Here is a 72,089-nt window from a genome sequence, read left to right as displayed (position 1 = left end):
TATATCCTCTGACCATATCAATTGGGAAATTACTTGTATTATTATAAATTTGAGTCAGTTCTATATGTATATTTTAGAAATGAGACCTTTATCAAAAACACTGGTTGTAAAAAAATGTTTCCCAGATTTCTGTATCCTTTCTTATACTGGCTTCGTTGGTTTTATTTATGTAAAACCTTTTTAATTTAATGTAATAGAAATTATCCGTCTTGCATTTCATAATGTTCTCTGTTTCCTGTTTGGTCATAAATTCCTCCCTTCTTCAAAGATTAGATAGGTAAACTATCCCTTGCTCTCCTAATTTAATTCTCTATTTAAAAAAAAATGTTATATTGTCCACAACTATTTCATTGTTCTCTCTAAATGTGAATTATTTGACTAACCTGAGTTAGAGCTGGCCCAGAATAGCTGACTTTCCATTAATAAGATTGCATTATATCAGTTACATGATATGTTATTATTTATGTTAAGATTGAGATTACTTAAATCTCTCTCTAAATAGTATTTATAATTAATCATTCCATTGAAAACATGAATGTTAAATAAATATTTCAGAGATAATTAGGTAAAGTCATATAACTGATATTTTGATTTTCAACTCTATTCTTCAAGGATATGGCTCAATCAGTAAATGTTGGTAGGCCTTAGGATTATGCTGTATCTATCTATACAGATTCTTAGAATGACAAATACCTTTGCATATAGAGAGTTAAATAGACAAATATATATATATATATATATATATTTAGCTTCCCTCTTTAAACTGCATGTAACAAAGAACTGGTCAATGAGGCCAGTCATTACGAGCATTCTCATATCTTTCTGAAATTAAACTCTTTTATATGGAAATTTCATCAGCCAAGCATACTATGAATACTTTTCAGTTCACAGTTAAACTTACAAAGGACACTACTAAGTGGCAAAGTCATTTTCTCTTTCCTGACTGGCTAGAAATAAGGACAATTGTAAATCTCCCTGGTAGGGAGAAACATCAATGGTATACTTTTCTCACTGAACATGAAGTCATGACCACATGAGTCTGCTTTTGCTTCTATCCCTAGTAGATCTAGTCTTTTGTGTCTTATGTGAAGTGATATTGGAGATGGAATAGACTAAGCTAAAACATTGAAGTTTCCAAAGGTATAGTGACCGAAGTCTATACTATAGTTAACTTAGGCTCAAAGGGTTATTTTTAGATTCAGTCTAGCAGTAAAGACAAGCATTATTCAGGGCATGATTTCTTCATCTTTCTTCATCTGTAGGTTATATCACATAGAAGTCAATTTAGTGGAATGATTGTCTTTGTGGGAATTGTGACATTTGAGTTCCCAGGATCTATTGAAGAATGTGCACTCAGACAATATGGCAAAAATGCTCTGTAACTTCAGTCTTACTATAGAATTGTAAATATCTATTTGTAAAAGTTACTTGATGTTAATTGGTTAAATGATACTTAGGAGGTAATCACATCAGGATGGATTAGTAATGTTAGGGAGATATTTACAATCACTAGTGGTTGGGAAGAGCACACTAGAATGGGAGCTCATGTCAACTGCTAGAGGAACTGAATTCATCTTTAAAAAGTGGGAGTGCCAGAGACTGGAAGGAATACATATATCTTAGTGTAAAGTAGAACAGATAGTAATTAAAAAGACTGGTTATCCTTCTTTCCTTGCTGTATTAAAAATCTGAACATAATTAATTGCCTAGAGAAACTTCCCATCAATAGTTTGGATTAATTTACCTTTCTTTCCAAACACACATCATGAGCTTTATTTACTAACTCATATTGTGGTATAAATTTTTATCTTCTGAAAAAGAATATCCATCACTTGGAAAAGTACGCCCATTTCATCAATTCTTTTAAAACAAATGACTGAGTAATGCTATTCAGTCAGTCAATACTGTTCACTGTTTGGTACCAGATACCATAACTACTAATATAACAGAGCAGAATACCTGCCAACCACGCAAAACTCTCTTGATCATTATGTACATTTCTCTTACATTCGTGTATTTTTTTCAAAGTACATGCCTACACATCATCTCACTTGGTTTAAAAAAATCCAGGAAATAGAAGCGTGCATAGATATTAGTTCTCATTTGACAGAAGAGGAAACTAATATGAAAAGCTTAAGTATCTTGCCTGAGGTCATATATCTAGTTAGTTACTAGATTTAGGTCTCTTAAAATGTTACAAGGAAAATTACATCTCATAATTTCTACTTCATTCTACTATGCAGAGGTTTAGTTACTTGGGTTAATCTAGGAGTTGATTAATATAGTTCAAAAGCAAAAGCCTATATATCTTTCTGTTGTGATTACATCCCTCTTTAAATATAACAATAACTATGAGCCATAGTCCTTAGGGCTAGTCCTTAAGAGTTCCAAAAGGGTTGAACTTAGACCATCTTATTAAAATAAATTCAACCTTTCAACTTGATTACTTTGAAAGAAATAACATTCATGTAGGTAAGTTCTGATACACAGAGAGATGAAAAACTCATAGTTAGAAATAAACACCTATATCTCTGCTTAAATAGATATTTCTGTGTATACCTATACATAGAGATATACACACACACATATCTGGTTTTTCATCAATGCAGGGAATTCTCTTAGGTGGAATCTCTCTAGAACAATGAACATCAGGAACTGGAACTCTTTTTTGAGATGCTAAGAGGTTAAGGGATTTTCCTACAGTTGCATTACCAATATATTTAAAGATAGACCCTGAACCTAAGTATTCCTGGCTAAAATTAGCATTCTGTCTATTTGGCCATTTTGGTTCCTCAAGATTCACTATGTTTGTAACAAGATTAGCTACATTATTTTGTAATTGTCCTTTCTACAAATATATCCACATTCATTTTCAAAATGATTCTATTAAAATTATAATTAGAGAGAAACATGGATTTTTTTCCCAGGCCAAAAGCAAGTGGCCAGATTCCTATATTATTTCCTGTCTTAGAAGCCATAGAAGCCAGCACCTACGCTCGCATCACTCTGAGTATTGGAAAATAGCTGCTAAAGCTCTTGTCCATTTCTATAATTCATAATATATGCCTTAGAACAGAACTAAACCCCTAAGAATAATTTGTGGTACAATGGAAATGGAAAGGGGAAAAGAGAACAAGCATTTTTTAAAAAATTATTATAGGTTTTTATTTACATGATACATTATGCATGGGTAATTTTTCAGCATTGACAACTGCAAAACTTTTTGTTCCAATTTTCCCCCTCCTTCACTCCCATCCTCTCCCCCAGATGGCAGATTGACCAACACATGTTAAATGTGTTAAAGTATAAGTTAAATACAATATATGTATACATATCCATACAGTTATTTTGCAGTACAAACAGAATTGGACTTTGAAATAGTATACTATTAACCTGTGAAGGAAATCAAAAATGCGGATGGACAAAAATAGAGGGATTGGGAATTCTATGTAGTGGTTCATAGTCATCTCCCAGAGTTCTTTTGCTAGGTGTAGCTGGTTTAATTCATTACTCCTTTATTGGAACTGATTTGGTTCATCTCATTGTTGAAGAGGGCCACATCCATCAGAATCGATCATCATATAGTATTGTTGTTGAAGTATGTAATGATCTTCTGGTCCTGCTCATTTCACTCAGCAGCAGTTCATGGAAGTCTCTCCAGGCCTTTCTGAAATCATCCTGCTTGTAATTTCTTACAGAACGATAATATTCCATAATATTCATATACCACAATTTATTCAGCCATTTTCCAACTGATGGGCATCCCCTCAGTTTCCAGTTTCTGGCCACTACAAAGAGGGCTGCCACAAACATTCTTGGACATACAAGTCTCTTTCCCTTCTTTAAGATCTCTTTGGGATATAAGACCAGTAGAAACACTGCTGGATCAAAAGGTATGCCCAGTTTGATAACTTTTTGAGCATAGTTCCAAATCGCTCTCCAGAATGGCTGGATGTATTCACAATTCCACCAACAATGTATCAGTGTCCCAGTTTTCCCACATCCCCTCCAACATTCAACATTATCTTTCCCTGTCATTGTAGCCAATCTGACAGGTGTGTAGTGGTATCTTAGAGTTGTCTTAATTTGCACATCTCTGATAAATGGCATCTTTTCTCATGGCAAAATAGTTTCAACTTCTTTGTCTGAAAATTGTTCATATCCTTTGACCATTTATCAATTGAAGAATGGCTTGATTTTTTGTAAATTAGAGTCAATTCTCTCTATATATTTTTAAAATGAGGCCTTTATCAGACTGTAAAATGTTTTTCTAGTTTATTGCTTCCCTTTTAATCTTGTCTGCATTAGTTTTGTTTATACAAAAACTTTTCAATTTGATAAAATCAAAAATTTTCTGTTTTGTGATTAATAATGATCTCTCATTCTTCTTTAGTCATAAATTCCTTCCTCTTCCACAGGTTATCCTATGGATAACAAGCATTTGTTAAACATCTACAAGCATTTGTACCAGGCAATGGACAAAGAATTTTAGTAATATTATTTTTTTTTGATCCTTACAATAAGCCTATGAAATAGAGCAGAGGAATTAAAATCAGAGAGCCATGATTCATGTCTGAGTTCTGGAACTTACTGAGTAACCATGTGCTACTTACTTAATGTATAAGCCTCAGCTTTCCCATCTGTAAAATGAGAAGCTGCAGAGGTAGACTGGCCAGGATGAAAGAGTTATCCTCACAGAAAGAAACCACTGAAAGAACTTACTTGTCTTTATCAAGTTGTGCTCAGGGGAGATGAAATAAAAATGATTAATGAGAAACCTTGCATATGTCCCAATCAGGCTTGAATACTAGCCTCTCAGCTGATTATATTATTCTTTAATTCCTTTTTCTTTGTTGCTTAGTATTTCCCCATTCTCTGTGAGAATAAAACAACTGTTTGCATACTTATTTCATGTTTATATTTTCAGTACCATTTTTACTTTCCCTTTCTTACAGAGACTTTCTAAGACAAGAGCCAAAAAATAGTCACTTCTCACAAATCTGAGGTGGTGGGTTAAATTGAAACCTTGCATTCCACTATTGAAAAGATAAAGTAATGAAATTAAGGCACACTGCAGGATCAGGCAAAGAACAGAAGTTGGTGAAGGTCTTTAGTCTCTATGACCTCAATGCATGGTCTCAGTAGCCATGGCAAAAGACAATAGAAGCTATCATCCTAGATGATCTAACACATAAGTAGAGCTGGTGATTTTGAAAGATGCTATCTCAAAATATCTTTTTACATTGTTTCTTCCTGAAGTTCTCATACAGCATGTATCAAAAATCTCAGTAGTTTTAAGTTTTAATAACTTCAGAAACAAATATTATGAACTTTTTTATTAAAAAAATTGAAAGTTTATATACATTTCTCTTTAACTTATTTAGTTTTGTGAATTTAGAACAATTAATGTTTCATTTTAATTTTAACAAGATGGGGGCACCCTGTCATTATGAAGCATATATACTACAGTATATGAACAGTATTGTCTCAAGCTGATGTCTCAGGAGCAAAAGGTTCTTTTCCTTTACCACCTCATTCACTCACTCTATTGCCATTTGACTTTTTCTTATGACATAACATCAAAACTGCATGTTATACATCTAGAATTCCTTTAGACAATTTAAAATCTAAGATTACAAATGCAATTCTTCAGTCATTGAGAAGCTGCTGGTAAAAGTTTCTATAAAGAATAAAAATGAACTAGAGTGATATTAAATTTTAAATAAGAAATTTTATTTAAAATTTTAATAAAATATATTAATTTTAAATATAAATAATTTGTCTGTCAAAATTTTTGTGAGGTTTTAGCATTAATAATCCTGAACTTGTTAACAGTTTAAAACTACACTAAAATTTGTGAGGCACCCTGTATTGCTTATTCAGGTTAAAACAACAAAGACAATTGAATTTTTATAATTGAATTTTATAATTTTTATAAATATTACTTGAGGAAGATTCTACATTAGACCACTATGCCTTAGCTTGCATGATTATTTTGTCAAATTAACTTTCTAGTATGGTCCTGATAGAGTAATGAGACAAAGGACTACTAAATTTGATATCAAAAGGCTATAATAAGGAAAATCTTTAATATTGGGATATTGCTCAGAGATTTGAAAGGCTATCTTTATGACCAGTACTGAACTAGCATAAGTATTGAACAACCAGAGATAAGAGACATGAAGAAGAAATGTAAAAAAAAAAACCATGGGGAAGGAGAGTCATTGGGAATTTTTAACAGAACAATTTTGCATTGTATTTGCTCTGGCTGTTGCCATCTTATATTCTCAAGGTATTGGCATTTTTACTGGTTTCTTTCATCTTCTTGTCGACATCTGTCCATGAAGAAAGTTTTAATGGTTGTATAAAGTAAATATGTCAAGGGTATCCAGATTAAAGAATATATAGTATTTTTTTGGTGGTGGTGGGGGAAGATAGCTGATGATTTTCTGTGGTTAATTAGGTCACTGAGTAGGATTATCCAAAGCGTCTATATAATTTTGGTTTTGACTGAGTAAAACTGTCAGAATTCAATCTAAATAAAAACTATTACAAATGTCATCACTTATGTAATCTTATGGAAGGAAATTGATGTGGTTGATGCTTTTGTAATTTGCATAGATTTTAAAGAATTAAAAAACTGGCCTTGTTGAAACCAAATTCTACTTTGTTTGGGATGGTTTTATAGAGTGATTAAATTATCAAGTCTGGAAGGGACTCGAGAAATCATCTAGTCTAGCCTTCTAAGTTTGCAAGTGAGGAAACTGAGGGTTGAGAAATAAAGAAACTGACCCATATTCAAACTGAAAACTAGCACATTAGAAAACCATTACAGGCAATTGATTTTAAATTTCCACATGATTTTACAGCTCTGTTTTTAAAATATTACATTTCTAAACTTAGGAGCTATTCAATAAAGATGGTCATTGCTAAAAGCTCCAGACTGGAGTAAAGGGGGACAAAATTATTGCAAAGGGTCTGGCTACCCAGTATATTACTACTTGGCCTAAAAATCAGTTAGTAGCCTGAATCTACATGCCTAAATCTTTACCTCAGTGATGTCTTACAGCTGTGGATTCTCCAGTTTAATTATATGTTTGCTAATGAGGTATTTCTTTTATCTGTATTACATTTTAGTTTTAAGTTTTATTAATGAGCCTTCTTTCTCCTCTTTGTGGGAAAGGGTAAGTAAAGAACTCTTAGATTTTTTTTTTTCCTGTCAGTTCTGATTTTATATACTTTAATACTTTCCTAAGTAAATGTTACAATGCATTTACTTTCTCCTCCACAGAATCCTCTTCATTTGTTTAACTTGGACCGCTAATATCCCCCCCCCCCCCCCCCCACCCTTTGTGGCTGTTTTGGAGCAAAAAAAAAAAAAAAAATCAAACCATTAGATCCAATTTATTGGGCTGTTGTCTTAATGCCCTATATAGGAGAGGATTGATGCTTTTCACTTACATGAATTGTGAATGAGCCAGTTCTCTGGCAATTTAATTTACTCATATCTATAAAACTCTGCCCATAACTTAATTGGAAATGAGATAGGAACATTCAGAACTGGGTATTTGGCGAGGGGGTTGTAGTGAAAGCATCTTAAAATCTCTGTTTCTACTAAATTCATGAGATTTTTAACACTGTTGCTTGAAGTTTAGTGAGGCCTTGGCCATATGAGCAAAGTAGCTTCAAGAAATTGTCAACTACCTCTGTCTTTGTTGTTGTTTTAAAACTATTTGTTTACTCTAAACTCTGCAGCAGGTTAGGACTATTATGTATCCAGTATCTTGATGACATTACATATCTGGTCTCTAATTCACAAGCTGCTGCTTTTGTAACATTGCCTTCCATTGTCTCACACTTGTTACAACTGGAAGATTCACTGTTTCAATCAGGATCCTTATAGTGGATTAGGAAGATACCTCAAACTTTATATTTTCTCTTGATGGTAGTTTAGGGCCATGGCTGAAGTTAATTGTTAGCCTACTTCCTAACCAAATCTCCAACTCAATTAGCACTTCTTTGACAGTCTAAATCTTTGGCTGGAAGCACCCTGCCAGTTTGGGTGGTAGCTTTTGGTATGAAAGACACCCTTTTACTGGGAACTCAGCCCAGAGAAACCAATTCATTTCACACTGTTCTTCAACTACCTCCAGATGGGAAGCAGTCTTGGTCCCAGCTTACTTACCTATTTGGATGGGAACCAACAAAAGGCAAAGGTCCTATCATCCCATCACTTAAGCAGCCCAGTCTTTTCACAAGTATAATGGATTCCTCTGTGAAGCTTTTGTTGTTTTTAACCAGTGCAGTAAGAGGTTTCCCCATGACTTGGTCAACTTCTTTTCCAGAGTTAACATTTTTTTCCAGCGAATTTGTGACCTTCTTAATGCTGTTTTATAACTTGAGTGTTAAAGGTTGTTGAACAAACAAGTACAGTCCTCAATACTGTGCTAATGTTTTATGACTGGTGAATTTAGTAACCTTCTAGTTATGCTTTGATCTTAATTATTTTAAATATCATAGGGTCTGATTCACAAGGCAGTAATGGCAGGTCATTATTCCTGGCACTATTAGTCTAAGTTAGAAATTAGCTTTTAGGCTCCCGGCACTATGTTCTAATACTTTCTGAAATGGAACACCTGTGTAAGGGTTGAACAAATCATTTGGTTAAATCGGTCCCTAATTTTGTGAGCTCTGACTTTACATTTTTGTTGTGACTTTTAAGAGGTTGTTCTTTATGCCTTTTAAATGAGTTTTACATCTCTCCATATGCTACAATTATATGCATGCTGAAATAATGCTAAGGACTTGTTTCTGCTAATTGTAGGAGTGCTTTACATAGATAAGGATCTGTAAATTGAGACCAACCTGTCTTTGCTTTAAAAACAACAAAAGCTCCTAGTAGATCCATCTACTTGTCAATCTACTTCCCAGAAAGTTTGGGAAACAAAAAGTACTTCTGTATCAGTGAAACTTTGAACAAAACTTGGCATTTAAAGTACTTCACAACCTGGCTGCCTTTCACCCTCTCTACCTTACAACTATATATACTATGTGGTATTACAAACTCATGATGCTGTCTCAGGCTCATCTTTTTCCATGCCTTTTCAATGTCTTTGTCCCATGGACTGAATGTTGTCCCTCACCTCTCTCTTAGAATTCCTTATTTCAGTTAAAACTCAGTTGAAGCATTACCTTCTACATGAAGCTTTTTCTGTTCTGAGCTGCTTCAGGACCCTCAGTTCCTTCCCCAAACTACATTGTATTTACTCTGAAAATGTACTTTCATGTTGTTTTCCCCATTAAAATGTAAGCTCTGAGGGCAAGGACTATTTCATTTCTGTCTTGATATCTACAGCATTTTCCACAGTGTTTAGAACAGAGTAGTTGGCAGTCTTTGTCAATGAAAAGTAATACATGGACATCTGAAGATGGTCTCTTAGATTCTGTAATGTAAAGATAAGACAAGTGAGAGAATCATAGAGGTAAGAATAACTGTTTTCTGGGTGGTGGTTGTTGCTTCAGTGTCCTAAGTAGACTGAAAGAGCTAAGGAACTTTCCAGACTTGAGTAATTTACTATGCAGGAGTGCTCTAATCATCTTTATATTTTGGTCCACAGAATAGCAAATGATCACAATAAGTGGTTAAAAGTCACTAGCAGTGTCTTTAATGATGTGCTTTTCAGTTTTTTAAATAATTCAAAACATTTGCATTCTATTTTTTACAAAGCAAAGAGTATTAGAAGTAAATTAAGTATAATATATCTCATTTAAGGTCTTATTTAACTATACAGGAATGACAGGCAATCAAAGGTACCTGCTATAAAATGTATTTTAATGGAATGATAAAGCAGAGGGATTTTTTTAAATTCAAGGACTACATCCTATGAATTGCAAAATTATTTTGAGAAAAGGTTAAGACACTGAGCAATATAGCACTATTACTCTTAGATGAAGTTTTTAATTTCCCCCAGTAGGATTACTATGGTATCTGATAAACAACAAAAAAAGAATAGGCTTTGATTTAAAGCAACATTTTTGTATTTTCTGAATGAAGGAGTAATCATTTCAAGATGAAACACTGGTGAAATGAATCAGTAGAGGATTAATAAATTAAATTTAAATTCAACAAAAATTGTCAAACATCTATCATCCTGTAAGAAAACATATTAAATACTAGGAATACAAGGATAGAAAAACAATAGAGTACCTGTTTTCCTCTAGTAGAGGAAGCTCTGACATTCATGAATCAGTATGATATAAGATAGACTGCAATAGAGGCAAAAGAGATTGAGATAATGTTCTTTAAAAAAATTTGAGAATGGAGAGACCACTTTCATTTGATGGGGGTTCAAAGAAGGATCACTTCCCTAGATTCCTTAAATCTGAACTAAAATCTTGACTTTTGTTGGATGCTTTTCACAAACCTTCTTAATACCAGTACTTTCCCTCTACAAATTATTTATTAATTTTCCTGTCTATAGGTTACATTGCATATATTTGCTTGTATGTTGTCTTTCCCACTGACATGCAAGCTCCTTGAAGATGGGGATTTTTTAAAACCTCTTTTTTTTCTACAGAATAGGCACTTAATTAATGTTTAGTTATTGACTGATCATCCAGGAAATGGTACCTGTGCTGGGGACTTTGGAGGAAGAGAATAATCTCTTTTTTTTTTTTAATCAAAGCTGTTTATTTTCAAAATATACACATGGATAATTTTTAACATTTATCCTTACAAACCCTTGTGTTCTAATTTTTTCCCTCCCTATTCCTGTCTTCCTCCCCTAGATGACAAGTGATTCAATATATATTAAGCATGTGCAATTCATTTACACATATTTCCACAAATATGTTCCATAATAAAAATCAGATCAAAAAGGGGAAAAAATGAAAAAGAAAACAAAATGCAAGCAAACAACAACAAAAAGTGAAAATACTATGTTGTAGTCCACATTCAGTTCCCACTGTCATTTCTCTAGGTGCAGATGGCTTTCTTCATCACAAGACCATTGGAACTGGCCTGAATCATCTCAATATTGATGAGAACCATATCTATCAGAATTCATCATCGTATAATCTTGCTATTGCCATGTATGATGAAATCCTGGTTCTGCTCATTCCACTTAGCATCAATTCATGTAAGTCTTTCCAAGCCTCTCTGAAATCATCCTACTGATCATTTTTTATAGAACAATAATATTCCATAACATTCATATACCATAAATTATTTAGCCATTCTCCAATTGATGGGCATCCACTCATCTAGAGTGGCATACCACGTCTAGTGGCAGTTTCTTGCCAATACAAAAAGGGCTGCCATGAACATTTTTGCACATGTGGGTCCCTTTCCCTCCTTTATGATCTCTTTGGGACACAAGTCCACTAAAAACACTGCGGATCAAAGGATATACACAGTTTGATAGCCCTGTGGGCAGAATTCTAAGTTCCTAAATTTAGATTTATTTAGAGTGGTTGAATCAGTTCACAACTCCATCAACAATGTATTAGTGTCCCAGTTTTCCCATATCCCCTACAATATTCATCATTATCTTTTCCTGTCATCTTAGTCAATCTGAGAGGTATGTAGTGGTACTTCAGAGTTGTTTTAATTTGCAATTCTTTTATCAATATCAATTTAGAGTATCTTTTCATATAACTAGAAATGACTTTAATTTTTTCATGTGAAAATTGCCTGTTTATTTCCTTTGACCATTTATCAATTGGAGAATGGCTTGAATTCTTATAAATTTGAATCAATTCTCTATATATTTTATAAATGAGGCTTTTAACAGAACCCTTGAATGTAAAATTTTCCCCCAGTTTTTAAGAATGATCTTAACAGGCAGAAATATGCAGGGAGTATGTTCAAATGGTGGGCTTAGAAATGGGAAGTTCAATTATTTTTTATTCAACAATATTGAATAAGCATTGACTACAGACAAGAATTTTTATGTTATGCTCTGCTAAAAGCAATGACAAAAACAAAACTGCCTCTACCTCACATTGTTTGGGAAACTATAGCATGTTCATATGTATGTTTACATAAATACAAAATAATTTCAAAAGGGAAAGAGATCTGAAATGGAAGAAAGAAGAAAGACATATGTAGGAGATAGCACTAAAGCACTTCTTTGATATGTTAGGGATTTTAAGAATCAGTGATGGACAAAAGGTTTTAACTGATTCTGTAACTGATAATAGATGAGAATGCAAAAAAGTAGACAGGATGACAAAAGACTGGTGAAGTAAAAATATATACATTTTTAAATTTTAGTTATTAAGTGCAAGGATTGAGCAACTGGCTTAAAGTTCTGTGACTATGTTTGATGACTGAAAAAAAAAAAGACCTAGGGAGATGTTCAAAGAAGAGTGAGGGTTAAGTTCAAAGAAATTGTGCTCATTTGATTTAACTTTGACAAAGAAAAGAGACTTCAAAGTAAGTAGTAAGTAACTTTAAGGCTTTATATATTTAACAACTCTAGGTTGGGAACTGGTCCATTGTACATGGTGTACACACCTACATTTAGGGGCATTCAAAATTAGAGAAGGCTTTACAATTGAAAAGAATCATAGATCCTTTTGTCTGAGATTACTGGTAGCTTTTCTTAGGAAGAGCAATATTTTTTTCTTTCCCTCCCCTCCAGTGGGAGATAAGGCTCAATGGAAAAAAGCATGAATTCCAATTCCATCTCTGAGGTTTAATATCTGCATGAACCTGGGCAAATCATTTAATCTTTTGGGCCTGCTTCTTCATCTAAAAAACCTCCTCTTGGATGAAATGGCTACTATAATCCCTCCAAAGTTTTAAATCAAGGACCTAGTGATCTAGTCTAACCTAATAACCCTTTAGGGTTAGAAAAGTTAAATAACTTGGAATCTTTGATATGAATGAATAAGTATGATATGAGAGACTACAATCTGGGAAAGATAATTTACTTTAAGAAGTTTGAGAATGAAGAGATCACTTGCAGTTGGTGAGCAAACAGAGAAGGATCACTTTCCTGAATTACTTTTAAGTCCCAACTAAAATTCTATATTTTACTGAAAGCTCTAACGAACTCTTCTCAATACCAGTGACTAAATTTGTTTGCATGTTGTCTGCCTCATTGGATTGTAAACTCAAGGGTTTGGAATTGTCTTTTGCCTCTTTTTGTATCACTTAGCACAGTATTTGGCAGGAGAAGGCATTGAATAAATAGTGATTGAGTGATTGATTAATAGAAAAAATAGCATTTATGGGAGAAGGGGCTTTGAAAGAAGAGAATTATGCATACTTACACAAAAGTATTTTATATATATATATATATATATATATATACATAGTTATACACACATACATATATACACAAAATATGATATACATATATATGTATGTATGTGTATGCACATATACATATAGGAGCGTACATATATTACATATATATAAAACAAATATTGTTGTTTGGTCTTCATTTTCAAAGAAAACCGATGATAATGAGATGTTGGCGTCAGGCTGCAGGATATTTGACTGTGACCAATCAGTCCCATATAGATTCAGAAGACTCTACCACGAGTTGGGTTATAAGAAGTCCTGGCAAACATTTGGGATGGAGGTGTCTCTGGATTTGTAAAGCTCATGGTTCCTTTGTGTTATTGCAATTTTGCTTTGCAGAATTATGGTCATTGATGCAGGCATGTCCTGCTGACTGGTCCTGGGCTAATATCTCCAACATCTCACAATTGATAATAAAATTCTTCAGAGATTCCTTGAGAATGTCTCTGTAGGGTTTCTTCTGACCCATATGTGAATAGCTGCCTTATACAAGTTCTCTGTAAAATAGTCTTTTAGGTAAGCATGTTTGGTATTCAGGCTATGTGGTCAGCCCACTAGAGCTGTACTCTCTGCAGTAGAGTTTGAATGCTTGGTAGTTCAGCTCCAGAGAGGACCTCAGTGTGCAATATCTTATCTTCTCAGGGGATCTTCATGATCTTCCTGAGATAATTCAAATGGAAGCATTTCAGTTTCCTGATAAAGTGCTAACATACTGTCCAGGTTTCACAGGCATACAATAATGAAGTCAAGACAATGGCTCTGTAGTTCTTCAGTTTAGTAGGCATCCTAATACCTGTATATAATATACTATACTGTACTATACTATACTATACTATAATATAATATGACATGACATGACATGATATGATATGATGTGATGTGATGTGATATAATATGATGTGATGTGATATGATATAATATGATATATATATATATATTTTTTAATTTAATAGCCTTTTATTTACAGGATATATACATGGGTAACTTTACAGCATTAACAATTGCCAAACCTCTTGTTCCAATTTTTCATCTCTTACCCCCCCACCCCCTCCCCTAGATGGTAGGATGACCAGTAGATGTATTAAAATATAAATTAGTTACACAATAAGTATACATGACCAAAACGTTATTTTGCTGTACAAAAAGAATCACTCTGAAATATTGTACAATTCGCTTGTGAAGGAAATCAAAAATGCAGGTGTGCATAAATATAGGGATTGGGAATTCAATGTAATGGTTTTAGTCATCTCCCAGAGTTCTTTTTCTGGGCATAGCTGGTTCAGTTCATTACTGCTCCATTGGAAATGATTTGGTTGATCTCGTTGCTGAGGATGGCCTGGTCCATCAGAACTGGTCAGATATGATATGATATATAATGTAATGCAATATAATACAATATAGCATAACATAACATAATATAATACTGTACTAAATTGGACTGTGCTGTGTTAACTATACCATACTATTTTATACTATACTATATAAGTAGCAAGAGGTAAACCCGGGATTAGAAGTGAAATTTGTTAAGAGTCAAATAGTCATTCTTCTATATTACGAGGTAATTTACTTGAGATTTGATTACATCATTTTGTTTATTGTACCTATCACAAATCAGGTTGTATTAATAGCAAATCTTGTTCAGATGTGCTATGACAAAAATATGTTTTTTTTTATTTTTTAATTTTATAGCTTTTTATTTACAAGATATATGCATGGGTAATATTTCAGCATTGACAATTGCACAACCTTTTGTTCCAATTTTTCCCCTCCTTCATCCCCACCCTCTCCCCCAGATGGCAGGTAGACCAATACTTGTTAAAAATGTTAAAATATATGTTAAATACAAAATATGTATACATGTCCATACAGTTATTTTACTATACAAGAATAGGACTTTGAAATAATGTACAATTAACCTGTGAAGGAAATCAAAAATGCAGACAGACAAAAATAGAGGGATTGGGAATTCTATGTAGTGATTCACACTCATTTCTCAGAGTTTCTTTTCCTGAGTGTAGCTGGTTCTATTTATTACTGCACTATTGGAACTGATTTGGTTCATCTCATTGTTGAAGAGGGCCACATCCATCAGAATTGATCATCATATAGTATTATTGTTGAAGTATTTAATGATCTCCTGGTCCTGCTCATTTCACTCAGCATCAGTTCATGGAAGCCTCTCCAGGCCTTTCTGAAATCATTCTGCTGGTCATTTCTTATAGAACAATAATATTCCGTAACATTCATATACCACAATTTATTCAGCCATTCTCCAATTGATGGGCATCCCCTCAGTTTCCAGTTTCTGGCCACTACAAAGAGGGCTGCCACAAACATTCTTGGACATACAAGTCTCTTTCCCTTCTTTAAGATCTCTTTGGGATATAAGACCAGTAGAAACACTGCTGGATCAAAAGGTATGCACAGTTTGATAACTTTTTGAGCATAGTTCCAAATCGCTCTCCAGAATGGCTGGATGTATTCACAATTCCACCAACAATGTATCAGTGTCCAGTTTTCCCACATCCCTTCCAACATTCAGCATTATCTTTCCCTGTCATTGTAGCCAATCTGACAGGTGTGTAGTGGTATCTCAGAGTTGTCTTAATTTGCACATCTCTGATAAATGGCATCTTTTCCCATGGCAAAATAGTTTCAACTTCTTTGTCTGAAAATTGTTCATATCCTTTGACCATTTATCAATTGAAGAATCGCTTGATTTTTTGTAAATTAGAGTCAATTCTCTCTATATATTTTTAAAATGAGGCCTTTATCAGACTATGAAATGTTTTCCCAGTTTATTGCTTCCCTTCTAATCTTGTCTGTATTAGTTTTGTTTGTACAAAAACTTTTCAATTTGATATAATCAAAATTTTCTATTTTGTGATTAATAATGATCTCTAGTTCTTCTTTGGTCACAAATTCCTTCCTCTGCCACAGGTCTGAGAGGTAAACTATCCTATGTTCTTCTAATTTATTTATAATCTCATTCTTTATGCCTAGATCATGAACCCATTTTTGACCTTATCTTGGTGTAAGGTGTTAAGTGTGGGTCAATGCCTAGTTTCTGCCAAATATCTTGATTTTTGAATGATTATATGGGACTGGAGGAGTTTTAGGCAGAGGATTTCTTTATTGCCTCAGTATCTTCAGGGCATGTCTTTGCTGTTGTTGTTGTGGTTGTTTGCCTAGTAGGAGAAGTAGGCTGTTGAAGCTCTTTTCATAATGGAGCTTCTGAAGGCCAAACAACGCTTTAACAGTTTAAAATCATCTATTAGTATTTTAACGGAAAATGAAAACTTCAGCTCATAGATGAACTAAATACTTGAAAAAAATAGTTTTCATTTTAACTCCTCAACACTTAGGAATGAACCTTTTACATATTAGATAATGTTTATGAAAGAATAATATAATTTACCTGCTGACTTTCTTTCCCTTTTTTCTACTTCTTTTCTCCTTTTCTCCCCTTCCCTTCTTTCTTTTTATTTAAATAATCATATATAATTGAAGTATATTTTTAAACAAAGGTCTTATTGAGTAAGGTTTTGTATTCCATTATCTTGATTTAAAAATCTCTTGAGTTAAAACTTTTTCATATTTATCTCAAGTTAAAAAAAACTAATTTAAAAACTTTTATTTTATTTTGTACATCTCTTTAATTTCTCCTGAACTTGTTTGGCAGTGGGTCCATATAGTAAAAGAACCTTCCATTACTTCCTTAATTAAATCAGTTAATTGAAGTAATGTATATCGTTTCAGTTGTTTGTGATTTTCTGTGACCCCTTGGGGGTTTTCTTGTTGAAGATACTGAAATGTTTTGCCATTTCTTTCTTCTGTTCATTTTATGAAAGAAGAATAAAATCAGACAAGATTAAGTGATTTGCTCAGATTATCACACCTACTGTTTAAGGTCACATTTGAACTCAAGTCCTCCTAACTCTAGGACCAGTGTTCAATCCACTGTACCACCAAGTTGCCCCAAAATAATGTGTATATGTATAAATATGTGTGTGTGCGTCCAAAGATTATACATGATAATGGGTAGAATTGGTAATTGAAGAATAAAGAAATAAAACAAAGAAGAATGGCCCAAAGTAAAAAAAAAAAAAAAACCATGGCAAATATTAGAGAAAAGTGCATAGGAGATCTTTTTACATTTTTCTTACCATGGAGAAAGAAATAATTTTAAAAATTTGAGACTTCCATAGAAATGTGCAATTCTGTCCTTAAACATATGTAACTCTGAACTGCCATTTATCTCTTAGAATCTTAGATTTTAGGACTGGGGAAACCTAGAGATAGACATACAAAAGCATGAAACTTTTATTTCAAAACATGGGTTCTATTTCCAGCTCTGCTATTTATAAGCCGTTTGCTTTATGAGAGGCAACTCAACATCTCTCAGGCTGTTTCTTAATCTATAAAATGGGAATAATACCTCTCTATTAGGGTTATTGGGAGGTATGACAGGACTAGTACCTACTCGTTTTACTCTAAAACATGAGTTAGGCACAGACCCCTCCTCCTTTCTCCTGAGACAAGGATTAGTTATCTCCAAGAAGAGACAAAATTCTTAACAGGACCTAATTGATTCTGGCTTCCTTTTTCCTGATACTGGTCGCCTAAAGGTATAAAACATCCTAGTCATGTAGAGTCTGAAACCCTCTTTGGGGATTTTCTTGGCAAAGATACTGGAGGGAAAGGTTTGCCATTAACTTTTCCAGTTCATTTTATAGATGAAAAAGTGAGGCAAATAGCATTAAGTGAATTGTCGAGGTGGGTTTGAACTCAGGTTTTTCTGATTCCTGGCCTCCTCAATTACTGTACTACCTGGCTGCCCCTAAATTATAAAATGGAATACTATTTGCTACTAAAACCCTAGTTTAATGCTTCCTCATAGTGACATGGAAAAAGACTATTCCAGTGGAATGTAAACTTTGGCAGATCCTGGATAGGCTTTGAATTTGGGCCACACAGAAAATATATCTATTTTAGGATTATTGGTATACCTAAATTTGAAGAAGCTGGTCACTTACTACTTTTTTGATCTCAGAAAAGTCACTCAAAAGTTCCTCAATTTTCTTCTGAAAAAATATAGGGGTTGGATCATTCCAACTCTATGAATCATCAGATGGTTGACTACTTGGTGACAGATTTTTTTTTCTTTTTAGGGAGATAGAATTAATGAATATTCTATATTATGATGTAGGAGTTTTTAAATCTGCCAAGTCAAGGAGTAGAGGAAGTATCTTCAGTTATAAAATCAGAGGACATTAAAATAATATTTGTGAAATTTCTTTGGAATGGTCAGAACTATGAGTTCTCATTATTTTACATTTTAAGATACTAAAGTGTAGCACAAGAAAGTTTTACAAGTTCAAATAGCTTGCTACTAGCAGAGTGAAAAATAAAATTCACTTCTCTCTCTAGCACTGTCTTAATGTACAAGTAGCTAGTTAAGGACGTCTTCTTGTGGAATTTTTTTTCCTTTCATAATAATACAATCTGTGTTCTATTCTTTGGGAATCTCTGCCTTATTGAGATATTTCAAAAAATAATCCTTGAATGCTTTTAAATCTGCTTTGCCTCCAGTACAAATTCCTTCAATGAAGCAGTTCTTGACTTGATTCTCTTCAATACTATTTCTATTTTCTCCATCAAGTACTAGGTATTTCCATTGCCATTGATAATGACAATAGATTGGCATTATAAATACTGCTGGATATGTTCCCTTTCACGTCTGTTACATTTCCTATTTTGTCATTTAATGACATTATAGTTTCATTTAGAACTGGAAAGGATCTCAAGCATTCTTCTATCTAACCCACTCATTTTGCAGGTGAGACCACCTGCAAATGGCCAAAAGGGCTAAATAGCTATGAATAAAGCCACACAGATAGTAAGTAGATGGTACAACCAGAATCTGAACACAGTTCTGCTGGCTCTTTTCTCCTCTTGCTTTTCTCTGGGGATAGATTACCTATAAACATCCATAATTCTCTTCTGTATTGTTTTGTAAATGAACTATCTTCAAGTATTTGAAAAATCGTCACCTGGAAGAGGGATTAGACTTGTTAAGTTTGTCCCCAGGGAACAGAACTGGGAACATGAAGTGAAAGTCTCAAAAGGTCAAATTTAGATTTGATAGAAGGAAAAAAACACAAACCAAAAAACTAATCCTCCAGGTAATACAAAAGTGGAATGAACTGTTAAAGGAGAGAAAGGGTTTTCAAGTAAAGTCTGGATGACCAAGTGAAAAATATGCTGCAAAAAGAATTTTTTATCAGATGTATTTTGAACCCAAAGGCTTCTGGGCATTTTTTATTAGGTCCAGATCACTACTGGGTATTATTTTTCAGATATATATCACAAAAAAGGAACACTGAGGTTTCCACTTAATTCTGAAATAGATGCTATGATATTATATCCTAAACTTGCTGTGTTCTTGGCTCCCATGTCATTATATGGCAATGAGATCAATATGTTTTTCAGTCAATGAACATCTGACCACTTGCTAGGTGCTGAGGTGCACAGACAAAAATTGGACAGTTGTACCTTCAAAGAGATAATAGTTTATCAGGGGAGCCAATTAATCTATTAATAAGTCTTTAGAGTAGATATGCAAAACAAAACAAGATTAAGTTAAGGAAGGAGGACTCAAAGACTCATAGATCTAAACCTGGAAGGTAGATCAGACACCATCTTGTTCAGTTTTCCTCTATAGAAGGAAAGGTGTGTATTTCAGAAATAAAGCCTGAAATGCAGAAAGAAGATATAGAATCATACATGGGAAACAGTCAAAAAGACCAGTTTTGCTAGCCGATAGGTACAATAAATTTGGAAAAGCACTTGGGCCCAGGTTGTGGAAAAACTTGAAATATCAACTAGAGTAGCTTCTATTTTATCATATATGTAATAGAGAGCATTGAGGTTTAATGACTACGAAAGCAACATAATCTTCCCAGAGAATTTGGAAAATTTGGCAGCTGTGTGAGCTAGGATTTGGAAGGGAAGGGACTAGTCTAAATGAGAGATGATAACTATCTCTATAGGATATAGAGTATCCTATATCTATAACTATAGGAATAGTAAAAATAGTTCTAATGCAAGAGATGTTTGGAGTAGAATACAGTGTCTTTCTTCTAAGATTCTAAGCTTATCTAAACACACCCATGTATATATATATATACACACATACATTATATAAGTAATGTTCATATATATATATATATATATATATGTATGTTAAGTGTCTATGTATAAGTATCCCCATTAGATTGTAAACTCCTTGAGGGCAAGAACTGTCTTTTGCCCCTATATGTCCAGTGCTTAGTACAATGGCTGCCACATAATAGGACCTTAATGAATGTTTTTTGGTTTTTATTTTTTTTTTTAATTTATGGAATGAAGCAAGGATTTTTATAACAGTATAATTGAAAAAGATTATTGCATATGAAACTGCAAATTTATTATGTACAACTTGCTAGTAATGAACAAAATTATTAAAAAATTTATACTAATAAGATTTAAATAATTGGAGAAATATTAATTCCTCATGGGCTGGCAGGGCCAATATAAAAAAAAAAATCACAACCTTACCCAAACTAATACTATGCACACACACACATACATACCTATGTATACATTGATCATACACACACACACACACACACACATACATATATATATATATATATATTACATACACACATATTCATATATATATATATATATATATATATATATATATATATTCCATGGTGGGGGGAGAAAGAGAGAGAAGGAGAGAGGGAAAGAGAGAGTGAGAGAGAGAGAGAGAGAGAGAGAGAATTTCCAAGAACAAAGTTTGTTATATGTAATCTCCCCCATCAGAATGTGAACTTGAAATCAAGGAAAAGCACTTTAGTCTCATTCTTTCTATTCCCATTGTATTTAGTATAGTACTGGACACATACTCATTGTTTAATAAATGCTTGTTTATTGATTCATTTGGCAACTGAAGGATATATGAAGTCAAGGAAATTGAGAAGTGAGAGATCATATTGAGTTTAAAAACCTGGAAATTGATCTTGATAGACATAAGGAAGTCCAGAAGAGAAATTGGATGGGGGTGAATGAGACAATGAGTTTGTTTTTAGACAGGTTAAATTTGAGATATGTATTATTAATGAAATCAGCCTAATTGGCAATTACTGGTAGATTAAAATCTTGATAGAAATATCTGTGGGAATTGATAAGAGTGAGAAAGTAAGAAAATGTAGAGAAAAGAAGGCTCTGAGTAGTTTTAGTGTATAATCATATTTAAGGGTTAAGATAAGAATGACAAACTAGCAAGAGATTGAGAAGAAGTTAGACAAGTAGGACAAAAATAGAGATAGCAGTGTCCAGAGAGAGTAATTCCTTGAAAATAAAGAGATTAGAAAGTATTCAGGAGAAGAGAGTTGTCAGCCCTGTCAAATCTGGCAGAGAAGGCAAGAAGAATGAAGATTGATGAAAGGCCATCAGACATGGCAATTAAAGATCATTGGTAACTTTGGAGAGAACAGTTCCAATTGTGTGATGAAGGTGGAAACCAGATTGCTAAGAAGTAAGAATTTAAAAATGGAAGCAAGTAATATTGAAAGCTTTTGATATTTGACTCTGAAAGGGAGGGGGGGGGGGTATGAGATGACAACTTGAGGGAAATGGTACAGTCTAATAAATATTGTTTCTCTCCTTCTAATCTCCTACTCCCTAATTCTCTTCAACTTGCCATCTAACATGGCATAGAGAAGAGAGGGGAAAATAATCTGCTAGCAAAGACATAAAGACATAGCATATCAGTGCACATACATGAGTTGTCTTCCATATTTATTGACTAAGATTGTTTCTGACTTGTTTTATATTTCTGGATATAAAAATTATTTTACATTTTTCAAATATAGGAAAGAAAAACCTGCTATAGTAGAAAGCCTACTACATCTGGTATTAAAGGACTTGGGTTCAAATTCTATTTTGACATTTATTACCTACTGATCTTGAGGGAGGTATTTTACTTCCGTATACTTCTCATCTATAGAATGAGGGAGTTGGATCAGATGACATTTGAAGTCCTTTTCAGCTCAAAGCAGCCATTCTAAAATATTTTTCTAAAAAATAAGGATCAGGGTCAAAGGCTTTACTTTAATCCATTTCTCATTTTTCAGAGTTACCTGATGACTGAAATAGGTCAGATTAGACCAACACAGACATTCTGAAGAGATTCTTTTGACAGTACTCTATTGTTTTCTGTCCATTAAAATATAGTTGGTTTCATTTTTTGATGTCTTCTTACTATGTCCAGTACATTCTGACTTCTTTCTTTCAAAAAAGTATTCACAATCTATAACTGTAAAGTTTGTGAGTTATCCACATGCCTGTTCATGTCTTTACAACACTCCAAAAAATCAATCAACAAGTGATTTTTTAAAAAGCATTTGTCAGTTATTCTTTTGGGTCCTGGGGAAAGAGGTAGGGATGGGTACTAAACTTGTGATTTCTCTAGCATAGAGCAGTTCCAGATGAGGAAACTTCCCAATAATGTAAGTTGACAAATTTTCTGCAACTTGTAGCCTTAGAGAGTTGCTTAGATCAGTGATGTTAAACACAAATAGAAAAGAGGAGCTCTACATTGACTTAGAAAACCACAAAATAACACTATATTGCATTAATTTTTATTTATGTTGTTAAACATTTCTTAATTAAGCCAGTGATGACTGCACTTGGGTGTTTTGTTGCTTGTAGCTGTAGGCTAAGTTTAATGTCAATGTCCTAGAGAACTAGATGGTTAATTGACTTGCCCAGGATCCCACAGTTAGTGTCAGAGATCAGATTGACACCCAAACTTTCCTGGTTTTGGGACTAAGAATAGTCCCTTATATACTCTAGTAAAAATTTCCCTCTACATGGCATTGAATCCATTCATCAATAACTCATCAATTAATCTTGGGATCTGGCTATTCTGTGAAGTATGAATCCATCTAATTGTGCCAAGGAGTAGACTCAGTCTGTGTCTCTTCAACTTAATCACAAGTCAGTTTCTCAAATGTTTTGAACTCATCAAAAATGGAAATGTAGTCAGTCTAATTTGACTTATTCTTAATGTATCCATGCTGATTTTAAGTGGTTATTTATCTCTTTTTCCCCTTCTCAAGTACTTATAAATTATTTTTAAAATTAAGACATCATAGCTTTTTTTTTTTTTTTTTTTTTTTGCAGGAACTGAAATAAAATCCACTGACTTATTGTCTGAAGACAACCTATTTTTTTCCTTAAACAGGACATTGTTTGTCTTCAGTGTCTTCCCTCATTCTCCATGAATTTCAAAACACATGCAGGAGTTTAATAAGTACCTCTCCAAGTTCTCCCATACAGGGAACATAAACTAGTGATTTGAGCTTGTCAAGATCAGTTAAGATGATCTCCTAAACCACTCCTGAATAACTTGGAGTTCTAATTTCCTATTATGTATTTTGATTCTCTCCTACCTCTTCACCCTGAAGGTGATTCTCCATGTGAGGGAGAAAACAGATTCAAAATAAAAATTGATCACTTTCCACCTTTTCTCTAATATCTGGCGTCATCTAATCCACCACCACAAACTTTAGACTGTCTTCTTCTTGACCCTAAACATATTGATGGAACTCACATTATACTGGTTGGGAGGCATGAAGATATGAAATATTGCTGAGAATTTAGGAAATTTTGAAGCAAAGGAGATGAAGTTATACTTATTTTCAAAATATCAAAATACTACACTTAATAGGTGTTTGTTATGCAAGCCAAAATAGGGTGGGTTGCTATTTCTGAGATAGGTGTATTCCTCTGACATTGTTGATTTACTCTTTAGTGAAAAGCGACTCTACTTAGTCTTAGACCATATTGTGTACTTTTTATAATGCTGCCTGTTTTTTATATGTGGCCTATTCTGATCTTTCCTGCAAATGTCTGTATTTATTCGAAGGATATCTATCTTCCCATCCCAGGTCACTCTTGGACAGCACTATTCTCCAAAGACTGGCCACAGCTATGCATATTACTCACATTGAGATCTTTGCTTTACATGCAGTTGTTAACTTTTATTTATTTATTTTTATATTTTATTCAAGGCCTAGAAGCAAAGGTTACAAATAACCTTATTACTTTCTTTCTCCTTGTCTCTTGGCTCTACTGGGAAAAAAAGACTACTATCAGCAGATAAAAGTGCATGCAGTGCTATCCACTTTTTCATTCTGCAACAGTCCTCACACCTGATTTAGGAATAACAACAACAACAACAAGAACAACAGTTTGTTCTTGTTGTCGTCCAGATCTATTCATAATTTAATCTGCATAGAAAATTAGTCCCTGTATCAATGAAATATGACAACTCCTCTGATATGTATGGTAATTCTCTTAGGGAGTTGTCTAAAATCAGTGATCAGTTAATGGACTTATTTAGAGTCATCTAACCAATCTTTGTCATGGGTGGTACTTAAATCTACATCTTTACTTCAAAGGTAGCTGTCTATCAATTCTCTTTACTATGCTATTGTATTCTTGCTCTTCAGTCATTTCCAATCATGTCCTATTCTTTGTCACTCGACAAAGATATTGAAGTGGTTTGCTATTTCCTCATCCACTTCATTTTACAGATGGGGAAATTAAGGGCAAATGGGGTTAAGTGACTTGTTGAGCCACAATCAGTAAAGTGTCTGAGGACAGATTTGAACATAGGATCACTTGACTCAGTATTCTATCCCCCAATTTCTTCTTCTTCTTTTTTTTAATTTAATAGCCTTTTATTTACAGGTTATATGTATGGGTAACTTTACAGCATTTACAATTGCCTAACCTCTTGTTCCAATTTTTCCCCTCCTTCCTCCCACCCCCTCCCCCAGATGACAATACCCCCAACTTCTTAAACTGTGTTTCATGATCCTATTCAATGTCTCAAAACTGATTTGGGGTTGTAAAAGTATGATTTATTATCAGTAGATGTTTGATTTCTATACCTATATTATATACCAATATATGCAGTATCACTTAAAAATTTCTCAGGTGAAAGGGATTGTGAATGGAAAAAGTTTAAGAAGCCTTGCTTTATTCACTGTACCACCTACCTGCCTCAATTATAAAGTACATATTCAAATAATGCTTTAAGGTTTAAAAGCACTTTGCATATTTTATTGCAACGATTCTTGAAATGATTCTGTGAGATTATTGCTATTATTATTCCCATTTTATAAATGAAGAAACTGAGGATTCCAGGATCATGCAATTATGTATCTGAGGCAGCATTTGAACTTGAAGTATTCTTGATTTTAAACCCAGAATTGCAAAAAACCTCAGAAGTTATTTAGTCTAAGTCTTATTTTTCAAAAGAGAAGAGTGAAAGTTAAATGCCTTAGTCAAGATTGCACAGCCAATAAATGTTAGAAGGGGACTCAGGTCTATTGTCTCCAGGGCCTTTGTCTCCTTCCACTGTAGCACACAGTTGTTTCATGGAATCCTTTTCACAATCCGGGGCTTGAGTTTAGAAAATACTCAATTAGTTCAGTTCCTCATTTTTATAGGTGAGGAAAATGAAAGCTCTGATTAAATGATTTACTTAAAATCATATTACAAGATAAGGACAGAGATGTGACTTGTAGCAGTTCTTGATTTCCATTTTAGTGCTTAGCTACTGTAGCAGTGATCCTGTAAATATGTAATAATTCAAGCAGAAACAATTAGACTCCACTGTCAAAACAGTAATATGAAAGACCAGAGTCTTTGCTGCTGTTGGATTCTCAAGAGGACATGGAGGAGTAAAACCAACCTGTGTTTCCTGGAAAAATGGTACCTCCCCTTTTCCCCCCTCCTGCTTCCCCTCCTCTTTTTTCTGCTTTGTTCTTTAACTTAAGAAAATACCACAATTGAAGCTGGAGAAGTGGAAATTTGTGAGGCAAATATGCCAGAGAAAAGACTGAAGGAAAGCCAAGGGAAAGGTGTCTAGACAATATTAAGGAGTGGTTGGACAAACCAGAATAGCTAGTGACACAAATAGCTATCTGTACATTTAGTGGCTCAAAATGGTTGCCATAGAGACTCCTGGAAAGAGAACAATAATGTTTCTACTAACACTTTCTTTCCAACATATTTAATATTTGCAAGGACCTATTTTTCCACTTTACTTTTTTTTATAGTCAACTTCTGGTCTATGTGGGAAATCCAAGGCCTTAGGGTATGAGTTATTGACCAGTATTCCAGATCGACCTAGATTTTGACCTTATTTTCCTTGTCTATTTTGGCTACCAAACTACTCTCCCCCCCTCCAAAAAAAAAAGCTAAATTAAATGATGTGTGTTTGGTTGAGAACTTATGACTCTGAAGTATGAAAACTATCTTCAAAACAAACACAATGTAAACAAATTTTGAAGATTCTCTCTAATGTACAATGAACTGACTTTGAGCAATTTGCAATTATAGCACCAGCCAATATGCTATCCTTTTATAAGAAGCAGGCAGCACACAAATGAACTTATTTGTCAGTTTGTTTGCTTCCTGATATTTATTATTCAGGGTGCTCCCTACTTTTATCTAATTGTATTGTCCTAGTCTACCCCTTCTAAAACCTATCCTTCTCTAAAAATTCCTTAGCCAAATCCTTATCTAAGGGTCTTGAATCAGGCTCTCACACAGACACATTAGAGAAAGAGTGATAAATGTTAGATGAAAGTTAGGAAAGATTAGAATCTCTGATGTGAGGGTCAAGTCCTTTCCAGGACTGCTTTCTACCTTTGGTATCCACCTGATTCAACCAATTCTCATCAGTGACTCTAAAAGACTATAGCATCTATAGCAGTAACATCCTGGTAAACCATTTGCACACACAGGCCAACCCAACTTGAGGATAATCAAGGGTTCTCAATGCTTTTGGTAACTAGGGGAGGGGAGGGTAGTGTAATGTCTATGCTAAGCATAAGTAAATTTTCCTTGGTGGAATGGATGGATAAGAACAATTCGTTCCAACGGCCATGAAGGCACTTGAAGCTGGTGGTGTGAAGCACTTAAAAATTGGTTAGACATTGAAGATGCTAAAGTCTTTGGCTGCACTATTGGCCCTAGGCCATCCCTATTCATCTTGACTGTCTTGCCACTAGACTTTAGATGACTTTAGAAGAGAGAGTGAAACTGATAACTATGCAATTTTATCTCACTTAAATCCAATTCAGTTTTATGCTGAGGATAAGAATCCAAAGTGATTTTATGATACCCTCGAGACTATTCATAGACCAAAGACCATGGGTGCATCTTACTTAGTGCTGATGGAGCCACATTGATTAGTGATAAGCACATGATTCTGGAGAGATGAATTAAATAGTTCCATAATATTTTCAACTATATCAATTGACACTGAAGCCATTGACCATAAATCTTAGATTGTAGTCAGTCCCTCCATATTTGAATCTCCAAGTTTTGAATGCCATTAAGCTTCTGTCATACAGCAAAGTACCTGGTGCTGATGCTATTCCAGCTGAGATTTATAAAGCAAGGGGTTCACTGAAATCTTTCGGAATGTGTGGCAAGAGGAGTTTATCCCCCAGCATTTCAAGGATGATTCCATTGTCTATTTCTATAAAGGCAAGGAAATAGACTGACCTTTAACAATCACAAGGAGGTCTTTCTCATAGTCACTGCTGATAAGATTTTTGCCAGAATCCTCTTCAATAGGCTAATCCTTCACCTAAAAGATGATTACAAGCTTGAGAACTAGTGTGGCTTCAGAAAGGGTCAGGGAATGGTTGATAATGTGCCTCACAACTCCAGGAAAAAATGCCAGGAGCACAACAGAGATTTGATAACATTTGTCAATCTGACTAAGGCCTTTGATACCATCAGTCATGATGAGTTGTGAAAAATTATAGCAAAATTTGTTTTCTTTGAGAAATTCATCACTATTATACACCAGTTTCATGATGGCATGTTTGCATGGAGTCATCACAGAGTGAATCAGGGCTGTGCTCCCATGCTTTTTAGAATGATGTTTTCAGTAATGTTGTCAGATACCTTCAGTGAGGCTAAAAATAGCCATATCAAGATCAGCTACTACCACACTGGTATAAATTATATAACTTGAAAAGGCTACAAATCAAGACTAAAATGGAGAAAGTTTGTGCATTTTTTTTCATAGATAATGTAAACTCAATGTAGCCTCTGAAACTTATATGCAACAAAATATGGACTGATTCTTTGTTCCTTATGCTATTATTCACCTGTGACAATTAATGTCACCTGTGACAATGTCACCTGTTTATTGTGATAATTAACATCAAGAGAAAACATAAGTTCTACACTAGTCAGCAGTAGTTATCCATATGTGGAATCACTGATTATAGCAAATGTAGAGATTTTGAATACCATGGATAAGATCATTTACTTTGGCATTATACTTTTTAGACATGTTCAAACAGATGATCAGGTTGATATACACATTGCCAGAATACTGAAGGAAGCTGTGAGAGAGAACAGGTATTAGACTGACTACCAAACTGAAGGTTTACAAAGCCATTGTACTGATCTCATTGTTTTATACTTATGAAACCTGTACAGTCTATTACCACCATGCCAGGTAACTGAATTTCTTCCATGTGAATTGCCTTAGAAAGATTCTGAAAATTAGCTGGCAAGGTAAAACACCAGACACTAAGCTCCTTTTCAGAGCTGAATTGTCAAGCATTCAAACTCTACTGCAGAGAGTGTACCTTCAATGGGCTGGCCACATTGCTTAAATGTCAAACATATATTTGTCTAAAAAACTATTTACAGAAAACTCACAACAAAAGCACTCATATGGAGATCAGAAGATATAATACAAAGATACTCAAATACAAATACGCAAATATACTCAAATACACAATACAAAGATACTCAAATACAAAGATAGCCACAGTGAGATATAAAGTACCTTTACTCCAACAGAGTGATGTTTTTGGTCCTTTTTGAGGATGGACAACAACTAAATTAAAAAACAAAAAACAATCTGTTGAATAAGTCTGAATTTCATCTATCTCTCTTCACCTTAGATACAGACGGTTAAAGGTCATTCTTTGGGACTGTAATGCTAGACTCACTAGGCCACAAAATCTGTTTCCACCTAGATAACACCTGATTACTCACTCTCTAGACTTTTCAAAGTTCACTGTCATGACCACCTCCAACTCCACCCAGAACAGGAAAAACCCAATCAATTAACCAACAAACAAATACAAAGGGGTAAAGGACAGAGACCCATAATCATAGTCACATGTTGACCTTGATTTGTCCCCTCACATCATTATTTCCTACCCAGAAAGTATCTAGGAAGACTTACCAAGGGACATACTGACTGAATGTGTTCTAGGCATTTGGCTGATACATTCCAGTGCCAATTCTACAGTCAATCAGAGATTCTTCTTCATCACATCATTAATGTATCAGAACCAGTTACAGAATATAACTGGTGCATTGTCCATTGTTGACATGAACTCATGCATTAAACACTCTGCTCATGGTCATAAAGACTAAGATTATTAGCAAGTCCTCCATTATATATTTAAGAGGAATCTCATATACCTCCAACCCCAATTAGTAAAATTAGGAAGCTAGATAGCACAGTGCTTGGAATGATTAGTCAGGAAGAAATGATTTCAAATTGTACTTTATACAGTAGCTGGGAGAATGGGAAAATCAATTAATCTCTGTCTACTCTAGTTTTTCACTTGTAAAAAGGAGATAATAGCACCTATCTATAAGGGCAGTTGTAAGGATTGAATGAGATATGTGTAAAGCACATTACATAGTGTCTGGCACATTGTAGGTATTTAATCAATTCCCATTTCCTTTATTCTTACAAATGCTTTGGCCTTTATATCTTTACCAGGTGAGAACATTTCCTTGATTAAGTTACAAAATCAATCAAAGGAACACATAAGGTACAAAAAGATTTAAAAAGAGTAATATGTTTTTGGCCACTGGATAAAAACAGATTAAAACATTCACAAAATGTATTAGGATTAATTGAATTAGACACAACTCCGGATCTTTCTTGGAACAAGAAAAGGCAATCATGCTTTGAGAGAGCTTTGAGGAGGAATATACTTTGCGCCTGCATCATATAACAACAGTTACAAAGGGGGTGATGAGGAAGTGACTCTAGAAAGAGGACTGATTTGGAATCACACATTTAATGACTATGTCACTGGAGGGATTGGCTCAATAACCAACAATGCATCCCATCCAGCACTGAAAAGAGGACAAAATAATCACATGGAGGAAGTCAGGAAGCTGCAGTGAGTTTCACTTTGGTGGGGCAGATAGAATTATAGCTCTGGATAGTCACCAAAATTGGAGCTCAGAAGAGGGCTACACCATCCAAGAAACCATGTGATCTTTCTAATATTGAGCCCATTTGACCCAGGATTCTGTATATACTTAAGAGAGAACATATTCTCTGTTTTGTGCTGTTTTTATTAGTCCACCTTAGAAAATTCATGTTTTTTAAATGTCCATCAATTGGGGAACAATGGAATAAGTTATTTTATATGAATATAAAAGAATATTATTGTTCTACAAGAAATAATGAGCAGGCTGCTTTCAGAAAAGCCTAGAAAGACTTACATGAACTATGCTGAGTAAAGTTAGCGAACCAAGAGAACATTGTACACAGTAACAATAAGATAATGCGATGATCAACTGTGATGGACTTGGCTTTTTTCAACCATAAGATGATTTAAGGCAATTCCAGTAGACTCAAAATGAGAAATGCCATCAGTGTCAGAGAGAAATATAGGGAGTGAATGTGAATCAAAGAACAGTATTTTAACCTTTGTTGTTGTTTGTTTGTTTATTATTTTCTTTCTCATGATTTTTTTTTCTCTTTTGATCTGATTTTTCTTGAGCAGAATGATGTATATAGAAATATGTTTAGAAAACTTGTGTACATGTTTAACCTATATTGGATTGCTTACTGTTTTGGGAAGAGGATGTAAGGGAGAGAGGGAGAAAAAAATTGGAATACAAGGTTTTGCAAAGGTGAATGCCAAAAAATATCTTTGCATGTATTTGGAAAAATCAAATATTATTAAGGAAATTTAAAAAGTTCCTGATAGCTAATTAATTCTGACTGTTGATTATTATATTGGTCTGGACACATGAGAAATAATAATATTAGGCACACACTGAATCCTTCAGGGTTATCTGTGAAATCCAAAAAAAGAAAAGTAATAAGCAGCTCTCTATTTATTATAAATCAATTAGCTTGTTCATCACTGAAAATATTGTAGTTTCTCAAATGTGACCCTGTCTAATTGTCTGTTTCTACTCAATTCTAAATCTAGCCCATGGTCTTTTGTGGTACATGTGTTGGTTTTGGCAATGTATATTTTAAATCTACTTTCATTTGCTTTGTATTTCGGGGATGAGTTATGTCACTTCTTTCTTTTCCTTTATCCCCTTACCCTCCTCAGTGCTGGGGATTTCTTAGTGGAAGCTTTGTAAAATTCTGGGACTCAATATAATTCATCAATAGGAGCATCCAATGCCACTGTCAAAAGGACATTTAGAGAACATCAGTTCACAAAGAGAATTCTTTGTGGCTAAACTCTTTTAGTATGTGTTGCATGGTACTGTTTGACATATGTCTCCCTTAATTGTTTAATTGCAAATGTCATGAACACTATAACCTGTAAGGGTTTGAAGCAATGGTCCTAGAGAAAAAGACAAAACACAAACCTTTCAGGTACTCTGGAATTCAGAGTGGCACCTCTGGTCAGAATATACATGCTTCACAAGGAAGAACAAACAAATCAATTCGACTGAAAGAATACGTGAGAGGTAGTAATGTGTAATTGGCTAGGAAGATGCATTGGAGTTAGATTATGAAAGTCTTCAAGTACCAAAAAGAAAATGTTCTATTTTATACTAGAGACAATAGAGAACCACAGACGTTTCATGAATGAGTCATGGGGTTAGTCCCATGGAATTCTAATTTGACAACTATAGGGGTGTGGGAAGTAGAGGAAGAAGGATTAGAGAAGGGAGAAACTGGATTCAATTAGGAGGTTATTGCAATAGTCCAGGTTACTGAGGAAGGACTTAAATTAGAGAGATTGTGTTGTGAGAGGGGAGATAAGAATTGATCAAGAGGGGAGGTTGGAACTACAACTGACAATTGATTATCTATGGAAAATACACAAGAGTGATAAATCCTCAGTTGTGAACCTGGATGACTGAAAGAATGGTGGTACATTTAATAAAAGAGGAGAACTGGTTTAAGGGGAAAAGATGCTGACTTTTATTTTGATCATGTTGAATTTGAGATTTAGTATCCCCAACACTTGACCCAATAGGCAGTTGATAAATTAACTGACTGACGTCCAAGCAGACAGAGATGCCCATTAGAATGCTAAAGCTCAGGGGAAAATAAAATCTGGATTTGCCAATTTGGGAGTCATTTGCATAGAGATTATAGTTGAATCCATGTAAAATGATCTGATGCGTGTGTGTGTGTGTGTGTGTGTGTGTGTGGAGAGAGAGAGAGAGAGAGAAAGAGAGAGAGAGAGAGAGAGAGAGAGAGAGAGAGAGAGAGAGAGAGATTGAACACATAGGGAGAAAAAAGGAAAGGGCCCAGCATAGAGGTTATACTCAGATCCTGTAGTTGGGGCATGAATAACTATCTTGCAGATTTGAAGAGCTATTTTAGTTGCAAAACATATTAAATAGTGGTATGCTGAACACTAGCACTTTTCTCTCATTTGAAAAAAAAATTGATATATTTTTTCTTGAGATAAAATTTATTTGGCCTCTAATGAAGTAGCTCAACTTCAGGGATCCTGTATTCAACTATGAAACAGGAAATCCTGGGCTCTGTTCTGAGCTTCCCCCAGTGAAATTATTTTTTCCAGGATCACCTCATGAGTCAATAGCAACAAGTCCAGGAAACTCAACTGACACTGGACTCCCATTTCTTTGACAATCCTCTCTCCTCCCTTCCCTTCCTTCCTCTCCATTCTAACATTTCTTGTGATAGGGATTTGGCTAAAATTTTCAGGCAGAGTGGTCACTTTTAGAAATGTTTCTCTTTGATTCTTATTCTTATTGTGGAAAAACAAACAAACAAAAACATTTCACTTATATGTGTGTCCTCTAAAAACTTCCTTACCTATCCTTATTTCTCCATAGTATTTTATCTAGAACCTAAGGATTTCATCAGAAAGCAAGAAAAATAAAGGTTTGTACTTTTATAAGTCTTAATGGTATACAAATACTTTTACAAATGTTCTCTCAGTTGACCCTAAAGGGCCTGGTGAGATAGCCAAGGTTGGCCTAATCCCCATTTTAGAAACAAAAAAATGGAAGCTGAGGGAACAACATAGAGTGACTTCCCTAAGGCCATGTAGTTGGTATCATGTAGCTAGGACTAGACTAGGAAATTAAATTTTTAGATTGACTACATGAATTACTGGGTTCAACAACATGAGAATTAGCATGGTACAGTGAAAAAAGACCCGAACTTGGACAATGTTTATCTTATTTTAAGCCAGGCTGGGCTCCTCCAACTAACCTCTCCCAGTTACTTAAGTCATTTTGTCTCAATTCTTCTCATCTGGAATATGGGAAACGATTATTGCTATTTATTTAAATGCTTCAGGAAATTCTTATTCCAACTTCATAATTAAATATGCTTTTAAATATAATTTGATATTCTTCTTGATTTGAACCATTTTCTAGTCATTTTTTTTTTTTTTCGTCTTCATTCTTTTATACCATCATATCCACAAATCTATTCAATTCCAATAGAATTTATCCTGCATCTTGAGGATAGTTATCAAAGTTACTTTCCTCAAAGTTTTTTTTTTCTTTCTCAGAAAGAAAAAAAAATAAGATACACTTAATTGTGCTATTAGGAAAACTGAGCTTATTAAATATGCAGAAAATTACTCCAATAACAAATATTTTCTAAAATTCCAAAGGGACTCAATCTTGGAATCTTATGAAATCTTGATGGTTGTTTTGGGTGATCTTTTGAATATTCAATAACCCTGGCTTAAGATTCAATGAAGTAAAAAAAAAAAATCTCAGTAGGGTGCTGGGGCAGAATAGAACCTTTCTATTTGAATGTAAAACAAGTCAATAAAGCTAACCAAAAACAGTCTTTTGCCCTGTGTTTATAGTTCAGCATTTCACTATTGTGTTCCATGTTCTAATGCAAATCTATGTTTGTGGAAAAGGTGTATTGTTGGGGGGCTGGGAGGGAAGAGTGCAAATTGTTTAAGAATGAGAAGGAAACTGCTTTTTACATCTGGGGTGTCCATTTCTTTTTCTATATATACAACAGGAAAAGTTTAGAATTACCCCTATTAATAGACATAAAACACATAGAGGAACTACAAGTGTACTGATATTTATAGTATTGCATTGTAAAACATTTAACATATACATTCCATTGAATTTTCTAAACAACTTTTTAACACATGAGGAAACTGAGTTTTAGAGAGATTAATTGACTTTTCCCAAAGTCAATTTGTAAACACCAAGTTCAGATTCAAACCCAAGTTTTTTTCTACTCAAAGTTCTGTTCTCTATCTATTATATAATGCTGTAGGTATTTTAGTCTTAGGTGAAAGTGAACTCTCCTGCCTAAAAGCTTTTTTTATAGTTGAATGACACAATAAAAGAAAAATATTCTGCAGTGAGCCAGAAGAAGATTTTACGGTGGACTCCTCTGTCACCTAGACATTTTGCTATGATTTTCTGGGTTAAAGCACGTGTAATAATACAAGACATGGATTGACAATTAGAATTTGTATTTCCATCTAGATCAAGAAATAGAAACTCAGTCTCAGCTGGGCAATTCTGTGTTATCTGTAACAATCCAAAGCTGTTTATTTCTTTAAAATCTATATGAAATTGCCAGAAAAAAATGCATGGTTTATATTTTAGGACCAGATTTACATCCTTTGATCATTTTACTTCTTCCTTTGAATTAGGAGCAAGAGGGATGGAAATGAGAATTCTACTGTTGTGATTAGGTAGTTCTTTAAAATAGAATATTACCTTGTTTCCCAGGAAGCAGTATTTATGTAGTTTTGTTGCTAAAGGTCTAGAATTTTCAAGAATGCATGCAGAAAATATCCCACCTTCATGAGTGCTGGAAAAAAGATGTCAGAGGTGTTGAGTAGAGAACATAAAATGTATAAGTATGTATCCAATCCTATGGGATACAATATTTTATACTTAAGAAAACAAAGGTTTAGAGTGCTCAATTATGTCCAAGTTCACACAGGCCTAATATACAGTTCAGGAAGCCATATCAAAATCTTTGTTATCTGATGCCAGTGATCTTTGTTAAGTAATCTTTCAAGACTATTCCTCTCCAAAGCAGAACCAAGAAAATGAAATACCTTCTGACTGCAATAATATAAATTAAAACAGCTCTAAAAAGGCAGTAGAATTCTGATTATTTTTAATAACCAATCGATTCTAGAGAAATAGTGAAACACACTCTTTGTCTCACAGGAAAGACAAAAGGAACTATAAATGTGAAATCTGGTGTACAATGTTAGACACAGTTACTTTCTTTCTTAACATTGCTTAAGTTTGTCTTTTTTAGAGAAAAGGCGAATCACTGGAATAAAAAAATAAACAAACAAAATAAACATGTAAGAATGTATTTAACTTCTTTTCCCCCTCATTCTCCCATTCTCTTTCCATCTCCAAACATTTTTCAGATTTAAAATCAAATTTTCTAGATTTTTTGTTTTAGTTTTAGTCTTTTGAAATGGAAAGGTGATGCCCTCGATTGAGAATTCAAGTATCAGTCACTGGGAAAGCATAACAGCCATTGTAAATGATTCAATTAGCATTCTAGTGCAAATCACTCTTATATGAGTTTGGATAGCCAGCTTTCCCAGGATGCTCATACGTGTTTCAAAATTACAGAGATGAGAGACTACACCATAGATGAGCAATCCTTCACACCTAGTCTTAAGGGTCATTCAAATTACTGCCCCAGGTGGATGTTGTGTCCTGGAATAGAAAAAGTGGTGAAGTATTATTATTCAGGTATAGATGCTAGAAATTGATTCCCCTCACCAAAAGGAAAAAAAAAGTCTTTTCATCACATGCTTTTAACCAGGCAAGTAAAAGGAGAAGCAATAGTGTTGTTGTTTTTCCCCAAAGAACATAAGCTCTAGACAGCCCAGCTTAAGTTTAGGAAGGGTTAGTGGGCGTTCTGTGGCCTTCTCCCCAAAAAGGTTCTGCACTTCATCTATGACTTGAAAAAACAACCGTGTGGGATACTAATTCCGTCTTTGGTTTCTTTTCTGTATCAAATACTGCCAACTGTGCCTTAAATTTGTGCCAGATGCGGGATGGTTTTATGATGTGATACTGTTAGGAAGTCTGGGTTGAATATAGCTGAAAGTTAGCTGGCTTCTGCTAATGGAGCGGCTCCTTTCGCTGAAGGCTACAGTCCTTGTTTGGGAAGTCAGAGAGATTGGCTGTTCACCTCAGCAGGAAGCTATAAGCAATATAAAGTCATTTATTCCTTAGTGAGTGCTGATGGATCTCTCTGGTCTGGTTTCTCAGCTCTTGGGGCCCGGAACCTTGATGGTCAGATTAGGTCTGTTTGGGCCCCCAGGTGTGTGTGGGAAGGGAATGTAAAAATCCTTTCAGTGACAGAGCCCAGACAAGAGAAGGCTCCTTACAAATAGCAGAGGTAGATACTGAATAGCATGTGACTTTTTTTTTTTTTTAAAGATAGCCACTAAGGGATGTTCAAAATTCCAGCTAATTTCCTTTGATTCTAGGAATTAAGAGACTGAAATTAGAGAAACCGATGAACCAGAAAAATTTAGAAGCAGAAGCCAGAATCCCATAGGATTTATGATTTAGATAAAACTTGTAAACTTTTATTAATTGAAATTATTCCCTTCCTTCTAGAGAGATTTTATATTAGTAAAAATTATGACAATTTTTTGAAAAAAAACTTTTCTGTATAAGTTCTCATTTAAGTATAAGAATACCCCTTAATTTTATTTTCCCTGTTTTATAGATAAAGAACTGAAACTGCAAGTTGTTTTAGCGTGTTCTTAAAATCAAATTAATATTATTCTTCAACTAGGAAAAAAAATGTATCCAAAACTGTGATTTTTAATTCCTTAAAAGATTTTGCTTGAATTACCTATCAAAGGTGTTGTGATCAGACACTGATTGATACAAAGTAACTAACAATATGACACAAAAACAACATATATCTATGAAATGCTTTCTTTTCATATGTAACCTTCTGAATATTTTCAAATAAAATATTTTAATTATAACTTCATATCTAGCTGTGTGGAAAATAGTCTTTTGCCTATCCTTGTTTAAACTTATTTACTAGCTTTGAAAGTCCACAGAATCACTCAGGCCATACATCTGGTATTTTGCATATATGTGCCAACAAAAAATAATCACAAAAGGAGAGTCCCCAAAGCCTAGTATATTGAAGAGGACATGATTTTCTGGAGTAATTTCATGATACAGTTGTACAATTTCAGGGTGAACCTAGAGTGCAGTTCAATAAAAAAGATTTTTTGCTTATGATCAAAATTACTTGCCACAGTCTAATTTACTTTCAGGACACAGCAGGCAGGCAACTTCCTTTTCCTGTAATAAGGTTATACCCTCTCAAGCTAACTGTTCGCTTACTCCCACACCTCTGTGGTCCTCAGTGAGCAGATTTATGACCTTTCTGCCAGTAATCCTATTTAGTAAAAGAGGTGGGGAGGTAATATTTTTAGTAATTTAGGGTAGGGGAGGAGAAGAAAAGTCCTTCCTGTCATTTCCCTTTACATGTTCCCGACTAAATGTTGACTTATCCTAGAGTTTAATTTTTTTTCTCCCTATGTGAATCTGCTTGGACAAAATCATTAACTAGCATATCTTTCTATCCACACTATCTTAAGCCATCATTTTCAGGCATTTTAGTATCAACATTATTGTTCTAAATTTCTAAAATTCAGACCTCTCATTTGATCAAATTTGTTTCATATTCCTGAGTTTCATATTCATTACAACTGGGCCACTTATCAGAGTAGTGTTCCTTAGATCTATTATCAATAAGGGCACTTAAAAGTGCCCTTTCTCAACAATTCTGAGCCTTGAAATTTCTCTGATGGTTTCCTTTATGTTCATATCACCCACTATTGAATTTGTTCCTCATTCTCATGACAATCAAGCCTATAATTCCTTTCTCTTCTATCCAGAATCTGTTCTGGCTTCACTTTCTTATTCTCACAATCTCAACATCAGTCATTTCATTGATGTATTCTTGTGTCCCTTTGTACCATTTGCTTTCAGATGTTCCTACTTTACTAAGCACATACACTGTGGGTAATCACATCATTTCTCTTCTCTCCTCCTATACCATTACAACTGATTATTGATGGGAAAAGTTATATACCTTTACTGATTAGGTCCTCTATAGCTATATGCTATCTAAGTTCCCTTGGCTCCTTAAATAGCTATATAACAATAAATCTTTATTTTATGAACTGACTATTATAATTATCTCAATCTTTCAGGATTCCAAGTCTTCTTTTCTTTCAAGCCCCCGACTTAATTATCACTAATTTTTTTTCCTCCCAGCAGTTTGAGAAAGTTGAGATCATCCTCCTATCCTATGCACTTCACAACATTTCCATTTCTACCTGTTCCTTTCTGCTTCCCTGCATTATTAGATGTTTCTCTTCTTTGTAAAGACTAAACCTACTACTTGATCCTTGAAGCCTATCCCTTTTTCTGTTCAGGTTGCTTCTGTGTCATTTATTTCCACTTTCTTTTCCTCTTTATTGTATTCTTCTCCTTCCACATGTAAACTTGCTCAGGTATCCCTATCGTAAAGGGCAAAATCACCATCACTATCATATACCGAAAAATTCTTCTTGAGTAGAATCAAAAGAATATTGCACACAGCAACTAGAAGATTACGTGATGATCAATTCTGATGGACATGGCTCTTTTCAACAATGTAGTGATTCAGGCAAATTCCAATAGACTGTATTAAAGAGAGCTATCTGCATCCAGAAAGAACTGTGGGGACTGAATATGGATCACGACATAGTATTTTCACTTTTTTGTTTGCTTGCTTTTGTTCTCTTTCTCTTTTTTTCCTTTTTGATCTGAATTTTCTTGCACAGAATTGGATTATTGTGGGAATATGTATAGAAGAATTGAACATGATTAATATATATTAGATTTCTTGCTATCCAGGAGAGGGGATGGGAAGAAGGGAGGGAGAAACAATTTGGAACACAAGGTTTTGCAAGGGTAAATGTTGAAAACTATCTTTGCATATATTTTGAAAATAAAATGCTATTATCTAATAAATTTTTCATCCAGCTGGCCTTTTCCTCAAACTATCATCTTCTCTCTGTCTTTTAACTGCCAAACACTTGGAAAATATTGTTTATATCTAATTTCTGTTTTCTTACTGCTAACTCATTCCTCAGCTACATGCAATCTGTACTCTATCCCTGCCACTAATGAAACTCTTTTAAAATAATCAATACTTCTTAAATGGTTGATTCAATCACCCTTGTCTCTCTTCCCATTTTCCTATAACATTTCTATAGAACTTGACCTCTTCCTTAAAAATAGTCTCTTCTCTCTTGGATTTGGTTGCCTTCTTGTTGCCTGGTTCTACCCATTTTATCTACGTCAAACAAGTCGTAACTGATTCTTTGACTTCTTGTTTTTTTTAAATGTAGCCATCTGCCTCTCCCTCTATCATTATTCTTCTCTTTATTTAATCAACTGTCAAGTCCTATTAATTCCACCTTGTTCATATATTTCCCTTTGCCTGCTACTTTCCCATTTTCAGTGTTTGTTTCTTAGTTCAGGTCTTTCTTCCCAGGCTACTGTAATAGACTTCTACCTGGCTTTCTTATCTCTCATCCCTCCTTTGTCCAATCTATCCCTACTACAACTTCCAAAACAATCATCTCTATGCATGTCAACTCACTTCTTTGCTCAAAAACTTTGACTTGGTTACCCTTATCTATGAGATAAAAATAGCAACACCTTTCTCTGATAGTTCTCTTTAACTTAAATATATAACTTGCTTTTCAACCATTTTGAAAATGGGTGGCGTCCTTCATTCTTGAAGATTTAAATGACATCATTATTTGAAGTCAAAGTACACTGTGTCCTACTTTGGCTAATCAGACCAATTTGAACTTGGAAGGCTCTACCACAGGTTGTGTACAAATAATTTACATGAACATCTGGAGTGGAGATGACTCTAAATTTATGCATTTCATATTTCTTTTGAGCTACTACAATTTTCCACTCAAAAAGCATAGCTCTTTCTTTGATGTGGGTACACTATGCTGGGTAGTACTTTGCCATTGTCCTCCATGTATCACAATAAACTCCAAAGTTCTTCAGAGAGATCTTGAGAGTATGTCTCTATTGCATTGTACTCTTGCAATTCTCTAAGCTTTGCTTGCATTTTACTTTTGATGGAGTTAAATACTGACTTCTTAGAGATAGACAAATATCTTCCTGATAAACCTTGTGGTGTTATTTTTTTCTTTTCTTTTTCTTATTTTTTAAACAGTTTCTTAATTTCCCTGTTTCATCAAATCGGTCTTGAAATTTGTGAGTATTCTGACCCAGATGAATATATGTTTAACTATATATCAAATCTCTGAAAACTGTCTGCTCCTTTTCTACTCCACTGTTGTCAATCATGTGTTGTTTTCCAAGTTGCCAATGGCCTGTGTTTGCTTGGAGAAACACTCTAATCTGTTGATATTAAGCCTTCTTATAGTCATCTTGTCTTGGGGCTGCCAATTTTGTTGAATGCAAATATTTATTTTGCAGGTGATAAGTCTATGATCAGTCTCACACTTTGCATCCCACATTACTTTATCACTTTCAAAATCTGTCTCTTGCTTATAATGGTATAATCTATTAAATACCTGTGTTGATTGGGAGGGTGCATTAATGAATTTGTAACATGTTTAGGTAAAGGAAAGACAGCATTGGTGATAGGAAATTCATGAGATGCACCTCTTCATTAGTAAATTACTGTTGCTGTTCTTGTTTCCAATTTCATTCTTCCCAACAACTCTCTGCCATGTCTGATAGTTTATGCACATTGTTGCATTAAAGTCAATAAGAATTATAAACTTGTCCTCTTTCACCACACTGATAATGAAGGTATTTAGGTCTTCATAAATTTCTTTTTGAACACATCAGTATTCATCATGGTGGGAGCATACACACTGAGGATGGTAGCATGGTACTTTCCTGCAATTACATTGTCACGAGCCTATTATTCATTCATTTTGGTAGGCATATGAGCCTGTTGTTTAGATTAGTTTTGATAACAAAACCTATTCTAGATTCATAGCTCTCCCTTTCACTGTGGCCACTACAGAAAAACAAAACAACAATAATAACAAACAAACAAACAAAAACATTTCCCACCATCGTTTCACTCAGGAATGCCTTTGGGTGTGATACCTACTAAGTTCTCTTACAATAAAAGTTGTTCATCTTTCAGGTCTATTTTATTTCATGTACATAAACTCACATATATTCCATGTACCAATAGTAAATAGAATCACTTTTGAAAAAGTTTTTGTATCGTGTGTTGACCTTAGGGTGGGATGCCTGCTTGCCATGATAAGCAGGCCAGAGTTGGGTGAAATAGACATTTTTAGTCTTAACTAGCTCTCTCATCATGCCAGGAGGTGAGTAGTGTGAGCCTTCAGAAAAGCTGATCAGACACCCCGGTGGGGCTGCTGAAACCCACTGCTGCTTCGGTCCCGTGAGAAGATGGATCTTATTGCCTGGGCTGCCTGGGTGCATGTTACCATAGTTTCCAGTGTATCCAGACATTTAGCTTCATCGTTTGCATATAACCACAGGACTTTGAGATACATTAAAAAGTGGTAAGATGGTACCACAAAACACAAATGTGTTTTGATTCATACACAAATTGGATTTAAGTAAAACAGACAGAAGACTGAAGTGAAGAAGACAGAAGATTTTTTTGGTCTTGCTCTCTCTTCCAGGGTCATCAAAGTCCAGTGACATCAAAATGACTGGTGATATCTCAGAATGCAATAGATTACCTTGGCATTTTCAATGTCTAAACAAGTTTGAAATGTTCCACAGAACCTGCTTTGGCCATTGGAACAAATTGTTCTCATTTGCCCATTCTGTTGAGGGAAATCTCATGTTTGGGGTAGAAACCTATCTCCCCATCCACCAGTGAATTTAAGATCTCTTGGTTACCTTCAACCTGATTTAGCCTGTCTGCCAAAATTGGTTTACTTGGGTGTGGCTGCTGTGCATGATACAGCTTCTTGGAGTTACAGGTGAGTGGTGCATGCCAGGTGGATAAGATGGAAAACAGCCCTCAAAGAGCTTGGCAGCCCTCACACCAAAAGTGCTGAAGACACTTTGCTCTCCAAACTATGCACCTTACCTTTCCAGCCCTTTTAAAAATACTTCCTTTTACTTTTCATTACCTGATTTAGTCAAGTAATTGGCTTATTTGGTCTATGGTGTTTGTGCTTAATGTGCTCCCTTCATATTTTTTAAGCTTATTAAATGATTTCGCACTTTTAAGGCCTGAGATGGGACTTTTTGATCTTAGTTAGATGAGATCATACCTTCCTCAGTTTTTCAAGTCTATCTATTTGACTTCTCCTATGTACTTTAAAAAAGTCATCGAAAGATGCATTTTGTTTATTTGTGTACACACACACACACACACACACACAAAATCTTCAACTAAGTTGCAAGCCCCTTGAGAGCAAAAGCCATTTAATTTTTTTTTTTTGTGAAATTGCTTATTGACTAATGAATCCAGTGCTAATGAGGGTCAACAGAATATTTTTGAGATAATTTCTCATGTATTCCCATGTAGTCAATATATAATTGACATTATTTCCCATGTATATTCCCATGTATTCCCACTTTCTAGAGAATTGTGAAGATGCAAAAGTGCATTGGAAATATTCGGAACAAAGACAAACTTGTTTTGGTCTCTTACCTTGTAGTAAGGAAGAATCTCTTTGACTGACTACAGAATCAGTTTATTAATCAAAAGTTAATAGCCAACTATATCTCATTCTTCTCTTCATCTGACATCTTTTTGACTATTGGAGTTCCAGTGAGTAAAGAGAAATAATGTTGTAGCTGAAGAGAACTTGGGCCCTCTCTGTCTGATGCTGACATGCATACAGGCTTCATTTCCTGCCTTGGCATGAGTTCTTTTGTTGTAGTGGAAGGATTTTGGAGGCTATGATCTTGTAAATTTTGAAAGGACAAGAGAGTGAACCATTTAAGAGCCAAGGTGTAAAGTCCATGCCAGGTTTTGTAGTCAGTTGGTCCAACTTTGAGATACTTAGCACTGAACTTTGAGATTCAGCCAGTAGTAATTGAGACAAGGAATCATCCAGTAGCTGTGTGTGTGTGTGTGTGTGTGTGTGTGTGTGTGTGAGAGAGAGAGAGAGAGAGAGAGAGAGAGAGAGAGAGAGATGTTAAATGGCTAAATTGAATTAGGGTGTTGATCTCTCATAGCTAAAAGTGAGGGACTATTCTTGAAAGGGAGCTTGAACACATAAAATGAGATAACGACATCCCCAACCTTTTAGCAGGACCCCTAGAAAGGATCACTTTGCAGCTTAGGACTAGAATACTAACTGCTCAGCAGTTAATGTTTAGGTTATTTTAGTTATTGAGTTAATATTTAGAAAATTTGGGTGATATAATTTAATTGACTTTGTGATTGCTGTATGAGTTAACAAAACAAAAGTGAAAATAAAATTTTGAGTACATTTTTATCTTTTCTAGAATTTAATCTAAAAGAGAAGTTCATTGAATCTTTTCCATTTTTGTACCCTGGCTGAATCTGAAAACAAGGATATATATATATATATATATATATATATATCTTTCTTTCTTTCATCCTTCCTTCCTTCCTTGCTTCCTTTGTAGTCCTACTACCAAAAAATAGCAGCATGTAAAATGGTAGGTACTTAAATAAATATTCAGTGAGTTGAATGAAATGGAAAAAAAGACTTGAGAGAGAGTATCTGGATTGTGATATAGTCTTCCGATGATGGATTTTGGGGAAGAAATGGACCATAGATAATAAGCTCATCTGAAGTTTGCAAGAATGTTGAATTTAGAGTTAAGATAAAACTGTATTACATGAAATTACATTGATATCAGATGAAAGGGCATGAATGGATTGCAGTTTGTATTTGTGAAAAGATTTCCCTATAGAAGACCCCAAGAAGGCTATAATTACATGTAGATACACATACACACATACATACACATAGACAATACAATCTATAAAATAGAACAAGAAGAGAAACCATAAGAAAAAGTGTATTATCTGAAAGCAATGATCAAAATAAAATCTTGAAACAATAATACAAGAAAATTATTATGAAATGTTAATAGAACAGTGGAAAGTAGAAATGCTAAAAAAAAAAAAAAAATCATTGATCACTACCTGAAAGGGATCCTGGAAAATTTAAAGGAGTATCATAGCCAAAATTTGAAACTCCTGGATCAAGGAGAAGCTGTTATGAGCAGCAAGAAGAAAACAATTCCAATATGGCAGAGCCACAGTTAGAATGTCACAAGATCTCATCATGGATATGCAAGAAAATTGCAGATTTTGGAACAATATATATATATATATATCTATATATATATCAAATAGCATAAAAAACAGTATAAAAACAGCAAAAGAATTGGGGTTGCAACCAAAAATATCATACTCAGCAAGTTAAGTACAATTCTGAATGGAAAAAAAAGGATAATGAATTGCAAGAAATTCAGGAGTTTTGTTGTTAAAAGAACTGAACTTAATAGAAAATATGACATATAAGATCTAAGATAATTATAAGGTAACCATCAAAGATTAGTTACAAGAGACTAAATAAAAATAAGCATTTACTTTTTGCATGTGGAAATGTTAACCATATATCTAAGATTGTCATTTGTAATTGAGTAGTTTAAAAGAAAGATTGGGGTAGGGCTGAATATGACTCAATCCTAAAAAGCAAACCATGTAGGAATAGAAAAAGTAATTATACAAATGAGCCATGGGAGGAACTAACACAGAGGAATTAGATGGAAGAGGATGGTTGATAGTTTTAGAAATTTATTTTCCTTAGAAATGGGTTAAAAAAGGAATATAAGAAAATATATACATATTTATGTGTATATATGCATATATTTGCCTCTGTCTACATATTTCTAGAAGGATATAAAAGTATAAAATTAAAATATAATAATTAAAATATAAAATTTAGAAAGAAATAGGCTTAGGGCATAGGCACAGGGAAGATCTTAAGGAAGAGATTTTTAGAGGGAATTCTACTCACATCAGATGTGGATTAAAAAGAGAATAACATACATTTAGAAGAGAATAAAGTCTTAAAATTTATAAAGAAATAAGGGAGTGAGGGAATAGGAATGCAAGTGAGGGAATAGAAATGGGAGAGATGTATAGGGATACGGAAAGATATGTAGATCAATGGGAATGGGATAAAGGGGGAAATACATATGAATATATATATATATATAATATGTATATACATATGTTTATATATATATATAGAAAGAGAGAGAGAGAAGGAAAGAGAGAGGGAGGAGAAAAGGCAAGAGCTATAAATGTCTTTTAAATTTGGAAAGAAATAAGAGGGCAAAGAGAAAGAGTGGCTGAGGGGAGGATAAGGGAGGGATCTTTGGAAGAAATGTAAATTGAGTAATAGGAATGCAAGGGGTTGCATAGAAGTAAAGCAAAGGAGGCATTAGGGATGGGAAATGAGATACATAAATATAAAATAAAGATCAGAAGTAGAATTCATTAGGTTAAAAAACAGGGCTAGTAATCATGATAGCAGAAAAAGGTCAAAGCTGAAATATATTTAATTAAAAGAGGAAAAATAAGTAAGCTACACTATACATCAGCTACATCAGCTATATTAATCAATTAGAGAGTATTTAAAATAACTAGGTAGTATAAGGTTGAAATATTACAAATTGATAGAATTAGAAAAACATGGAAGGAGTTGGACTTAGAGAGGAAGATAACCTCTAGAGAAACAGGACAAACAGGCACAGTATGATATTATATAGATGCACATGAATGTATATTTCTCCCTTCCTCCCTCCCCCCTCTCATAAATATGTATGATTATGGATATCTATGTTTTTGTTTGCATATATGTATATGCATTGTGTTTATATGTATATGTATACACATGTAATTATAGCCTTCTTGGGGGAGAGGAAAGAAGAAAGGGGAAAAAAAGAAGGAAATAAAAAGGGCACGACAGAGAATATGGAAGTAAAGAAAAGATGGACAGAGCTGAACACATTACATATATTTTTTAATATCAGCTTTCTTGAAATGGAAATTCATTGCTTAATATTTTGAATCCTCTCATGTTTTGCTATGCATATGGAAATTCTTTTCATTTCCTATTTTGTATTTAAGCTGGAAATAAATAAAAAAGGACACACACAAAAGAAAGTGAAAGAAAAATTTATGAGGGATTTATAATGAAGAAACATTTTAGAATAAGAAGAGAGAGAACAATTTCAGTTCAAGAAATGTCTATGTTGTCTTTGGGACATCCAGTTTAAAATATCTAATAGGCTATTGCTAATATGTGATTGGAATTCAGAGGAGAGACTGAATATAGACATCTGCATAGAGATGATAGTTATACCCATGAAGCTAATGAGATTTTTCGAGAGTAAAGAGAAAAAAAAAAAAAAAAAAAACAGCATTGGAGACAGAATTTTGGGGTAACTCCCACAGTTAGGGAAATGCTATAGATAATGAATGATAAAAAAAACCCCTGCATTTTCAAATAGGTAGGAGGCAAATGAAGAGAATAATGTCATGAAATCCCAGAGAGGAAAGATTATTCTGGAAGAGAAAGTGATTAGCTATGTTAAAAGTGTTAAATAGGTAGGGAATCATTAATAGAGGAAAAAACCATCAGATTTGGTAATTCACAGATCTTTGACAAATTTGGAGAAAGCAGCTTTAACTGAGTAATGAGCTCAAAAATCCAGATTGAAAAGGATTATAGAATGAGTGAGAAGAGAGGAAATGGAGATAGTTTTAAGTGTAGACTGCTTTTTGTAAGAGTTTGATTGAAAAAGGAAGGAGAGCTCTAGGTCAGAAATTTAAGAGGATCATATTATCTAGGGAAAGTTTTTAAGAATAAGGGAGACAGGCAGATTTGAAAGCAGTAGGTAAAGAACCATTTCAGAAGTAGAGATTAAAGATTCGAGAGAGGGGGAAATGAGTGATAATTAAATTTGTTGGAGTAGGTAGATCAAATGTACATGAGGAAGCGTTGACCTTGGCAAGTGGAAGGTTCATCTTTTCATCAGAAACTGAAGGAGAGGATGGAGTAAGACATAACATCAATGGATTTTGAGTGAAGAGAATGAAAGAAAAGGGATTTAATATCATTTGAGTCCCTCTCCCTCCAATAAAATAAAGAGGCAAAGTACTCTACTGAGAAAGATGAAGGTTGGGTGGGGAGGGAAGAGGAATATAAGAGAATCAAGAAGAAAAGGTTTAAAATAGATTCTGTTGAGAAAAAGATAGAAATCATTTAGGGAGGAACAAAAGAAATGTTTTACTGCATTAAAGGCCCATTTAAGGTAAGATAACATGATTTTGTTTTGGATCCAATCAACATGGTTTTGACATTTTCTCCAACTATATTCAGCTCTTCTATATAATAATGGAAGAGATGAGTCATCAAAGACCGAGTTCTGGAAAGAGAAAAGTGGCAACAAAAAGAGCAGGGAATAGTGGCCTGAGAAAGAACCTTATACTTCAGGGACTACAAATCTTGAGGGTTACAAATTTAAGAGGGATGAGGCATAGAGAAGATTAGAGCAATTGTAGGTTATAGTCAGGGAAAAATTAGAATTTCTTATTAGGGAACTTTACAATAGTGATATCTAATGTGTGCCCATCTTTGTGTTTATCTGAGTATGAATTTCACAGTAGGTTATAGGATTTAAGGAGGTTGGGGAATTTGGAGGTTAGAGATTTTGAGGTAGCATCAAGATAGATATTAAAGTCTTCTTTTAAGGAGACAAGAATCAGAGAGGAGAGGAACATGATGATGAAACAGGTACTGTATGTACTCTTGAGAAGGGAGACAGAATGAGTTTGTTATATGGTAGTAACCGTGAGTTGGACTGATAGGGTAATTTTGATTGGGTGGGTTTTAAAATGGCAGTGGGAAGCAAAGAGTTCTCCAACTCCTCCTCTAGGATGACAAATGATACATTCTAGGGAAAAGTATCTAGATCAGAAGGAAACTGATCAACTTGGATTTTGAATTAAGGATTCAAGCTTCATTAGTCTTATTTTAACCAATGCTAAATAGTCCTAAGAAGCAGAACCTTGTCAAAACTGTTCATGGTCATGGAACTACTTTATAAATATGAGGTTTAATATTGAATAATCTTATGTTGAATACAGTTCATTAGCCAACAGTATTCATTTAGAAATTTTTAAAAAGTAGATTGTAAATGGAGGTGACAGACTTGGGATGGTGGATAAAATGCCCCCAAATCCTAGAATTAATATGACATATTATTTTAATTGCTTTCTATGTACAAGGAACTTTGCTAAGGGCTGGGTATAGAAAGATGCAAAATAATTCCTGTTCTCAAGAAATCTTAATAGTTCTGGGATATACACAGATACTTCTGGGGTGGGAAGAAACAATGCGTACACAGATACATATCATAATGAAAAATTAAAGAGAAAATATTAGCAAATATTTTTATATCTGGGATGATAATGAGGATCTGAGATGTCTTCACCAAGAAGGTGGTACCTTTGAGGTATCTATGGGAAAAAATGCATATCAAGTATGGAGGTTGGTGAAAGGTCCCTTCTTTGAATTTTTGTAGGTGAGAGAAGTACTACATAGTTGAGTTTGATTATAGAATTCAAAAATGGGAGTGATATAATTAAGCCTAGAAGGCGCTTCATAGGATCATGGTTTTTTAGCTGACATGACCAGTCATCTAGACATAATCTAGGTACATTTAATATACTAGAGCAAAATTAAATCTGGGATCCAGAGATGTTAGGAATTTTGCTAACAGTAAATGGGTAAGAAATAGCAGTGCTGAAATTGGACTCCAGAATGTAATGAGAAAAATTATTGCTCTCTCTTAATAACTAATTATTGAATCAGGACCAAAGGGTTTTCCTCTTTTTTCTACTTCTCATTCAAAAATCAACCAGGAAATCTTAGGTGACAACTTATTCTGTCTAAGATCTAGTTAGATAGCAAAATAAATTCTAAGTTTGGGATAATAGGAGGATTCCTGCTTGTTATGTTCATTAAGACAGCTTCGAGAAAATGTGGATTTTCCCTTTAATCAGATAGGTATTATGCAAATTGATAGGTCTCTTTGACCAAGACTTGAGTGATCTAAGTCATATATCACCAAGACCCTCACTGTAATACAAGTCTGCTCCCATGATAATATTTATTGTCCCATTATATGTTAACCAATCAGAACACCTGCTTTTCCAAGGGCATATAAAGTGTGAGCCCGTCACTGTGAAGGATATTTGGCATTCAAGAGGGCCACTTACCTTTTGCTAGTAATATGTGTACTAGCCATATTAATAAAATGATTAGATTACCCAGAAACTCTGTCTTTCATACTTTTTAAATGTCATGATTTAATTCCAAATCTAACACTTTTTCCAGTGCACAATGTAAGTAGAAGTCAAATTATAAAAGCACTATCTGATCCAATAGAATAAACAGTGAAAGTATTTGAAAAGGAGTGTAACATGCAGATTTATGACTTAAGAAAATTATTTTAGTGGATGTATGGAAGATAAATTAGAGAAGAGAGACACTGGAAGGGGAATAATTAGACTATTCTAGAAGTCCATTTGACAGGTGATAAAGTTCCTAATTAGGATGCTGATTTTGTGGATGAAAGGAGGGGACATATATGAAATATAATATTATTTCTCTCTCTCTCCCTCTCTCTGTCTGTCTGATTCTCCCTCCTCTCTGTCACTCTCTCTGTGTCTCTGTCTCTCTTTCTTTTCTTTCTCTTTCTCTTTCTCTCTCACTCTCTCTCTCTCTCTCTCTCTCTCCCCTCAAGTGAATACAACTATGAGCCTTTGTCTATTTATATGTAAAATGAAGAGGTTGTTGTTGATGTAAAAGAAAAAAAAGTTCCTATCAGAGCTACCCCAAAGTGGAATGGTCTTTCTCAGAAGGCAGTGTTTTCCTCATCATTAAAGGTCCTCAAACAAAGGCTAGGGTATTATTTATGGAGTATTGTTATGGGCCAGAACTCTGAACTTGAAACAAAGGATTCTTACAAGGTACTAAGTCAGTGGATATTTGGTTGAGACAATAGTTATCTAATTCAGCATGGTTCAGTATGATTGATTTAATCTTACAAGGAGATGTTATGGGCCAGAACTTGAAACAAGGTATTAAGTAGAACTGAGGAAACAATGTTTAAATCTAGTTTAGCATTGATTTAATCCTACAACAAATAATGGTTTCCTAGAGATATAATGATTGGTGTATACTCAGTATGGTGCATATAAGCTGGCTCCAGTGGCTAGAGGCTGAAGGCTGGAGCACAAACCCTTGGACTCAGACAGATTCATCCCATCTCACACCACCTTGGTGACAGGTTCTCCTCCTTCACTTCTTCACTGAAACCAAGACTCCGGAAGCCCTTTAAGAAAGCTATCTGATCCCCAAGTGAAGGAGATAAGACTTTGAAAGAGACAATAAAGAATTTAGACTTTCACACCTGGCTACCAGTGTGGGTGAACTGAAACAAAATCTGAGCCCAGAGAACCCCAAGGAAACCCAACTAGAGAACATTACATTTTAGAGAGAACATTAGAGTATGATGGAAAATCAATAAAACAAACATTGGGTAAGTGTTGGGGATACAGAGAGAAAAATGAATGGTGTCAACAAAGTTACATTACATATGTATATATAAAAGAGGTATACAAAAATACATACAAAATATACTTTTATAGTATAAATTAAGTTGTGGGAGAGACTAGTAGCAGGTAGAAAGACCATAAAAGGTTTCACCCAATTTTGAATTAGATAAGGATTCTAAAAGGTTGAAATTAGGAGGAAGTATAAGCAAGAACTAACACAAAAAGGGAAATAAAAGTATTGTGTATTAAGAAATTGTATATTAGGAATAACAGGAAGGCCAGTTTACTTGGATGTATAATAAAGTAGGTTGGGACCAAGTTATAAAGGTCTTTAACTGAGAAATAAAGTAGTTTATATTTGCACCTGAAGACAATAGGGAGTCTTTAGTTTATTGAATGGAGGAATGATATGGTTAGAGTGATTTTTAAAAAATGATTTGGGTATTTGGGAGCAGGATGGATGAAGGGAGATGCTCAAGAAAGGAGGTCATTGAGGAAATTGCAATTCAGGAGAGAAGTGATAAGGCTTTTATTTACAGTGGTGGTCATCAGAATAGAGAAAAGAGGATGAAACAAAGATGTCCATTATTAACACTAGAAATGTTGGTTCTCACAATAAGAAAAGAAAAAGAAATAAGAGAATTAGAGTAAGTAATGAGGATATAAAGCTATCACTCTTTGCAGATGATATGATGGTATACTCAGAGAATCCTAGAGAATCAACCAAAAAACTACTCAAAACAATTAACAACTTTTGTAAAGTTGTAGGATATATAATAAACTCATGCAAAATATCAGCATTTTTATGTTACCAACAAAGCTCAGGACCAAGAGATAGAAAAATTCCATTTAAAAGAATAGTTGACAAAATAAAATATCTGGGAATCTGCCAAGATAAACCCAAGAATTATATGAACACAATTACAAAACACTTTTCATACAAATAAAGTCAGATCCAAACTGGAAAAATATTAATTGTTCATGGGTAAGCTGAGTTAATAATATGACAAAAATGGCTATTCTAAATTAGTATACTTATTCAGTGCCATATCAATCAAACTGCCAAAAACATTTTATAGCTAGAAAAATAATAACAAAATTCATCTGAAAAAAGAAAGTCTTCAAGGAAATTAATGAAAAAAGCAGCAGTTATCAAAACCATTTGATATTGGCTAAGAAATAGAGTGGTGGATCAAAGGAATAGTTAGATACACATAACATGATAATCAAAGACTACAGTAACCTACTATTTGATAAACTCCCTAACTTCAACTTCTGGGATAATAACTCACTATTTGATGAAAGTTGCTGGGACCCTGGAAAATAATGTCAGAAACTCAACATAGACCTACAACTCATACCTTATACCAAAATAAGGTCTAAATGGGTACATAATTTAGATGTATAGAGAGATAAAATCAGAAAATTATGGGAGCAAGGGATAGTTTCCCTATCAAATTCTTGGAGAAGGGAGGAATTTATGGTCAAAAAAGAACTAGAGTACATTATGAAAGACAAAATGATTAATTTGGATTAAATTAAATTAAAAGGTTTTTGCACAAACAAAAACAATACAACCAATATTAGAAGAGAAACAGAAAGCTGGGAAACAATTTTTACAGCCAGTGTTTCTGATAAAGGCCTCATTTTAAAAACATATAGAGAAGTGTAATGTTCTCTTCTTTTTTGATCGTTGTCTCTGGGAGCAGGTTTTGTGCGGAGGTTTTCTAGAGGCAGTTTTCCTTTCATTTCCAAGTAACTCCTCAAACACAGCCAGCTTATAAAAGTTCAAATCTTTTATTGTCTCTTCCAAAACACCTCAGTTAGTTTTCTTAGAGGCCTATCTCCCTCCTTGGTTCCAAGAGCTCTTGCAGCTTGTCTGCCAGCTTCTGCCTCCAGCTCTCTCTGAATCTTCTCATCTGATTCTCCTGACTGAACTCAACTCTTTTTAAAGCTCTTTTAGACGTGTAAACTCAAAGGTTGACTCCTCTTCCGAGAGTGGGATTATGGGAGGTGTGAATTCACAAAGTTACAAAGTTAACTTTGTGTATCTCCTGTATTTGTGAACTTCAATGTGAGAGCTCTAATGTGTGACCTCTAATGTGTAAACTCTTAAAGATGTAAACACAAGCATTGTTTCTATCAACTCTAATGACTTAACACTTTGTAATGATGCTAATGACTTAACACTTTGTAATGATTCTAACATCTCCTGCTTTCTTTTGATTTTGGAACATAGGTGGTCATGACCTTCCTGACTTCTCAAGGAAGTGAGAACCCCCAAAAAGGTGATCACACCTTCCCTGACTGCTCAAAAAAGAAGTGAAAACACCATAAAAAGAAGGTGGTTACACCCTCTCTGATTTCTCAGGAAGGGAGATGAAAACACCAAAGGAAATGGGAAATCAAATCAGATTAGCAGGTTTCTCAAGGTGCTCACTTGAGACAGGTATACATAAATATATCAATATGGGAAGTACTACACATAATTACATAAATTACATAAGCACATAGCAATATAGCACAGGATAGTAGTGATATAACAAATAACATGAATCATCATGAGAATTTTATACATGTCCATAAATCCTAGAAATAGTCCAAAAGGAACCCATTGTCCATTAGTTCATGTGCCAAGAATTCAATAATTCCTGCAAGCTTTGAAGTACTGCAATAGTTTCATCAACAATTTTTTATCTCAAGGAATCCAATGATTCTTGATGGTTTTCAAGAATTGAAACAGTCTTATCTTGTGTTAGGAAATCCAATGATTCCTGCAGATTTTGTTCTTGAGTCTTCTCCTTTGTTTTGAGATTTTTCTCTTTTTTCTGTCTCTCTCTGATGGACAAGGTGAATACAACTCATTGGCACCCATCTGATTCTTTCTCCATCTAGAAATACAAGCAAACCCTTTCTCTCAAGCAGTTAACCTATCTAATTCCCTTCTATTTATCACTTTCAGGATTTCTCCTCATCATCTGGCAATTACATTGGAGCTGTTTGCACTGGATACTGCCGTGTTGGTTTAAAAAGCCTGTATTCTCCCCAACTGTAATCTCTTTCTGCCAAGTAATTATTTTTAGGCTGATTGATCACATCAGAGTCCTAACCTTCTAAAGACTCTCTGGGTGTATGTAATCTCAGCTGCCATCATGCTCCATCTGCCTTTTGTATATCTTGGAGCTGGGTCCTGCCTCTCATTTCTCTGGATCAATCTACATTCAGAGGCCCAGTGAAAGCTTTGGTTACATGAGGTTTTGGGTTTTCTCTCAACCTGTCTTCTCATTCTATCTCCACATCTACAATGAGCTCTTAGATGTCCAACTTTTTCCACACTGAAAACATCAATGAGTTTCTCTAGAAGTCCCTTGCCAAGAGGGACCCTGTCTTCCCATGTTCATCATAGTCTAGGCATAATAAGCATTTGTGCCCACTGTAGCACAGTATCTTATGATCTCCTCTAAAGGACCATCTTTGTCTAATCCCATATAATTCTTTTACAAATTTCATTAGCATTTTCCTTAGCCAGATGTCTGGTCATTATTTCTGCAGCTGCATTATCTCCAGTGGTTCTTATTACAGCTATTTGCAAATGTCCCACAAAATCAGCAAAAGGTTCATTGGGACCTTGCTCTATTTTTGTGAAGGCTTTACATCCATATTTCTGTCCAGGGAGAGAACTCCAAGCTTTTATTGCAGTCTTAGAAATTTGCTCATACACTGTTATGGGATAATAAATCTGTTCTGAATTCTCTCCATACTGACCTTCACTTGCTAGTTGGTCAAAGTGATTTGTACATTAACTCCTATTTGCCTATTTCATTGGGTTTGCATCCTACGTAATTCATGATACTCTGAAAGCCACAACAAGTTTTGTCCAGATTCTAAACATGTCCTAGCTATGGATTTCCAATCATTCGGGGTTAAGATTTCATAAGACAACCTATCTAGTAACATTTTAACATAAGATGATGTAGCCTCATAAAGAGTGCAACTTTTTTTCAAATCCTTAATTTTTTTCCAAATTAAAAGGAGTGTATCTTCTCCATTTTTGACCTGAAGAGTTGAGCTTTTCAATCACAGGGTATGCATTTATAAAATCAGATACATCTTGTCCTTCATTTTTTTGCCTTAATTAATGCCTTTTCTAATCTTGTCACAGGCTCCTTAATAGATGGTTTTCCTCCTATGAATATGTCATTCCCCAATTGATAAGTGATAATATGAACAGACAATTTCCAGATGAAGAAATTAAAGTCATCTATAGTCATATGAAAAAAATGCTCTAAATCACTACTGATTAGAGAAATACAGATTAAAATGACTCTGAAGTACCACCTTCCACTTATCAGGTTGGCTAAGATGACAGAAAAATATGGACAAATGTTGGAGGACATGTGGGAAATCTGGGATACTCATTTATTGTTGGTGGAATTGTGAAATGACCCAGCTATTCAGGAGAGCAATTTGGAACTATGCCAAAGGGATATAAAACTATGGTCCAACAGTGCTACAACTGGGTCTGTATCCAAAAGAAATAACAAAAGATGGAAAAGAACCCACATGTGCAAAAATGTTTGTAGCATCCTTTTTTTGTGGTAGCGAAGAATTGGAAAATCAAAAGATATTCATCAATTGGGGAATGACGAAATAAGTTGTGGTATAAGAAAGTAATGGAATATTATTTTTCTATATAATGATGAACAGGCTGATTTTGGAAAGGTCTGGAAAGATTTACATGAACTGATGCTGATTGGAACAAACATAACCAGGAAAACATTGTACATAGCAACAGCAGGATGGTAAACTGATCAACTATCATAGATTTGCTTCAACTCAGTGGTTCAGTAATCCAAAGCAATCTCAATAAACTTTGGATGAAAAATGCCATCTACATCCAGAGAGAGAACTATGGACACTAAATGTAAGTCAACACATATTATTTACATCTCTTTTTATTCTTTTTTTTTTCTCGTTTTTTTTCCTTTTGTCTGATATGATTCATATGGAAATATATAAAAATGAGCATACATTTATAACTGGGGGAAAATGCATAGATAGAAGGGTGCAGATAAAAGAGACATCATAGAGTTAGAAACAGTATTTAGCAGGTAATTAGATCTCTATGGTCAGAGTAAGTAGCTGTTGGCAACACTGAGATTTTCATACCTGAATAACTGGGAAGCATGGTGATAAAAGAGGAATTGTGGTCTTGCACTGGCTGGATTACATGGTCTTGTGACTATGTGATTCTATAATTCTATGAGTCTTTAAGTTTATTACAGTATTAAATTCTATGATCTTTTCTATGAAATAAGAAATGGGGGCTAACCAGATGGCACAGTGGAAAGAACATTAGCCCTGCAGTTAGTAGGATCTGATCCTCAGACATTTAACACTTCCTAGCTGTGTAACCCTGAGCAAGTCACTTAACCCTGAGCAAGTCACTTAACCCCAATTGCCTTACAAAATAAAACAAAACAAAACAAAAAATAAGAGATATATTGAAAGTAGAACTGTGTCTTCTGTATCTCACATTATGGTTATACCATACTTTGAAGCTTCTATGTGGGAATGCTGTATCTTTCTAGTTATTTGGATTTATAATGGTGACCTACTGCTAATTTATTTTCTCTGTATATATCCTTTCTTTTTGGTGACAGCTTTCAGATTAACTATTAATGTTATATACTTTAGATTCTGTTGTTTCTTTTATATAGTAAACAATTTCTTCCAATTAATATATCAGGTTCTTTTTTTAGCAATTTAATTGATTTTTTCCCATTCAAAAAATGAGAAGAGAGAAAAACTTGTTATTGCCTAATGAAAATAAAAATAAAAATAGCCTCACTAAAACTCAATTCAATAACCATGTCATGTGTGGTAAAGGGTAGGGAGAGGAAGACATGACTTTTAATAAATCACATTGGTATATGTCTTTAACAGTTTACAAAGCTCTTTGCTCTTAACTCTTTGAGAAGGGAAAGAAGGAAGGGGAAAAGAAGTGAAGGGAAATATGGAAAGAAGGCGGAAAGGACAAAGAAGCCAGGAAAGAGGGGAGGGAAAAGGGAAGCTGAGATGGAGAAAAGGAGGAAGAAAAGAAGGAAAAAGGAAGCTAGGGAGGGAAGGGATGAAGAATAAGGAATAAAAGAAGGAAGGAAAGAAATTAGCAAGGGAAGAAGAAAGGAAGAGAAGGGAAGGAGGCACATAGACAATAAATGTTTACTGATTTGGGAGAAAGGAAGGAAAGGATGAAGAATGGAAAAGAAAAATGAAATAAAGAAGGCAGAGAAGGAAGGAGAAGGGGAAAAAGGAAGAGAAAGGAAAAGAGGAAAAAGGGAAGGAAGAAAAGGGAGGGAGGAATACAGACACTTAATAAATGTTTATGGATTGTGGGAGGCAAGAAAGAAGGGAGGAGAGGAGATAGGGAAAGAGCAAGAGAGGAAGGGAAACTGGAGGGAGTGACTAAGATAAAAAAGTAAGGGAAGAAGGAAAGAAGGGGAAGAGGAAAGGAGGAATGCACATAGAAAATGCATGTTTTTGATTTAGGGAAGGAGGAAAGGGGGAAGGAAAACAGGGAAGGAGAAAAAAAGGGAAGCAGGAAAGATGGAAAGAAGGAAGGGACAAAGGGAGGAAAAGAAAAGAGAGAAGGAAGAAGAAAACATAGAGAGAAGGAAAAAGGGAAGATAAGAGGAAAGAAGGAAGAAAAAATAAAGAAGAAAGCAAAGTACTGTGCTAAGTACTTTACAAATATTACATCATTTGATCTTCTCTACAACATAGAGAGATGAATTTTATTATTTCCTCATTTTATAATTGGGGAAACTGAGAGAGACAGAGGTTAAGTGAATTGCTCAGAATCACATTGGATATGTTGGATGCCATATTTGACCTAAGGTATGCCTTGCTCTAGGCATAGCACTTGATTGATTTTGTTGCCTCTACTTAGGGACTGGATCTGAAATTTCATTGTAAGAGAACCTCTCCAACAGGATGCTTTCTCTACCAAAGCACACTGAGAACAATCTAGTGCACTAAAGAATTGTTAAGTGATTTTGCCCTCCCCATGTAGTCAGACAGTACATATCTGGAAGTAGGATTCAAACTTTGGCCTTCTGGCCACAGGTCCATCACTCATTCCCCTATATTATGCTGTGTTCATGATAACTAATTGACTTGACTTTGTAGGAAAGGAAAAGGTATATTTGGATTGTAAACCCCATATTGTATTTTTAGATCAAATTTCTGATAAATATGATATTTGATACTTATGTATGTGTATATATAATAAATGTAATATTATTGACATGTTGAATATATGAAGCACAAGAGCTAAGAGTCAAGAGAATTTTTTTTCCCTTTAGCTGTCCTTTAGTTCTCATTTTGAAGATGTCACTGTCAATCTTTCAGCAATTCTGCATTTTAACACCTTTTGTAGCCCATGGACCTTTCCTATTATGACTTCTTCCATTCATCAAACACAAAACCAGTTCACTAAATATTAATGTATATACAAGAAGTTTGGATTCACTCACCATTACTCATGTGATTTGAGGTCCAGACTCATGTTGTAGATTCTTGAACACAAAGAGGTAGTGATACTTTAGCATAAATGGTTTTTATACTACATTCTCTTTGTTTTGACTAACAATCAACCCATTAATCATTAATAAGCACATATGTACTGTGCTAGGATTGGAGATACAAAAACAAAAACAAAAAAATAAAGCAGTTGTTGACCCTACAGAGCTGATATTTTTATCTAGGGAAATAATATGTAGCAGAATCCTACCTAAAGCCCCAGATTTGTTTCCAACCTAACTTTAGCCACTGTGATTCCAGAGAGCAAACCTTATTTAAAATCTATCTGGCAACTGTTTCACAGTTGCTGCAGCTTCCATTGCCTCACATAGCAGCATGAGGGACCCCAGACATTGAGGGAAGTTGTTGTGTGAGATTGGAGCAGACATATTAAGTACAGAGATGAGCACCTACTTTTTTTTAACAGGACTTCATTACTCTTATATCCATTCTCCATTGATGCATGTGCATGCATCTAATGTTTTATATTTTAAAAAGATCCAAGTTGGTTGGCATGGTCTCTATGCATACATAAGAATTATTTTCCTTTGTGTCATCATATATTCATTCTTCAATTTTCCATCTTTCCTGGACTGACTTCCTCAGGAGAATTTTTATCTATGAAATCCTACCTATCCTTTCTCAAAATCCTTTGGAATCTCTTCTCCCCAAATGTAAGTTGTATGAGATCCATAGTTCCACTTATTACAAATCCTAGATTGGAAGAATCATTTATCCCCCAGAATTTGCAACATTACCAATCCAGTAACAAGTTCCTCTCTGTTAGTAAGAATCAAATCCATAAAATATGTTTTTTCTTCTATTTGGTTTCTTTTATCTTTGAAGGATTATATTTTCATTAAGACTAGTCAGGTAATTATTATCTTATACATGTCTTAATTCACATTCTTTCATTGTAGTAACTCTGTACGGTCTATAGGTTGGTTAATATCATGTAGCTGGTTTTCTTTTTCTACTCTCATGTTTAAGACATGTTTAGGGCAACTTCTGCAATTTGAGGGAAGCTGTTACCATTAGCATACATACAAATGATTCACTTGGACTTCAGTGTGAACTCTTTGAGGGATCAAGATCAAGATGAGAAAGGAATGACAGGTCACATGGATTTCCAAGGTTAGATGATCCCACAATTGAGAATGTACTCCATTTCAAGATACTGCTTGGATTAAATAGTGGAAGTTTATGGACTAGTATAATTTACTGTTTTTAATTTTTTTCCATCCTCTTTTGGAGTGCTACTGTGTTAATCCACATGGGATTTGATAGATATTTGCAGTTAGAATGTTTTCTTACTAAGATTTTACCTCCACTTTTTCAAATGGTGTTAAGAACACAGAAGAGGTTGTGATAGCTCCAGCCCATATAGAGTGCTTTGAAATACACAAATGAAGGCTGATTCTTTCTTGGCCTTAGGCTTACACGAAATAAGCATCCCAGACAGGCCAAAGTGTTGGAGTGAATGTAGGAGCTGAGGTCTATTGCAATAAATTACTCAAGAGCAGGAAAGAGCAGTGAAAGTCAGTGGTTTCAACTACCTAGTAGTTCATTTTTGTTCTTGTTTTTCAGTTAGCAATCTGTAAAAATTATTGCAAATTTAGGATCCTCTCTCCAGAGTCAATAATATTTCTTGTGCCAGGTGGTATAATAATTCAAAGAGAAAGCAGATCCTGGAGGGAATGAGATTAATTTAGGAAGTAGACTCCCCAGCCCTAGTCACTGCTGCTTATTCTTGACTCTAAAGGTTGGATAAGTAAAGGGCTAATGTTACAGAATCATGATAAAACAGCAGGCCTACAATTTCTATTCTGTTTGCATTTTTAAATGAATTTTTTTTCTTAGTGAATTCCATGTATTCTTTCTATTTTTGTTTTCTTTATAAATATAAAAATAGCAACATCTTATTTCATAGTGTTAGTCATATTCTGTTTCCTTTTAGCATTGCCTAATATCATAGATACATAGATGTCAAAACTGGAAGGATCTCAAAGATCATCTATTCCCTCATTTTACAGATGGCAAAACTGAGGCTCAGAGGGGAAAATAACTTGCAATAGGTCACACAGTTAATGAATAGCAAATTTAGAATACAAATTTTCTATTTCTAATTCCATGTTGTCACTTGATGAACTATTTTATTATATTATAAATATGTATTTGTAGTATGTCCTATTAGTATATATTAATATAATGTATTAATTACTTCCTACTAAAAAATCAAGTCTTTTGAAGTAGTTATGACTTGCTTTGGAGCCTTTTAGTTTCTGACTTTCTTAAAATCTTCTAGCCTTTCTAGCTTGATAGAATTTGTGATGCCATGAAACAGGTATTATTTCCACTTGCATTTGTTTATGAGGCAAATTAGTTTATATTCTGTTACTTCTTAAAAATATTGCTCAATTATGTTGCTGCAATCTGGAGTAAAATACAAGAGATAGCATTCTGGAGTTTGACTTTCAGAAATCTTTGAGACAATGCTGAATAAAATTTCTTGCTAACCATCACTAATTATCAGACTTATTTTGGGAATTCTGTTAGTCCCAATTTCCCACTGGAACTGATCCTTCAGTCCAGCTCCAAGTTGGATCAAGAGAATCACATTAAGAGGGATGGCTTTGATGTTTTTCAAAGTCCAGGAAGAATTTTACACCTTTGTGAGTATTAGTTGACTGTAGGTAAAGAATGTTACTCTTTAGAGGAGTACCAATTAGGGATAATTATATATAACCTTATTGACCCACCATAGCATTTAGGACACCTAATTGAATTTACCATTGTTCTCCCCAAATGGAGATTTAACTCTATAGTGTGTTGCTGATGGGAGGAGTTGACTAGTCTGAATCTGAGCACAAAGATCTTGTCAGCACAATTATTGAAAAGGGGAAGATAGTCCAAATTACTCTATATTCTATCATTCTAGTTTTAATATTTTTGAAAAACAATGCATATCTCAATAGGCTTGGTTCTTCTTCCTCCCTGGAAGAAATATGCCAAATCAACTGCATTAGGTCATGATACTTCAGAGAGGCTTCTGGGAAGTGGGTGCCAGAGCTTTGTAAACTTTAGCAATCTGACTTGAGAGAAGGCAAAGAGAACTTGGTTTCAGCTTTCACCAAGATCCTGAAACTCAGCCCAGATTTATTGAAAAATTTGGCAAAGTTTGTGAATCTTGTAGTGCACAGGAACTGAGTTATGGTTTGGGGTAGAAACCATAGGGAAAAAAAAACTATTGCTTTTCATCTCTGACCATGCAAAAGTCAGAAATTCCTGGGGAGTTTCATTCTGGTTGCTAAGACATCTAATCAAACCTGAGCCTCAAATGTAAATCTCAGATCATTGAGATAGATCGAGGAGATCATCAATAAGTATTATGTGTTTGTGTGATCCTTGTATGATGCAGGTAGACTCAGCATTGTAATTCTTGAAAATTCTCTCCCCTATTGAGGTTAGAACATGCCACAGAATGAACTCTTTTGAACTAGGAGTGATTTGATATGCAAATTTCAAATAGTATCTCTCAGCAAAGAGATTTCTAATTGGAGCTTCTTGGGATTTCCTTACAAAGATGTCTGTAAATTTAGAACTCTCCTAATAGTCTCACATTTGTAGAAAAAATTACGATTGTCATTTGCACTAAAATGAGAATCAAAATTTTGAAATGAAATTTCAGCCTCCTCTCAGTAGATCCAGTTCCAAATATGCCAAGTTAGAATGAAAAAATGGAAATTAAATTATTTAACTTAGCATTTTCCCTTCAAAGTGATAAAAACCAAATTGTGTACAAGTAAATACCAGTATGGAAAGGGAGACAAACTTTTTGGTTTTAAAACTATATGGTGCATATATTTATATATCTTGCTCATAACACTATGTGTGTGTATGTGTATATGTGTTAAGTGACTCATATAATCATGTATGGTAAATTTTTGTAGGAGTTTAAATTTAAATCTATGACTCCTTAGAACTATCAGAATCCTAAACTTTCCAAAGAACTACTTCCTTGTGTTACATTTTCTGACTTGAGTTTCTGCAACATTTATCCACAGAACTTCCCTAAAAATATATATTTTACTTATAGGAAAATTCTAGGACTAGAACTCTTTCAGATGTGTTAATTATAAAAATCATGAAACCATAATCCTCCTTTCAGAAAATATGAATGCTAGCAAGAATCACATATGATTGACAGACATAGTTGTGTTACAATGTCCATTGTTGGGGGTAAGGCGGTACATTAATGAGATTTCCTGATCCACAGAAGTACCAGTGTTGATTTGTTTAATTTCCTTTTGGTTATGATGAAAATTATGAAATAAGTTGAACATGGATGTCTGATCTCTTTGAAATCTGCTTTCTCTTCATGAGTTAAATAATAAAGTATCTAGGTGAGCATTATATACAGTAAAAGGATAATAAAGTTCCCCCAAAATACTCTAATGCAACATATAAGCAATGACATTTCAATAGCATAGTAAACTCTCTACTTCAGAACATTTCTTTTAAGTCTTGTAATAAATCAATAAGCAGATCACTCTCCAGGTGTTATTTATGTTATCTATCCAGTTAATGGTGAGTTGAGTCATCCTTTAGCTTGTAGTTCAAAAGAACAGAATTATGAAAAACAGCTTTAGACTCCAAGTACTCCTGCCCACCCAAGATACATTTTTCAAGGCATTCTACAAGATAGATGGACAAATAACATTTGAAATGTTGCTTTGATGCATAGCTACCAAGAGAAATTCCAAACATGTATAAAATTGCAGAGTCATATAATTATTTTGTCCTTTAACATCATGGTGAGTGGATGGGATTACTTGTGAGTTCTTTCCCAGTTCTAATTCTGTGATCCTGATTTTCCCACCTTTATTTATTGTTTATGGAATCTCTAAAAATGTACCAGAATACCTCTTGTTGTTGAATTCTTGGTTTGAAATAGATATTTTCAGTTAGAAGAACTGTACAAATAAATTAAATATGGTGTAGTATATGTACATTTTCAGAGTTCTTTGGTCATGTTTTTTGTTATTACACAGGGGACCAATAAATAGTCAATAAATAATTGTTGATTTGATTTTAATTAAGAACTGCCATTTAATAAAATTTTAAGGCTTAAAACTCTTTACAGAATAATTCATTTGATTTTGACTCCAACTTTATTATATTGTTATCCTTATTTTACAAAAAAAAAAAAAAAAGGGAATTAAGTTTTTGTTGTTCAGTTATTTTCAGTCATGTCTCACTCTTTGTGACTCCATATGGCATTTTCTTGGCAAAGATTGGGGAGTGGTTTTTCCCCTCCAGCTCATTTTACAGATGAGGAAACTGAGGCAAACAGGATAAAATGATATGCCTGAGGTCAACTAGTAAGTGTCTGAAGCTGGATTTGAATTCAGGAAGATGTCTTCCTGCTTCCAGCCCTGCACTTTGTCCATTGTACCACCTCTTTGCACTAAATTGAAGTTATAAGATGTATTTATGATGTAAGGAAACTCCAGATAGGTGACCCCTTTCTTCTGTTTTTAAAGCTCATTCTGAGATCCATTCTCTTCCCCCCCCCCCCCCGCCCCAGTCTCACTAGGAAAATCTTGGAATATTCTCATAGTAGGAAATGTTTTCCTTCTGATGGAATCTTAATCCAACAACTTTCCTTCAGAGAATAGGTATGAGTCTGTGAATATTAGCTATCACCTTGGGAATATTACAAGTCTATCATTTTCCATTTACTAGTACTAAAAGGATAGGGGAAAATAACAGTGATATGGAGTTCACAAAAATTTCACTTAGTGAGGACGGTCAGGATGTAAAAGCTCATTCTTATCTATTGCATGTTTGAGAGTTTCATTATCTGAGAATGCCTTACACCAATGAAAACACAGAAAGAAAGGAGAATAAAGAAGAATGGAAAGAAAAAATAAACAAGAATGAAAAAAAGGAAAATAAAAATAAGAGGCTAGCTCTAAGTAAGTGTTCTGGATGCAGTTCTGGGAGTAAAGTTCATAGAGGAACTTTAGTTAATTTCTTATTCCATTCCCCAAGTAATTGATAGTCTCTCCCTCCTCAAATTAACATGCTTACTTTTCTTCATACACATAACCTATATCCAGTAAAATATATGATCTGTATGGGAGGGAACTTTTTTCTGTGATTTTCTATTCTTAGTTACTAGTTTAGAATTTGTATATCATAAATACTTAATAAAAATTGGCTGAAATGAATTACATAAATACTATCCTTTTTAATTTTAAGGACATTGGAGATTTATATCTTTAAGGAGAAAAAAGGCCCTACAGTTGAATTTGTATATATATTTTGCTGATGCTCCTGCTTTCAGAATTCTAATTTCAAAGTAAAAATAATATGGGATTAATATCTTTTGTTTAGTGCTTTAATGAGGAGCAGGAAAATTGTATTCTTTTTCTGCCATTTAAAGACTGAGCAAATCACATTCTCAATGATAATTAGTTCCCTCATCTACTCAATGGGAATACTAAAAATTTTAATTCTTGTCTCATATTAGGGTTACAAATCAAGTGATATGTGAAAGTGTTTCTAAATGAAGTAGCAATGGTTGTTATTGTACCAAGAGTCATATGTTTGAGCTTTAAAACAAGTCATTTTATTTATATGTTTTAAAAATGAATTGGCCTCCTACTATGAATAGCGATGTTTTTTATAACCATGATTTCTTTGTTATAATCAGAATTTCTAATTTTTTTTCCATGAATGAGCCTCCTTCAGTGAATTTCTTCAGTGAATATATGCAATCTGTATGCTGCCAATATGATATATATATATGTCCACATAGATTGTCAAAATATGGTTTTCAAGAAGCATTGCTAGATATCTCTACAGTCCTGCCCATCCCTCTTCAAGGGACACAGCAACTCTAGCCTTAAGAGATATAAGAAAAAGTACCATGCTACTAATATGTTCTTGGTGGAACTGTGAATGGATCCAATCATTCTGAAGAGCAATTTAGAACGATGCTCAAAAAGTTATCAAACTGTTCATACCCTTTGATCCAGCAGTATTTCTACTGGGCTTATATACCAAAGAGATTTTAAAGAAGGGAAAGGGACCCATGTGTGCAAAAATGTTTGTGGCAGCCCTTTTTGTAGTGGCAAGAAATTGGAAACTGAGTGAATCCTCATCAATTGGAGAATGGCTAAATAAATTATGGTATTTGAATGTTATGTTAAAAAACGATCAACAGGATGATTTCAGAGAGGCCTGATGCTGGATGAAATGAACAGAATGAGGACATCATTACTCATGGCAACAAGAAGGTTATATGATGATCTGTTCTGATGGATGTGCCTCTCTTCAACAATGAGATGATTCGAACCAGTTCCAATTGTTCAGTGATGAAGAGAGCTATCTTCATCCAGAGAGGAGACTGTGGGAACTGTGATTCACAACATAACATTTTCACTCTTAAAAAAAATAAGAAAAGAAAAAGGACCATGAAACTAGCTGGCTATTGGACCAGAAGACCTCTTCAGATCTAGATGTATTATCTTGTGATCTAATGAAACACATAAAAACAAAAGATTTTCCCAAGTTAACATAGAATAAATAGCATAGATGGAGTTCTAATTGAAGATCTCCTTTGAACTTGGAACCAAGGGATCTCTCTACTATTCCACATGTGGTACCATAGATAAATTAAGAATTACTTAAAAGATCAAATCTAAAAATATTTTATATGTACCTTAGTGATAGAGGCTATTTTATTTATTTATTTTTCATTTTGGTAGAAATGTAGAGGTTTAGGTATAGAAATCACTTAATAAATGTTCATTGTATAACTGAAATAAGTACTGACCAGTGTCAATGTGGAGTAAATCCTTTCAAGGATTTATCCTAGGCCTTGATCCAATTAAATATTTTTCCCCAAATAATTGTATAAAGGCAAAAGTATTATGTCTAGTTCAACAAAATGAAAACATCAACAAAGTCTAACAGTATTATATAACATCCCACACCATGGTTTCAAAAAAATAAAGGAAGTGCATTTTCTCTTTTCTTATCTAGTATGAAGTTTGGTTATTATAATATGTAACATCTGACTTCATTTTTATTATTCTTTCAATTTATGTTTTGTTGTCATTGTATCTATTACTTCTTGATTCTGCTAATTCTGGTCTGTCAGTTTATATACATACATAATACATTTCTGTACTTCTGAGAAGTCCTCATATTCATCAGTTCTTAAAGAGCCATATTATTCTGTTTTATTGGTGTAAAATAAGATAAAATGGGGCTTTGGAGTACCCTACCTCCTCATTTGTAGGCTATCTCTTAGTGTACTACTTAACCCATTATCATATTAATTCTCATCATCCATAATTCTAGGAAGATATTAATATTTTCTCATTAACTAATTAAATCATAACCCTTGATTCATAAATTTATTATGCTGAAGTTTATTTTTAAAAATATTTGATAACTTAGAAAAATATTACAACAAGCCACTGCTCATTTCCATAGCAAAATGACTAATCTCTCAGGATTAACTAAATAGTAATGTCATTCATTATCCATTTTCTTAACAGTGTCAGTGATGATAACACAAAGATATAAGTATATTTACAGATTATCTGAGAAAAGGATCACATTTGGAATCATCTAAAACTCTCTGGAATTGCACATGATTTCTCCTTACTTCTGAAAACAACACCATACCATTTCCATCACTCCAGAGGCCAAGTAGACCCTTCTCAAGAATTTTTTCATCTTTTTTATTATATAAAGGTTAAGAGAATTGAATCAAGAAAAGGCCTCTCTCTTAGTCTTATAATGTTCCTTTCTAATGGTATTAGGAAAAGAGTCTCCTCTTTCAAATCATTACTCTTAGTGGTCTACTGTAGGTTCAATCATAAGAAGGTTTCTTAGAGTGTTTATTCATTTATTCATAAAATTCATAAAATAACAATATAAGAATTTTTCAAGAAATAAATCTCCTCATCTTTTTTTTTTCTTTGTAGTTTCTCTCAAATGATCTACATATAGACCCTCGTAGATCAGACTGACTCCCAGACATTTTTGGAAAAAAACAAAACAAAACAAAAGCCTCATAAAATGACAGTAACAAGAATAATTCCAGACATCTCTGTTCTTAAAGAGACAATGACAGTTTCTGTGACCTCTGTTAAAACATTTGAATTAGGAATTATGCACACAACATCATTTTTTAAGCCATTATCCAATTGATGGGCATTTACTTTGCTTTCAGTTCTTGGGTATGGAATAAAGTACTGAGATGGATAGCATGGTGCATATGGGAAAGTAATTGTTTTTTAAAATATATAGATATTTATGGTTTGTGTTTCTTAAATTTATTTGCAACACTATTTTGAAAATTTAATTTATCCTAAGAAGTTAATAAATGAATTCTAATCTCAGATTTGCCTTTGGTATAAATTGAATACCTGTATTTTATATTGTATATCTTATTGTATATCTCAGCAATAGAAGATTCAATTTTTTCTGCCCCTTCCTAACCTCTGGAAACACCATAAAGATGAATTTGCTATTGTGTAGGAAAGCATTGTGAAGTAACAGAAATAGCAACACAAAATAATCATTAGTTATGTCATACCTTGTAATATCTTGAGGAGCACAAGGTCAGGCTACTTGGAATGTGAGGATGTAGTCTACCTAATTGTAAGAAAGGTCATCAGGAGATTAGTTTAGTAGGATAAAGAATTTTATAGCAACAAAACCTTTCAATAATCATTTAGTAAGCTATAGAAGAGTTATGCCTTCTATAAGTGGATAGAGTGCTCATAATAACAAAGTCTCAGATCTTTGTAACATCAAAGTACAGAATACACAGAGAAACACACACAGAAAGTTTAAATACATTTTTAATGGACTATTCTTCTTAGGACTCTCTTCTTAGATTTCTCTTCCCTTCTTAGAGCTCTCTTCCTCCTTATTTCTACTTCCTGAGTTCCCTACATTCCTTCAAAACTGAGCTAAGTCCTACTTTCTGCAAGAAAAACCAAATAGTTTTCCTTAATTTCTGTGATTATCTTCTGAGACACCACTTATCCAGTATATATCTTGTTTGTACATAATTATTTACATGTTGTGTTCACCATCCCTACCTACTTAGACTGTGAGCTTCTAGAAAGTACTTACTGTTTTTAAAAATTTATTTGCTATTGTTCTTTGTATTCTTAAACCATCAGTATTTTTCTTGGCATATAGTAGTCATTTAATATATTCATTCTGAATTTATTTGGTTGATATCACACACATATACACACATTTTTGTATAGATATATACATATACAAATACATATACAGGCACATACATAAATATGTTCTGTTAAAGCTTAAAACTTCATAAAATTGGGGGTATCTTGTGTGTGTATAATTTTTGTGTCTATGTAAATGTAAATATTAATATTAACCTTCATATATTGATATAAATACATCTCTCTGTATACATATATGTGAATCAAGAGATCTGTTTAGAATTCACTTATATATATGAGCATATATGTGTGAGTGTATCTATATAGGCATAACTATATATACATATGTGTGTGTATTCTTTGCTACCAAATTTCTGTGTAGTGGAAAGTGCATTGATAGAATCAAATCCTAGCTCTTCAACCTGGTGATGTTGGGCAAATCCCTTGTCCTCTTTGTTCAACAATTTATTTATCTGTAAAATGGGAAAGCTGAACTAGATAGCGTCTGAGATTTGTTTTCACTTTAAATCAATAATCTTGGCATTCTTGTTTAAATGAGGGGAATGACATCTTTGGTCATTTATAATTCTAAATTTTTGTAATAATGTTCAAGCTTAATCAAGTGAAATAGAGCCAAAATGAGAAATATATGTTCCTGAATGACAAAAATATTCAACTCATATTTCACAAGCAAATTGCAATATCATTTTTTGAGAGGGGGTAAAGTGTGGGATTTTCTGGCTTTTATCTTCATTACACTCTATAAAAAAGAAGACTGATCATCTTCCAAATTATTTATCCAGACACAATGTAGCAGTGCCAAGCTACACTCAAGGTGTTTGTGGTGAGATTCCAAATATTCTTTTGAGCCTCAGCAAGCTTGCTACTACATTGTCTTGATGAGTGATATTTCAGATTGATTGGGTAAACACATGGTTTTATTGTTTTTAAATATTTCAGTGTGTGTGTGTGAAACTGATGGGATATAGAATTCTATGATTCAGTGTTATTCGTAAAATGGAATCCTAGTGGAAGCCAGGATGGAAAAATATCCAATAAGATCATGTAGATCTAGAAAACCAAAATTCCCCAAAGGTATCAAGTTCTCCTTTGACTGAACAAACACCTTCAGTACTAATAGGTTTATATGACTATCAGCTATAAATCCATTGAAGGCCTGGAAGCATAGTATGCTACGTAAGCATCAAAGATTACTCTTTTTTTTTTTTTTTTTTTTTTTTTTTTTTTTTTTTTTAGGGAAGGCAATATTCTGACTACTACTGTTTGGCCTTTAAGATTTCATAAAAGATTACTTCACAGAATGCTTAGTAATTCTAAATTTATTCTGTCTTTCTGTTTCACCACAACTCCTCCCAGGTATCTGTACCAGGGCTTTCTCTCCCCTGAACTGGACTTCCTCGAATTTGTCTCTGTTGCAACAGTGATTACAGATGTTATGGAAAAGATTGATGAACATCTTTGTGGATCTTAGATTCTCTTCCCTCTCCCCCCAGTTTTAATTTTCTTGTTTGATATCACAGGCTGCAGATGTCAGTAGTTTGAAGAAGTTCCATGTTATTGCAATGGGTAGTGTTTTTAATTTCTATTGATCCAGGGATGTTTCTAATTTCCATTAGAGTTCTTACTCACAGCCTGATTTCTTTCAGTCCCGGGGCTTATACTAACTTGCATTACTAATTTAGTAGGTCCCTCTTATTTTTCATTTAATTGTGGCAATCATTCATAGACTAATAGAGGATCCTACCCTATTCTATCTGGTCTAGCCTCTGACCTTCTAAACATGGATGTCAAAACTGTCTAGGACCTGTTATTGTTTCTCCTTTTCTTGAAAGTCTCCAAGAATGAAAGAACTCCAAAACTTCCTTTGAGAGACAATTTTGGTTCTGTATCACCCTCATAGTCAAGGAATTCTTCCTTATGTCCAAACGGAAATCTCTCTTGATTTAATTTAAGCCTATTTCCTCTTCTTTGTTTAAATGCAGAGATGAATGACAGCTGCTCACTTCCTCCTTCACATCACACACAGTTCATGTTATGCTGTGTTTCTGTCACATCTTACAAGGTAAGTAGGATAAAACCTACTTCAATTGCCTCTCCCCTTAAGGAATAAAAAAGGAACTAAATTGTGAAATTAATTCTCTTCCATCCACACCTTTAATTGATCTTTTTCTCCTGCCATCTAAATATTTCCTTCAACTGAATTGAATTTAGTTGTATTCAATAAATACTTAAGCATTCACTGGGTTGATAACATTGTACATATTACTGGACATAGAAACATGACGCAGACCCAATACTCCAGTATCTTTAGCACTACAACAAGGATAAGGAGTAGACTGTATTAGCAAAAAAGTAGGGCTAGTAATCTGATCTTAGACAAATTCAAACTTAAAAGACTCAATCAAGAGAGAAATCTACATTATATGTCAGTCATATTATTATTATTTTAGATCCATATTTATATATGGATAAGTGTGTATATATATATCAGTATATATGGGGATGTATGCATGTAAATTTATGTTTACATATATATAGTGTATATAGATATATGTATATGTGTGGGTCTGTGGCTGGGTGTGAATTTCTATCTATCTATATCTGTACTTAACTTTAACTTGCTTGGGATAGTTGGGGAGGGGGGATAAAAAAGAACAAAATAAAAAGAGCATGGCAGAGAACAAAATAATGAACTATAAGGAAGTAAAGAAAAGATGGACAGTCATGAATATAATTTATTCTATTATTATATATTCTTTCTTGAAATGGAAATTTATTGCTCTATATTTTGAATCCCTCCTGATGTTCTGCTAAGTACATGACAAGGTTTTGTTTTGTTTTAATTTTCCTTTTCCTATTCTGTTTTCCTTATTTTATAATTACTTCAGTAAATAAAGAAATAAAATAGCTA

This window comes from Sarcophilus harrisii, chromosome 2 (genome assembly GCF_902635505.1).
Source record: "Sarcophilus harrisii chromosome 2, mSarHar1.11, whole genome shotgun sequence".
Classification (NCBI taxonomy): domain Eukaryota; kingdom Metazoa; phylum Chordata; class Mammalia; order Dasyuromorphia; family Dasyuridae; genus Sarcophilus; species Sarcophilus harrisii.
This window is presented reverse-complemented; position numbering follows the sequence as displayed.